Raw genomic sequence first — 72,089 nt, forward strand, 5'->3', positions numbered from 1 at the left:
TAATAGGGCCACCACAGTTTTCTTATGCTTACTGTTTGCCTGTTTGACCTTTTTATTTAAACTGCATGTCCTGTAGACAGCATATATTTAGATCTTGCATTTTAAATCCATTCCTATATTTTAACTGAGGTGTTTAGTCTATTCACATTTAAAATAAATATCAATAAAATTAGATTAAATTGTAATACTTTGTTATTTTTAATGTATCTCCTTGAAAATTTTTCTCCATTCTTTCTTCTTTGTCTTCTTATAGATTAAATGGATATATTTTAGAATTCCATTCTACTTTATTGACTTTTTTTTAACTATACCTCTTTGCATTTCTAAGTGTTTGCTTTAAAGATAACAATATAAATCACTCATTTTTTACAGGGTTTTTAGAGTCCATATTGTACCACTTCACGTAAAATGAAAGAACCAAGTCGTCTTACATTTCCTTTCACCACACCTCTCTTTTAGGCTATAGCTGTCATATATAAATTATAATTCTTCCCAGCGGCTCCCTCCCCCTTCCGTTTATCTTCTGATAACTGTGCGCGGAGTCCCGGCTCCCCGCTTCGTACCTCAATACTCAGCGCTGGAGATGTTCGTTTTTAGAGATCCAGATGTATCCTCCTGTGTCTCAGGCTGATTCCGTGGGTTTTCAGGCTGGTCTGGTACATATCCTGCTGGACTCAGGGGACCAGCTGAAAAAGGGGTTCCCTACTCCTCCGCCATCTTTTTTCCCTTCCACCTACCTACCTATGTATATAAAGAAACTGTATCCAAATATTAACTCTATCAGTGAGTATTTGAATTGCTGGTTATTATTACCTCTATCTTGATTGTACTCTCCAGCAATTTACTGCTATTCCTATTGCCATTTAAATGTCCACCGGTACATGGTTCCATTGCAGATGGGTTCTCTAGTTCCTGCCCTGTAGGGAACTCAGAGAATTCTGAGCATTTGTCCCACATATGTTATTTTATGTATTCCTGCGAGGAAGATAATTATCATCTCCATTCTCTAGATAAGGAAACTAAGGTTTGAAAACAAGAGGGATATTGTCTAGGGTCACACAACCCCTGGAGGAAAAGACAGAGACGGTAACCAATGCCTTTCAGACTGCCAACCCCATATTCCCTCCAGGATACCACCAGGTCCAGCTATAACATAATCCCTCAGCTGCAAGTTACATGCTTACAAAATTCAGAGTTATTTTCGTATCGGAAAAGCATCAGGATGATGTGAAACGAGCTTATGTCTTAGGCTTGATTCAGCTTTCAAGAACCTTACCCTCTTTGTCCTTGCTTTACTTTCCTTATTTGTATAATGGGAATTGTAGATCTGGCCTCCATTGGTTGTAGTTAGAATTAAAGGACCTAAAAGACGCTGGCACGAAGTGAGACACCAAAATAGTTAATTTATCATCCTTCCCACAGGTCTTCTTTCCCCCTTGTAAAGGCTGTGCTTTTATAAAACTACCTCAGTAACTTGAGGACTGGCTGAATCATGAGGCCATCGTGCTAAGGCCACTTACTCCTTGTCTTCATGATAAAACCTATGAAGGCAACCCACCAAGTGAAGACAACCAATCCTTGAGACTGGAAGACCACAAAGCTTCCAGATGGGAGGTTTCTGGGTGCTAGGGGTCAAGATCCAGAACCCTTCTTCTGTCTCTTACAGAATGGATGTCCTTGCGTGCCTCAGTTGGGTTATATGTAAAATAAGACTAATAGCACCTTTCTTTTTCTAATTTAAATTCAGTTAGCCAACATATAATACATCGTTAGTTTTTGGTGTAGTGTTCAATGACTCATTAGTTGCTTATAACACCCAGTACTCATCACATCACGTGCCCTCCTTAATGTCCATCACCCAGCTACCCCATCCTCCCCACCCACCTCCCCTTTCCACAGCCCTCAGTTTGTTTCCCGGAGTCAAGAATCTCTCATGGTTTATCTCCCTCTCTGATTTCTTCCCATTAGTTTTCCCTCCCTTCCCCTATGATCCTCTGTGTATTCCACCTATGAGTGAAACCATATGATAATTATCTTTCTCTGCTTGACTTATTTCACTTAGCATAATGCTCTCCAGTTCCATCCATGTCGATGTAAATGGTAGGTGTTCATCCTTTCTTATGGCTGAGTAATATTCCATTGTATATACGAACCACATCTTCTTCATCCGTTCATCTGTTGAAGACATCTTGGCTCCAAGACAAGACTTATAAAACGCGACACCCCCCAAATGCATAATCCAATTAAAAAATGGGCAGAAGATATGAACAGACATTTTTCCAAAGAAGACATCCAGCTGTCCAGCAAACATATGAAGAGATGCTCAACATCACTCATCATCAGGGAAATACAAATTAAAACTACACTGCGATATCACCTCACAGCCATCAGAATGACTACAATCAACAACACAGGAAATAACAGGTGTTGGCGAGGATGTGGAAAAAGTCATTAAAAAAGAACGAAATCTTGCCATTTGCAATGGCATGGATTGAGCTAGAGAGTATTATGCTAAGTGAAATAAGTCAGTGAGAGAAAGACAAATATCATATGATTTCACTCATTTGTGGGATTTAAGAAAACATATAAATGTGCACCGGGGCAAAAAAGAGACAGAGAGGCAAACCAAGAAACAGACTCCACTGTAGAGAACAAACTGATGTTTACCAGAAAGGAGATGAGTGGGGAGGTGGGTTAAATAAGCGACGGGAATTTAAAGAGTACACTTGTTGTGATGAGCACTGGGTGTTGTGTGGAAGTATTGAATCACTATATTGTACACCTGAAACTAATATGTTAACCACCTGGAATTTAAATAAAAACTTAAAAAATAAATAAAACGTGCAGAACCTCTGACTTTGTAATATTTGTGGGAATTTATCCTCGTCTTGTTTCCAGGATTTTGCTTGATAAATAATGTCACTGTGTACTTCATAGTGTGTGGTTTTTTAAGCAGTGGTTGGGATAAAAGGAGGATGGGGTGAGAGAATTGAGGAAACTGTCAGGAGAGTTGTTGAAGTAATGGCCTGTTGTGACATTGAGGCTGCCTAGCAGAGGCGGAGGGCTGATATTCATTGAGACTATGCCGGTTGAACAGAGGGCGGTAGCCAATCTGGAGGTTAGTGTTAACGTCAGCAAGAGCATTGGCAATAGAATTGAGGAGCAAAATTCACACTTAAATTGGCTTTTCCCTGGGAGTTTCCCTCCTGGACGACATCACTGCCTTTTCTGCATTTAATCACTGTGCTGGGGAAGGCAGTTAGGATCACAGAAGCCTGAGGTGTAGAAAAGCAGCAGAAGAGTTAAGACATAAGACATATGACTTCTGCCTGCTTGGGAGCTAAGGGATACCCTAGAGCCTACCGTATGCCAGGCACTGTGGCTGCTTCCTTGTCTGGCCTGTCAGTTTTATCCTCTGTATTCTTGTGGTGTGGGGAGTTATCACTTCCATCTCCTAGGTGAAGAGACTAGAGCACAATTCAGTGAATTATCTTGTCTGGGATCACAAAGTCACTAAGTGGCTAATCAGAGATGAGAACCAAATTCCTAACTGCCAATCCTATGTTCCTTTCAGGATACCATGGAACCTCAACTGTAAATCCAGTGGTTATAAATCAGGTAATACAGATATACTGACTTACTCCGTAGGGTAGTGGGTATACTTTATTTTTGATAATTTGGTCCCAGTTTTTTCTCTCTGATTAGTTAACTGCATCATCTTGGACAGTTCCTTGGACCTCTCATTCCCCAGTTGAATTACGTGTAAAAGCCCTGGATTTGGGGTGGACCTTCTAGTCCTCTTTGACTTCTTTTTTTTACATCAGTCTAGTGTTTCACTGGGTCCTCCTTTTGGCAATGAAGGTAACAATGCACAGGCACTCACTCAAGAACATCAGGTGCGGACCTTTTCTAAACTGAATCTTAGCTAATGAACAGATGTGAGATGAGAGGTTTTGGTTGAAGTAGATTTCCAAGACCTGGATTTGATTCATTCCACAGCAGACACATAAATACACACACACACACACACACACACACACACACACCAATGGGGGTGTCAAGTGTAAGGAGGAGAGGAGGGAACCTAGATGTGTGATACGTGTGACAACCAGGCCCCACCATCAGGACAGTCAGCTATCTGGAGCACCCTTAGTGCACTTCCACTTTCATCAAGCCTGAGGTCTTTTGTTTCTCCGGTCTATCTCTTCGGTTGTTTTTGTGTGTCTGTACGGGGGGTATACAAAATATCTTAGTGAGGTGGTGACAGAAGCCTTAGTGTTAGCAAGTGCAAAGAGCAGGATCAGCCTTGCACTTTGCTGTCCTTTAATTCCCTCCATTTTTAGGAGGTTTGAAAAACTTTTCACATGTTTGATTGCCATTTCTGCTTTGAGCGATCTGTTTTTATTCATTGCCAATTCATTTTCTTCCATTTACGTTCCTCTCCCACCATTTTATTGTCTGGTTGTATGTTAGGGACAGTATTCCATTGAGCTGGGAACAGAAGAAGCAGTACATTCATTTTACAAATATTTGTGGAGTGCCCACTTTGTGCCAGGCACTGTGCAAGGTCAGGAGACTCAGCAGTGAAGAAAACAGTCACAAATTCCTGCCATCCTGAAGTTTATTTTCTGGTGGATACTGATTTTAAATATTGGAAAATTATCCATGGTGTTCAAAAAGAAATTTATTGGCACTGTTCTAGATGCAGCAGATATAGTGGTAAACAAAACAAGCAAAAATTTCTTCCCTGCTACGGTTGTACTGGGAGTCAGTGTGAAAACTTGAACATGGTGGACCCAAGTACTCCTTGAATTAAAAGTTCATTGACTAAAACCAGTGGATCATGTGTTCATTTAAAAAATTTATATTTTTGTGACAGTTTATTGAGATAGCAATCACATACCATACAATTTCTCATTTAAAGTGTACAATTCATATTTCATGGAGCACTGCATGTTATACACAAACAATGCATCACGGGGCACTACATCAAAAGCTAATGATGTACTGTATGGTGACTAACATAACGTAATAAAAAATTAAGTGTACAATTCAGTGGTTCTTAGTGTATTTGCAGATATATGCAACCACAATCTTAAAACACTTTCATCACCATAAATAGAAATTTTGTACCCTTTAGCTATCACTCTCTTATCCCCTCATTCTTCCCCTAGTCCTAAGCAACCACTAATGTACTTTCTGTCTATATGGCTTTGCTCATTCTGGACATGTCATATAAATGGAATCATATAATATGTGACCTTCTGCGTCTGGCTTCTTTCACTTAGCATAATGTTTTCAAGGTTCATCCATGTTGTAATGTATATCAGCACTTTTTACTGTACGAATAATATTCCATTACATGCATATACATTTCATCTCTCCATTCATCCACTGGCGGGCATTTGGGTTATTTCCACCTTTTGGCTATTATAAATAATGTTGCTTTTAAGATTAGTGTGCAAGTTTTGGTTTGAACGCTTGTTTTAATTCTTTTCTGTATATACCTAGGAGTGGAATTGCAGGCCACATGTTCATTTTTAAACCAGAACAGATATTATTTGTGCGTAATTGACCAAAACAAATGCACAAGTGAATAAACGAGACTGTTTTCATGACATTACCGAAAGGCTGGATATGAACAAGAGCCAGCATGGAATGTGGACAAACACAATATCTGAAATTTTAAGAGAGGGCATTTAGCAGTTAAGTTAATGCTTTCCCATACTTCACAAATAAAAGTTACACATGTAGAAAGCAGCAGGAGTTACTTACGTTACTGAAAATCCAAATCCATTAAGTTCATTCCCTGATTTTAGGCACTTAAAGCTATGTTGAGTATTTGCAATACAATTTTTGTAAAGGCATAAAGCGAACCACTCTGAAAACAGGCAAAGCCTGTTTCCTAATTCAGACCACTGCCTAGCTCTAAATGTGAGCTGGTGCAACTGAAATGCTATTGCTATATAACTTCGCTTATTGGGTCAGAGGAAAATAGCACGGCCAGAGGTAACTTGGAACAGAACTGAATTTATCTAATACGTATTGTATTCAATTACCCCATTGGGACTTGCCAGGAAGAAGAATATAATCCTTTTTCTGATAAGAAGATAGGACAGTACTAAATATAGCAAATGAAAGTTCATTATATCCTACCACCCATTCTTCTAGTCTGTCATTAAAAATTCACTTCAAATATGCTTGCCCTTTAAGTGTTTGAATATTCTAGAATGTGCATATATATATATATATATATATATATATATATATATCATATTCTCCTCAGAAAGCTTGTGTGGCATATTAGTGATATGACGTGGACAACTTTTAACTCCAGGAAGGCTAAACTCAAAGCCTAGGGTGGCCACATTGGTAATGTAAATAATGAAAGTTGGTGAATTTAAAAATCAAGGGAGGAAAAAAAATAAAAATAAAAATAAAAATAAAAATAAAAATAAAAATCAAGGGAGGAACCCTTGTTTCTACAGGTGTATATTCTCCCTCCAGTCTTGAAACGAACAACACTCTCAGTCTTTTGGCCCCACACTTTCGGTTAAATGGAGGCAAGAAATATTTCAGTTTTCTCTTTACTGTAAGAAAATCAATGGCATTAATAGCAAAATAGAAGCTAACATTCTGTGTCAGTGTGCGGAGTCATAGAATAGGGAGTGAGAAATATTATGGCGAATGCCTGATGAGGAAACTGCTATCAGCTCCAGCCAGTTGTTCTCCTGAGGGAGTGTAAAAATGTAGGTCCCATATGGCTAAACCCCATTTTTCAAGATAAGCCAGAAAGCTGTATTTATATATGAAATATCCCAATTTTTAGATGTTTACAGTTATGCAACTAAGTAAACATTATGTAGAAAAAATTGTGGTCCTCAGGTCACTAATTTTTATCCTCCGTTGTAAATGAAAATTAATTGAAGGAACATAAGCCATCTAAAACCAGACAAGCTAAAATCAAAAGACAGATTTGATTAATATTTCACAATTACCTTGTATAAACAGAAATTCAATTAAAATCAGAAGTAGAGAAAGAAAGGGAATGAAATTAAAGTCGGAAACATGAAGAAGCTCGCATTACATACTTCATCCAGGTGCAGTTGATAGAGCAAATATATATAAGTAGATACATAAGATGAGACTTTTCATTCCTTGGGTTATTATGGAGGTTAATTAAAATGTTGACCAAAATTTCAGAACTATCAAGGACAAATACAGTATTCAATGAGAAAAATGGGGACACTACAGCCAGCCCCCCAAGAGCCTTCCTAAAATAAGAATGGTTCTCATTTTTGACATGCCATGAGTAGTGTAAATATGGCTTTCTTGTATTGTACAGGGATTCTCAGTTTATAAGCTCTTATACAATGACCACGGTCTCTTTTTTGGCAAGGAGTGATGATCTGTATTTCATAGATCAGGAAATCAAGGGGCATAAACCACATTACAGAGAAAGGACTAGGAATAAATAACCTTTTATTCATGCAAATCTCAGTTACAGGTTCACATAGTGAAGGTGGAAATGTCAGCCGGATGTCTAGAATACAGAAAGTCAGCACTAGTCTTTGCTGAGCCTTGAATACTATTTTTAAAATTATATTAATGGCATTAAGGAGGGCACGTATTGCATGGTGCACTGGGTGTTATACGCAAGTAATGAATCATGGAACTTTACATCAAAAACTAGGGATGTACTGTATGGTGACTAACGTAATATAATAAAAAATATTATTAAAAAAATCTAAAAAAAACTACCTTAAATTTTATATTAGACTCAGTAATATACTGTATTGAGGTAAGGGTACTCTCTTTGCATTATATTTTTATGTTTTCATTCTACTTATTCGAACAAAGGAAAAGAAGAAGTTTATAGAAATGCATTTTGTGTAAAAAAATGACATATAATTTTAGCAAAATGGTTTATCAATAAAACATTTGATTGATAAAAAAATTATATTAATGTAAAAGAGTCAGGGCACCTTTTACCTTCATTTCTGAAGTTTTCTCCGCTAGTACATGGACACTGTTTACAGAGAAAGAAACGTATTCGGCATTTGACTCTGGGGGAAAAAAAAAAGAAACCACAAAAACCGCCAGTTCAAAACTCTCGCTGTCAGGGGCACCTGGGTGGCACAGTCGTTAAGTGTCTGCCTTCAGCTGGGGTCATGGTCCCGGGGTCCTGGGATCCTGGGATCCAGCCCTGCATTGGGCTCCCTGCTCAGCAGGAAGCCTGCTTCACCCTCTCCCGCTCCCCATGCTTGTGTTCCCTCTCTCGCTGTGTCTCTCTCCGTCAAATAAATAAATAAAATCTTTTCTAAAAAACCCGAAAAGCTCACTGTCAAAACTAAGCAGGAAACATACAAAAACATAATTTCCTACTGAATGATTTTTCTCAACATTAAATATTTCATTTTAATGCACTCACTAATGAAAGATTGAATGACAATATTTTTGCTAGTTGGTAATACAAATAAAGACCATACAAATAGAGAACAAAATTAGGTTGCCTTCATTCCTATTTAAAGGATGTTTGACTCCCAGCCCCCAAGAAAGTAGCCTCACTATGAACACTCTATTAAATTATCAAAATAAATATGGCTGAATACAAAGCATCCTTGCTCTGCCATTGACACCATTCATTTTCATACACTGGGAACAAAAATGGTTTGGCAGAAGGCATGAGAACAGTGTTAGTTTAAAGTGAAGAAGTGAATGTCCACAATGAAAAGGCAATAGCCTGTCTACTGAAAATATTAACTTATACGCTGAGCATTAAACTGAGAATTCCGAATTGATTATCTTCTAACACAGCGGTGCCCAAATTTGATCACTATGCACTTAGGTCAGCAAAACCACGTAGGGCCTTTAACTGTGTCATTGCTCTAGTTGTCCTCATTGGCTCCGGTTGCACCTGGCTTCGCCTGTTGTAGCCCTTTCTGTTTCCCTGAAAATACTTACAGTGTCTCAGGTTAGTCTTGCCCTCCACCCAACCCATCGTCCATCACGTGGTTTTGGTTATGTGAGTGGTTGTGGATGGGGTGGGGAGGCAAAAGGCATTGGTGGCTTACTTGATCCTGGGCATTAGGCTGCTCCCTGCACTGGTGACTGCTGAGATCTGACAGATTTGGGCTGCAACTTTTCCCCCCTGCCCTTTCATCAGTGCAGTGTTTTCATAAATAGTTAAGTGTCTCTTTATTATCACATGTACATACATACAATATTTTATCAGGTGTCTGTATAAATGGAAAATAGTGAAGGAAATAGATATCGTTGAGTTGCAAAATTCCTGCCTGACAGGATTTTGATGGCAACATCAGATAAACTATAGGAAGTGTCTGGCACATACTCGGCCTTTAAGAAATGTTAAAAATGCTAGTCCCAGAGTTCTCTTTTCTATAAAAACGGGATTTTTATGTAGAAGAAATAGCAAGACTGTAATAAAGAGCATATGAAAAGATACACAAAAGGCATGAGATGTATACACATTTATGAGCTTTGGTGCTATTTTTTTTTCATTGTAGTATATGGAGTTGGAAAAAGGAAAGGATATTTGTGCCATTCCTTTTTATTGCTTAATGAGTTATCCTGTCTGATTCTTTAGTTTTCAGTTCGACAGCAGAGAAACACATACACATGCACACCCTCACTCCATACATAGAGAAAGGCATTGCAGTCATTTGTCTCCAAGGGAACGTATCTTGTAGGTAGTTGGAAATGAGAGTCTGGGGATCAGAGAAAAGAGTGGGATGGACACATGAACTCGAGCTACCAATGTCCCACATATGTGTGCTGAAAAAATGAATGGCTGTGAGAGACTCAGCTTTGGGAGTCATTATCAACAAATGAAACCATACATACAGTTTGAGTCTTTATATATATATATATATATATATATATATATATATATATATATATATATTCCTATACCTATTTTCCTATATATGTATGAATTCTTATACATATGAATTGAAAATATTTAGGCTTATTCATTTCATATTGTCTTTGTCTCTTTTTGCAAAAATTGATACTTTGCTTTTGCAACGAAGGTAGGGTATTGAAATAATCACCACCTGCTGGTTAGAACCAGAACTACATCTCTCGATATCTCTGGAGGCGGCTATGCAAGAATTTGGGGACGGCCTCTGGTCTCACGCACCCAACCGGGCATGCTGGAGGCTTGAATGGCACAGGCAGGTCTTCCTGCAGAGTCAGATGCTGCCTGGTTCTCTGAACTTCTGACAGGAAGTTCCACCCCGTCTCATGAAGAGAAAGCTGCCGGTGTGAGTGTCTCTGAGGGAGTGTATCTCTGTGTGTGTGTGTGTGTGTGTGTGTGTGTGTGTGTGTGTCTTTTTGGCCGTATCCTTTTAGACACACTTGTACTTACCCATATACATACACTTTTGCACTTTGGTGTCTTGTAAACAATAACTGGGATTATATTGCGCATACCTCATGTTTGTTTTTTTTAACTTAGCAATTAACTATGAATTACTTTTCAGGTCAGTAGATTTATGTGAAATCAGGGATCAGATCATAACAAGTTGCTTCCTGTCTTCCAAAATTTATCTCATTTACTTTCCTCAATTATAAAGCTAATGTATGTTTGTAATTGAAAGAAATCAAACAGACAGGTATGTATACGTGGAAAATGAAATGATCTGGCATCTTCCTCTTTTCATCCTGCTGAGCTATCCCTTGTTAATTCTGTAGATGCTTTTCTCAAATGTATATGTGCAATGTACGTGCAGATGCACAATATGGATGAGCAGATTTTTTTGTACACACTTTTTTGTAAGAACAGGGTGACAGCTAACCTTATTACGCAATTTATCATTTTTTAGCTGAGGATAAAATTACCAGGACTTTTATTGGTAGGTGTATTGTTGTTGGATGTCTTTTCTTAAGTTTATTTGCATTCCTATAGTTTTCTATGAGATTTTTCGTTTTCATTTATTTATGTCTTTCCTGATTCAAGAGAGCTTCTGGTATACAAAGTATGTGTTGCAGTAAATGTGAATAATTTCCCTCTCGTTTTTCAGACACCTTTTAATCTTTAAATCTCATTGACTTTTATGATGGACTCATTTGCCATTGTCAATTCATTATCAAAGTTTTGAAGGAATGTTTTGAAAAGTGTTTATTGCTGAATTAAGGAATTAATCATGATTTTATTTTTCATACTGTTTCATAACTTCCATTCAAAGTAGAATTTGTTCATCTTGCCAAACGAATCGTTTTTCCCCTTTGGAAAATAAAATTTAATTGGAGGCTCATGCCATCTGGTGGCCAAATGCAGAATTGCAGTTTGGTCTGAAAAGGGGGGGGTGGAGGGGGGTGGAGAGGGGTGGAGGGGTTGGAGGGGAGTGGGAAGGCTTTCCCTGTGGAAGCCCTCTGGAGAAAACTTTCTGGGCTTTATATGGCACGGGAAGTATTAAGCGGCGATGCAGAGCCCATGGATATTAACTCCTGTGACAGGATGTTTTCTTTGGCCCTCCTCTCAAACAACAGAATGCATGTATGTGTGTGGTTATAAATATAAAGCTGTGTGTAAACTTTTTTAAAAAAAGATTTCTTTGAGTGAGGAGGGAAGGCAGAGGGAGTGGGAAGAGAGAGTCCCAAGCAGACTCTGCTACCCGATGCGTGCGCTCGATCCCATGACCCTGACATCACGACCTGAACTGAAACCAAGTGTCGGACACAACCAACTGCACCACCCCGGTGCCCCTGCGTGTAACTTTCTGATTTTATAGTATATTTAACACATTTAATGTCCAGAAATATATGTTTCAGCATTAGTTTGTTTGTTTGTGTTTGTTTATAGCATGAACAGGGGGAGGGGAAGAGGGAGAGGGAGAGAGAGAGGATCTCAAGCAGAGTCTGCGTTGAGTGTGGAGCCAGACGTGGGGCTTGATCTCACGACCCTGAGATCGTGACCTGAACTGAAATCAAGAGCTGGATGCTTAACTGACTAAGCCACTCAGGCGCCCCAGCATTAATTTTGTAAATAAAAACACAGCTAGGTTTATCTTATGCTGTCATAATCTTATCTTAGTTATTTTATTAATTAAAAATCAGTGCACAGTGGTACCTGGGTGGTAGAGTTGGTTAAGCATCTGACTCTTGGTTTCGGCTCAGGTCGTGATCTCAGGGTCAATCGATGGAGCCCCATGTCAGGCTCCACGCTCAGTACTACGTCTGCTTGGAGTTTCTCTCTCCCTCTGCTTTTGCCCCTTCCCCATGCTCTCTCTCTCTAAAATAAATCTTTTTAAAAAATCAGTGCACATGTACCCTGAAGCCCCTGGAAAAAAGAAGAAATATACATTTGTGTTCCCCTCTTCAAATTCTATGTGCCACCTCAAAATAACCAGGGTTTCTTCTTTTCTATGGCTAAATACACACACACCACCAGCAGTGCACAGGGTTCCCTTTTCTCCATATTTGCCAACATTTATTATCTCTTGTCTTTAAAAAAAAAAAAGGATTTTATTCATTTACTTGAGCGAGCGAGCGAGAGAGAGAGAGCAGGAGTGGGGGAGGGGCAGGGCCAGAAGGGGCGGGAGAAGCAGACTCCCTGCTGAGCAGGGACCCCACCCCCACCCCCTCCGCCCAACACAGGGCTTGATCCCAGGACCCTGGGATCATGACCTGAGCTGAAGGCAAATGCTTAACCAACTGAGCCATATCTCTTGTCTTTTTCATGATAGCCATTCTAACAAGTGTGAGGTGATATATCACTGTAGTTTTGATTTGCATTTCCCTAAAGATTATTGATGTTGAGGACCTCTTCATGTATCTGTCAGCCATTTCTGTATGTTCTTTGGAGAAATGTCTATACAGGCCTTTGCTCATTTTTTAATTGGATTGCTTGCTGTTATTGAGCTGTGTGAGGTCTTTATATCTTTTGGATAGTAACCCCTTATATGATGTATGGGGTGTATGATATATGATTTGCAAAATTTCCTCCCATTCCGTAGGTTGACTTTTTATTTTGTTGTTGATCTTGTTTGTTGGTTTTTTTTTCTGTGCAGAAGCTTTTTAGTTTGATGTGGTTCCACTTGCTTATTTTTGATTTTGTTGCTTGCCCTTAAGGTGTCATACCCAAGAAATCATGGCCAAGATTCATGTCAAGGAACTTTCTTCTCTATATTTCTTTCTAGGAGTTTTATGGTTTTAGTTCTTACAAATGGTGTAACATAGAAGCCTAATTTTAATCTTTTACATGTAAATATCCAATTTTCCTGGCACCATTTATTGAAGAGATAGTTTATTCTCTATTGAGTATTCTTGGCTTGCTTGCCAAATATTAGTTTACTGTATGCGCTTGGCTTTATTTCTGGGCTCTCAATTCTTTCCTATTGATCTATGTGTCTGTTTTTAAGCCAATATCACGTAGTCTTGATTACTCTAGCTTTGTGATATAGCTTGAAATCAGGAAATGTGATGCCTCCCAGTTTGTTCTTCTTTCTCAGGGTTGCTTTGGTTATTCAGTGTCTTTTGTGGTTCCGTATAAATTTGAGGATTTTTTTTTTCCATTTCTGTAAAGAAACATGCCATTAGAATCTTGATAGGGATTGCATTGAATCTATAGATGGCTTTGGGTAGTGTGGACATTTTAACAATATTAATTCTTTCCATCCACGAAACAGGATACCCTTTCCAATCATTTGTGTTCTTCAATTTCTTAAATCAATTTGTAGTTTTCAGTGTAGTGAGCTTTCACTTCCTTGTTTAAATGTATTCCTAAGTATTTTATTGTTTCTGGTGCTAGTGTAAATGAGATTGTTTCTTTTATGTTTTTTTGTTTCAGATTTTTATTTAAATTCTAAGGAGAGAACATAAAGTGTAATGGTGGTTTCAGGAGTAGAATTTAGTGATTTGTCATTTACATATAACACCCAGTGCTCAACACAAGTGCCCTCCTTAACGTCCATCACCCATCCAGTCTGGCCCCTGCCCACGTCCCTTCCATCAACCCCACAGTTTTTCTCTATTGTTAGGAGTCTCTTATGGTTCGCTTCCCTCTCCTTTTCTCCCCCTTCCCCTATGTTCATCTGTTGTGTTTCTTAAATTCCACATATGAGTGAGATCATATGGTATTTGTTTTTCTCTGACTGACTTATTTCACTTAGCATAATACACTGTAGATCCATCCACATTGTTACAAATGGCAAGATTTCATTCTTTTTGATGGCTGGATAATAGTTTTCTCTATATATATCACTTTTTTTTTAAAAGATTGATTGATTTGAGAGAGAGTTGGGGGAGGGGCAGAGGGAGAGAATCTTTAAGCAGACTCCCCACTGAGCATGGAGCCACACATGGGCCTAGATCTCAAGAGTCACGAGTTCATGACGTGAGCCAAAACCAAGAGTTGGATGCTCAACCGACTGAGCCATCCCGGTGCCCCTATGCCACTTCTTTATCCATTCATCAGTCGATGGACATTTGGGCTCTTTTCATAATTTGACTATTTTTAATGATGCTGCTGTAAACATCGGGGGTGCGTTGCCCTTTCAAACCTTGTAGTGCAATTGCTGGGTTGTAAGGTAGTTCTATTTTTAACTCAACCTCCATAATGTTCTCCACAGTGGCTGCATGACTTTGCATTCCCACCAACAGTATAAGAGGGTTCCCCTTTCTCCACATCCTCGCCAACATCTGTTGTTTCCTGTGTTGTTCATTTTAGCCATTCTGACAGGTGTGAGGTGGTATCTCATTGTGGTTTTGATTTGTATTTCCCTGATGATGAGTGATGTTGAGCATCCTTCCACGTGTCTGATGGCCATCTGGAGGTCTTCTTTGGAAGAATGTCTATTCATGTCTTCTGCCCATTTCTTAACTGGGTTATTTGTTTTTTGGGTGCTGAGTTTGATAAGTTCTTTATAGACTTTGGATAATAACCCCTTATCAGATATGTCATTTGCAAAAATCTTCTCACATTCCATAGGCTGCTTTTTAGCTTTGTTGATTGTTTCCTTCACTGTGCAGAAGCTTTTTATCTTGATGAAGTCTCAATAGTTCATTTTTGCTTTTGTTGTAAATGGGGTTGTTTTCTTTATGTCTTTTCCAGATAATTCCCTGTTGGCCTATAGAAATGCTACCGATTTTTGTATATTAATTTTGTATCCTGCCGCTACTGAATTCATTGATTAGATCTAACAGTTTTGGGTAAAATCTTTAGGATTTTCTCTGTGTAAAATCATGTCCTCTTCAAATAGAGATAATTTCACTTCTTCCTTTCCAATTCTGATGGCTTTTATTTCTTTTTAACACCTAATTGCTTTGGCAAGGACTTCTGGTACTATGTGGGGTAGAAGATGTCAAAGTGGGCACTTTTATCTTTTTCCTGATCTTTGAGAAAAAGCTTTTAACCTCTTGCCATTGAGAATGATGTTAGTGGTGGGCTTGTCATATATGGCCTTTGTTATGTTGAGGTCTGTTCCTTCTATAACTAATTTGTAAAGAGTTTTTATCATGCGCAGATGTTGGCATTTGTCAAAGGCTTTTTCTGCATCTATTGAGTGATCATGTAATTTTTTTTCTTTCATTCTATTAATGCAGTGTATCGCGTTTACTGATTTGCGTATGTTGAACCATCCTTGCATCCCAGGTATAAATCCCACTCGATCATGGTGAATTATCCTTTAATGTGCTGCTGGAATTGGTTTGCAAGCATTTTATTGGTATTGTTTGCATCTATATTCATCAAGGATATGGGCCTGTAGTTTTCTCTTCCGGTAGTGTCCTTTTCTAGTTTTGATATAAAGGTAGTGCTGGCCTCGTAAAATGAATTTGGGAATGTTCTTTCCTCTTCAATTTTTTGGAAGAGTTGGAGGAGGATTGACATTAATTTTTCTATAAAAGTTTGGTAAGATTCACCAGTGACACCATCTGGTCGTGAACTTTTCCTCATTGGGAGATTTTTTTTTTTTTTATGGTCATCCAATCTTCTTATGAGTAATTGGTCTATTCAGATTTTTAAAATTTCTTCCTGATTCCATCTTAGTAGGTTGTATGTTTCAAGAATTTTTCCATTTCTTCTGGGTTGTCCAGTTTGTTGGTGTATAGTTGTTCCTTCTTTTTCTTTTTTTTCCTTAATTAAGGAGTTGGCTCATGCTATTGTGGAACCTGGCAAGCCCCAAATCTGCAGGATAGGCTGGCAGGCTGGAGACCTAGGGAAGTGCTGCAGTTCAAATTTTGAAGGTGGTTTGCTGGCAGAGTTCCCTCTTCCTTCAGGGAGGTCAGTCTTTTCTCTATCCAGGCCTTCAGCTGGTTGGATGTGACCCACCCACATAATGAAGAGTAATCTGCTTTGCTCTAAGTCTACTGACTTAAATATTAATCTAATCCCAAGCAATCCTCATAGAAATATCCAGAATAATGTTTGACCAAGTCTCTGGGTACCACAGTCTACCTAAGTTGACACATAAAATTAACCATCACAGCTGGGATCCTGTTACAACTGCAGAATTTCAGGCCCTGTCACCCTGCCACAGACGCTCACCCTCCCTGACCCCCAGAAATCATGCCATCCTACCATGACATTACCACCTTTCTCTGATGCAGGTTAGGGTGCTAAGAACAGCCAGACACCATTTCTCCCTGCTTTATTTTATTTCGGTAGGGGTGTGAGACAGTGTCTAATCTTGTATGATCTAGGGCCAAGGCTTCTGCCCTTGGTTATGGTCACTGAAGGGGTGATGTGTTCACATCCGATGACTGACTTTCCAGCACAGGGGTTACGGGGTGGTAGAATCATAAGGAGCAGTGCTTGAAGAGAAAGTCTCTGATCGTTAGAGAAATGGTACCATTAAAACCTTATGAGCAGGCACATAGGATAAATAGAATCCGTATTGAGAAAGATAAGCAGCAGTTACACACTAGAGCTAGGGGGTGGAGTTTCCAGGCAGGGATCCTAGGGATAAGGGTATCTGTTCAGAGCAAGATCTGGGACAAAGTGTTGGGAGCAGAGTAGCACACTGGAGTCAGAGGGATTTTTAGGAAAAGCACAGAAGTTAGTTGGAGATAGAAAAAGTCATCATCAAGGCCACTCTCCTGGAGTTCCTGCAGCTGCTCCCAGGGCTCCTTCCCCACAGAGGTTCCTGGGCCCTGGTGGGGTACGGGAAGGGGTCCTCCACCCATCCCCAGGAGCAGCCTCTGTGAGAAGGGCATCTCGTTGGAGGTGTCCATAAACTTGATGCCTTTGTACCGTGGGACTGAGGGAATTGGGAGAATCGGCAGGAGAATGAGTCACTGGAAGACCATGGCATCTGATCTAGCTAGGGAAGGAGGCCAAGGATGTGGAAACCTAATGATGTAGATGTGATGATGTAGAGAGAGGCAGTAAAGGGGCCACGCAATGGGTTCTGTGGTCAGACAGCTCGGAGAGCCTAATTTGAGCCAGACACTGCAATTGCTCGCTAACATGTGAGACTGCCTCTGTTCCTCACGGTGCAGGCTCTGTTCTCTGGGTGAGGAGGCTGAGACTTGTCTTTGATCACTGAGGCACTACATGGAATAGCATGGAATTACTCCTTCTGTAATGGCAATTATTCCCTTAGTTCATATTTCTAAGCAATTCACACACCCCTATATGGATTCCTCGGGTAAATGTACATAAAGAACTGAAAAGTGGCCAGTGGTAGGAAATGACTTATGTGAGACCTGCCAGTACAGGCATAATTTGTAAACCGGAGATACCTCGCCTGTGCCATCACTTACAGGATGGTAATGTGAAATTTGGTACTGCTAGTATTTTAATTTCAAAAATTCTGCCTGCTTGTGGTCTACAGTCCAAACGTTACAGAAGTGTGGGAAATAAATTGCACAAGCTTCCCTTTCAAATCTTGCCTGCGATTCTGAACTGCCAATTGCTGATCATTGAGAAAGGTCCCACAGAACCGACCATAATGTGAGATTCCGTGCTATTGTTGTTTGTCTGGAAGCGAAACTAAATGTCTGAACCCCCTCAAGCACACGGACACAGAGCACCCTTGTCAGCTCTCTGAGAAATGCACGGGGCAAACAGGCTGACCCTCACTCCCAGGTGCTAAAGTGAGATCCCTCCCACAGTGCACCTTCAGAGAGGGGAGAGGAGTACAGTGGGTGGATAGGAAGACAAATGCAAGCAAGCATGGTGAGAGGTGTGGAAAGGCCCATTTCCCATTCACCCGTATGCAAGTCATAAAATTGTTGACGGTATGCCTTTGAATGCATTCAAATGATTAGGAATAAGAAGTAAATAGATGTGAGTCCTCATCTTCCTTCCTTCTACTGCCCTAACTAGCTAGTAGGCAGCCCTTGCAAAGCCCCTATTTGTTCCTGGTCACACGCCTGCTTTTGCAGGCCTCCAGGAAGAGCATTTGACTGAGTGACACTATTTCCAAGGCCAATCCCTGGAAGCAGTGTGTGTCCTTTATCATCAGAATTTATTGACATACTACCTATGGAGCCAAACCTGTGTACCTGCCGGGAACTGCCAGGGTGAATAATGTCAGGGAGAGAACAGGGCCTTTCCGTCCTGGACTCACTGGCTCATGGTTGGGAGAAGGGCGGTCCAGGACACACAACATACAACATGCAACACAACTCTTTATTATGAACATAAACGGCAATCATGAGTGGGGAGAATACATGGAACAACTGATCCTTCAGGTGGTTATGTTACCTGGCCTGCAAGGTAATTTTGATTTCTCTTGGTCAGTCAGGCCTCCAACCCCAGTCATGGGCATGGCCTCAGGCTGGAGAAAAGAGAAACAATGATGACGTGGACATCCAAGGCTTCTTTTAGGCGATTTGCTTGAAGGCCTCCTCTGGGATCTTGCCCTCGTTCTGGAGGGAAGGAGTTGGGACATCAGAAGAGCCAGATTCGGAGTTTCATTCGTTCATCATTTCATTCATTCCCTCCACCTGAAGGCCCAGAAACGCCCATCTGTAGCCTGCTTAATGATTCCTAGACCTCACCTTGAGCATCATGAAGACCTGACCAGCTCTGGTGTAGTTCCACTCGTTGTCCTGAAGGCACCTGGCGTGGGAGAACAGGTGATCTCGGTTAGTACCATAGTACAGACATGTTGACCATGTGATGCTAAATCTGTGCCACTTTTTTGCTGGGATGCATGTACCTGTATGAACGCTACGTGCAATGATGAAGAAAGACCTAGTGAAAATGTCTATCGCTGCCATTCATCCCCACTAGAATTCAAAAAAGAAAAATAGACCTTTCCAAAACAACAAGGGAACTTAATATATATTGATAAAGAAAGACATTCAAGAAAACAAATGGAGGGGCGCCTGGGTGGCACAGCGGTTATGCGTCTGCCTTTGGCTCAGGGCGTGATCCCGGCGTTCTGGGATCGAGCCCCACATCAGGCTCTTCCGCTATGAGCCTGCTTCTTCCTCTCCCACTCCCCCTGCTTGTGTTCCCTCTCTCGCTGGCTGTCTCTATCTCTGCCGAATAAATAAATAAAATCTAAAAAAAACAAATGGGAAATTTTAAAGTACAAGTTTCCAATCATTTTTATTGAGGTATAATGCACATACCATTTTATTATTTTTATGCACATACCATTCTAAAGTGTACAATTCAGTGTTTTCTTAGTATAGTCACAAGATTGCACAACCTTCACCATTACCTAATTCCCAAATAATTTTATCACCTAAAAAAACCTCCTTCAACATTAGAGATGACTCTCTATTCCTCCCCTTTCCCCAGACCCTGGAAACTACTAATCTGCTTTTGGTCCCTGTGGATTTGCCTATGCTGGGCATGTCATATAAATGGAATCAAACAAATGTGTGACCTTTTGAGGCTGGCTTCTTTCACTTAGCATGCTTTCAAGGTTCATCCGTGGCATGGCTTATATCAGAACTGTATTCTTTTTTATGACTGAATAATATTCTACCATGTGCATGTACCAGATTTGTTTATCCATTCATCAGCTAAAGCACATTTGGGTTGTTTCCACTTTGGGGCTATTATGAGTAATGCTGCTATGAACATTCCCGCAGAGGTTTTAGAGTGAACATGTTTTCATTAGATACTTGGGCGTGGAATTACTGGGTCATAGGGTAACTCCATAGTCAACATTTTGGGGAACTGCCAAAATGTTTTCCCCCAACCACTGCTCCATTTTTATTCTCATCAATAATACATAAGCTCTCTAATTGCTCCACATCTGCACCAACACTTGTTATCATTCATTTTATTGATGAAAGCCATCCCAGTGGGTGGGAAGTGGTAACTCATGGTGGTTTTAACCTGCACTCCCTTAATGACTAATGGTGCTGAGAAGTTTCTCATGTGCTCCTTGGCCCCTTGTATATCTTTTGGGAGAAATGTCTATTCAGAGCCCCTTTCCACTTTTTTGAATTGGGTTGTTTGTCCTTTTGCTGTTGAGCTGCAAGGGTTCTTCATATATTCTTGTCAGATATGTGATTTGCAAATATTTTCTCCCATTCCTTTGGCAGGAGTTTTACTCTTTTTGATAGTGTCCATTGGTGTACAACAGCTTTTTAATTTTGATGAAGCCCAATTTATCTATCTTTTCTTTGGTTGCTCGTGCTTTTGGTGTCATATATAAGAAACACTTGCCTAACTAATGAAGACTTACACCTATGTTGTCTTCTACGGTTTTTATAGTTTTAGCTCTTAACCTTTAGATCTTTGATCCATTTAGAGTCTATGTGTGTACAGGATGTGAATCTGGGGTCAAAATTCATTGTTTTACATGTGGATATCCAGTTGTCCCAGTACCATTTGCTGAAACAAGACCATTTTTTTTCCAACAGATTTTTTTTTCAGCACTCTCATTGACAATCAATTGACCGTAAATGTGAGGGTTTATTTGTGGACTCTCAGTTCTACTCTCTTGATTCATGCACTGTCTGTATGCCTGCACCACATAGTCCTGATTACTGTACCTTTGTAGCAAGTTTTGAAATTAGGAAGCGTGAGTCCTCTAACTTTGTTCTTTTCTTTCGAGACTGTTTTGGTGCACTTACGTATGAAGTTTAGGATAACCTTGTCAATTTTTGCAGAGCAGGATTTTGACAGGGATTGTGTTGAATCTGTAGATTGCTCTACTGCCATCTTAACAATATTAAGCCATTTAGCAATATTCCACCCCATGGAAATGGGGTGTCTTTCCATTTATTTAATTTTTTTCAACAATGTGTTATGGATTTCAGAGTATAAGATTTGTGCTTCTTTTGTTACATTTGTTTCCAAATATTTTACTACTTTGATGCTATTGTAAATGGGCTTGTTTTCTTAATTTCATTTTTGGACTGCTCATTGCAAGTACATAGAAATGCAAACGAGTTTTGTACATTGGTCTTTTATCCTGTAACCCTGCTGAGTTTATTAGTTCTAGTAGCTTTTTGGTGGCATCTTTCAGATTTTCTATATATAAGACAATGTCATTGAGCATTATACTATTTTTTTTAATCCTTCACATATATAATAGTATGATACCTTTTCCATGGGCTTTCTTTCTTTCTTTCTTTCTTTCTTTCTTTCTTTCTTTCTTTCTTTCTTTCTTTCTTGGAAGCGAACTATCCAAAATGTTACTTTTCCAAATTCCCTGCGAGTTTCTTTGATTCACACTCCTACTCCACCCAAGCGCTGTCCCAACTCACCCTTCTTCCCATGCATACCCAGCACTCACTTCTGAGACCACTCGAGTTTCATCCCAGACTGAGTGGAAAAAGCATGCACCATTTCCTGCTGCTCCTGGGAGAGGGTGGGCATGGTACTGGAGGTCAGTGTAGGCTCTTGGTTGGAGAATGCACTCCGAGTCTCATTGGGGGTGGCATCTCTCACAAACAGCTCATCATTCACGATGCATAGACTGAAGGGAAAATGGGCCCTCAGACAAGTGGATGAATGTACAACTCCACATCCCCAACAATGATCCTGCTCCCACTGCCATTCGGGAACCAGATTCCTTCCATACCCCTACTGTGCCTGCCCCCCCCCATACCCAGATTCCTGGGCTGGTGCCTCCACCCCTCCCACAGAGCCCACCTTTGCAGGGACTGTCTACCAACCTCACTAGATGTGTACTTAACCTGCAACCCAGGGATGATTTTACACCCACATTCATCCCTTACAATAGCCCAAGGGAATGGATGGTCTAATACCCATTTTCCAAGGAAGACAATGAATCACAGAGAGGTCATGTGACTTAACCAAGATCACACACACCCAGAGAGTGCTGGGGTCAAGAAGAGAACCCAGTGCTAACTCCAGAGCCCATGCTCTTAACCACCAGACCAGACTGCTCCTTGGAGCTACCTGTTGGCTTTCCACAATACTGAGAAAACCAAGATGTCTTCACCACCATGCTCCCACACCCCTGAGCCCAGCCTGGGATGAGCATTCCCACCTACAATGTAGCACTCACCTGGAATTGCTGGCAGGGGTAGCGATGAAGGTCCGGGTGAAGGCACGAACAGAACCCTGAGACTTTCCTTCCACTTCAACAACAAGCAACAATACCCCCTTAGAGTCACACATGCTTCACATGCCCACACAGTGTTCCCCAGTCAACGTCTGACTTGATACTCATGCTGAAGGGAACAATTGTTCACTGGGAGTTGGGGTGTCTGGTATGGGGATGGCAAAAGTAGGCACAGTCTGCTCCCAGTTACAAGGCCTCTACTATGTGATAAGAGCTGTGACAACCACTTCACATGTTCATTCAATTCATTTTTCACAGCTGCCTGAGAGGTGGGTATTATTAGCCCCATTTTGCAAGTGAGGAAACTTAGAGGTTCAGTAACCACCTCAAGTGGTTCTCAGAATAAGATCTGGGATGACAGCCATGAAACTCCACAGACGGTGTCCCTAATGCCCAAGCTGTGTGGGGCAGACAGGCATAGACCCAGTCCAGACCAGGATGGTTTGGGGACAGCATGGAGGCAGGAGAATACAGAGGGAATAAGAATAGAAGGGAAGGCATCAGGGGAGCCTGGGACAGTTCTGAGAGGGAGCCCAGCCAGTGGGGAGGGAGCAGTAGGGCATCTGGGGAGGGGCTCTATGCACACTCACCTTCCTTGAACACCCCGTTGACAGAGAAGCAGAGCATCTTCTCCTGAAAGGGAAGAGCCCAGGTGCTAAGTCACCTAAACTTCCTACCCACCTGTGGCTTTCTGGGGCTGCCCTTGGGAGGAAGCAGGTGCTCACCGTCTGGAACCATATGTCCACTAAGAAGGAGCTGAGGTCGTGCTGTGTTTTGGGCAGCACACAGAGGGAGAACACGATGTCACGGTTTGTACGCTTCAGTGGCTGAACACACAGGTCTGTGGGGGAGGAGAAGCAAGCGAAGGTCAGGGGTTGCCAGACCCTGGGCCCTATAATACCCCTGCACACCCCCTTTCTCTGCCCAATCTTCCTCATCACACACGCACAGGGGTCCTTGGGCTTCTTCATATTCCTGCTTTCCTTGAAGTACTCGCACAAGCTGCTTCTGGCAGAGAAAGAGAAACAGAAGGTGTTGGTCTGGCCAGTGTGGGTGTTTCCAGGAGCTGCCCTGTGTCCACTGGGGAGCCACAGGGCCCAGGAGCAGAGTCTGAGCTTTGCTACTCACGGGGCTGGGTCCTCCGGGTTGAAGGGAATGGCCAGGGAGAAGCAGGCCTCATCGTGGTAGGCACCAAGGAGACCCTGACGGTCTCCAGAATCATAGATCATATAGTACCTGTGGGACAGTAATGAGGAGAGTCTAACTCTGTGGTCTGGACCCCAAATGAGATTTCAAGACCCAGTCAGCAGTCCTGAGCTTGGGTGGCCTCACCCATCCTAGCCATCCCCTTCCCCAGATTCCCAGGAGTACTTACTGCTGCAGGAATTGCAGGACTAGACTCTTCAGTGTATCAGATCCTTTGTAGCTTTCCTGGAATCAAAAGACATTTGAGACTATGTGGCTGATAAAGCCTCCCTTGTAATACCCCAAATGCTGTTTGATCAATTTTCCCTCACCTTGCAGGGCTTTATCAAGGAGGGTGTGTCAGTATCCATGATAACTGGTGGTGATAACTCCTGGCCATCCTGGAGAAGGGAAGAAGTCAGCAGTGGAGACCAGGGAGGTGGCCCTGGATGATCAGGGGTAAAGATGAGCCCAGGAGAGGGTGCGGGTCAGAGGTTAAGTATGAAAGGGCACTGGAAATTACATGGACAAGAATACCGTGGGTGTCTTCATCATGAGTTCCTGAAAGTATTTACTATTATATGCAACTTTTGTCTCTCTCTCTCTCTCTCTCTCTCTCTCTCTGTGTGTGTGTGTGTGTGTAGACATTTTCCCAGAAAGCATATTCATATCTTTTTCAGGAGTCCTGGTCACCTAAAATAGTTAAGGGTCTGACACAAACATGTAATCTAGGCAAGACCCAAAGTGCTTGAGGGCAGGTGTGGAGGTGATCAGTGTTAGTAAGAGACAATGATGAATGTAGGCACTTACCAGGCGCGACAACATAGGGAAACAATCCCTGATGGCACTGTCCAAAATCAAAAATAGAAAGAAGTGACTGGTAGGTCAGGGTTGCAAAGCCTCCCGCCTTCCCTTTTCCTCCCTTCCCTCCCTCTCCTTTCCACTGGGTAGCTCCCACCTAGACGGCTTTGACTCCCTTCTTCAGTGCCACAAGAAGCAACATTTGGAGCCCAGGCTCCAGGGCTGCCTTCCCCTCCCTGCCTCCCTTCCTTCTAAATCCTTACTGAAGACTCCAGAGAGAAGAGGGAATGGAGCGGGAGCCCAGCGCTCTGCTACCCCACTAGGGGTCCAGCATGTTGCAGGACCACAGTACTCCCCAGGGATGGCCCAGGATGCTGGGACGGGGAAGTGAGTGAGGCAAGGCCCAGGAGGCAGGGAGGGAGAGTGAGGGGGATGAAGACAGAAGAAGGAATGAAGGTAGGAGGGGAGAGGTGGGAGAGACATAGGGGAACGAGGACAAAGGAGGAAGAGAAGGCAAAGCAAAAGGAAGGGAAAGAAGCTCTACCATGGTGGTGGGGATGAGGAGGAAGAGAGAGGAAGGGGGAAATGGCTCCCTGGCTGCAGTCTTTTCCTTCATCTGCCCTGGCTGGCCCTGGCGCCTGAGGTAGGAATGGAAAACATGCAGGTGTTGGGCTGGGGGCCCACCGCATGCTGGTTGAACCTTTGTCAACTGTGTGAGCTCAGTCTGAGGCGGGCATGGGAAATGAGCCAGCCACGGGGCAGGAGACCTTCCCCAGAGGGAGTACAGGGTCAACCCCAGGTCAGCATGGAGCTGAGGGTCTGTGGCCCCCTCGCGATCACCGCCTTCCCTCCTGATGGCCCCAGTGCACCTGTGCCTGTCTCAGTCGGTTCCTAGCCTGAGGAATCATACCTGTGCTGGGCTACCCAGGGCTTCTCTGTAGGACCAGTTGGGATGATGTGACGTGTGGAGGGAAGGGAGAGAAAGTGTCTCTGAGAGGCTGGTCCTTCTGTCTCCTCAAGCACCTCTGTCCTCTGCCTTCCATTCCTGCCTCAGGAAGCCCTCTGCTCACTGGCAGTCATCCATTTCTGGCCCCCTGACTCAGGGAACCCTGGTTTCTCCCAAGGAGGGCCCTGATCCTGGCATTGGGTCAGAGGAATGGATGTCATAATAGCAGGTCCCTAGGACCCTGGCACTCAGCATGGGGCAGGAAAGCCACCATGGCAGCCTGAGATTAGAGAGGGCAACCCTTTTGGAGTAAGGGAAGGAGGTCCCCTCTCAGAATAAGGGAGGGAAACCCCATCTGAGCAGGGAGTTAAGAAGGTCTGTCTCAGCATGGGGCCATGGGCTGGAGGACCCTTCTCAGTCCAGGGCATCAACATCTGGCTCAAGGCTGGTCACTCCTGGTCCTGGTGAGGAGGAGGAGCCCTGCTTCCTGGAGCACACACTCTTGTTGGGCATTCTAAAGAACACTGAATGCATAAAAAGGGCACTTGATGAAATGAGCACTGGGTGTTATATGCCACTGATGAATCACTAAATTCTGTCCCTGAAAATAATAATACACTAAATGTTAACTAAATTGAATTTAAATAAAAAAAATTTTTAAAAGGTCGTTTTTAAAAAAATTAAACAAACAAACTAACAAAGAATACTGACTGCAGAAAGGTGGACATAGACCCCAGACCAGGAGAAGAGGTGAGCAGGTCAGAGGAAAGAAACTCCTTACAAGTGAAGGACACAGAGAGAGAAGGTGGGACCATGGTCCTTCTAGAGGATGAGGGTTGCAGCTTCCTGCATACATGCATTCTCAGGGACAGTTCAGGCTCCCAGGATCAAAGGTTCCTAGGAAGTGTGAGAGGTGTTCACACTGACCTTATGTAGGTGGACTGGTCTGGAAAGGTATCACACAAGGGGTTCCCTTCTAGCCAAAGCTCTTCAAGATCCAGCCCTTTCATCTTGTTTAACTCCCACACCAAGTGCAGCTGAGAAATATGGAGAAGAAACTGGCAAGGGGTCCCAGGGAAAGAGAGACACACAGGCCCCTGCACCCCCAGCCCCCACCTTTCCACACTGGTACCTTCTGTTGCCTCCTGTCATCACTCTGATGAGCACTACCACCCACTGTCAACCCCAACTTTGATCTGGCTCCCTCTTCTCACCTCATTTTTGGAGAGGTTCAGGATCTTGACTGTGGGGACCATCTCTATAATGTCAGACAGGCCATCCAGCTTGTACAGTTTGTTGTTGCTCAAGTTCAAGGACAACAGCTGTTGGTGAAGAAGAGTTAGAGTGACAGTTACTGTCTAGAACCTCAGAGACAAATCTGTCCTCCACCCCATGAGTTCCACCCCCTACCATTAATAACAGCACTGGGCCTAAGGCCTCACCTTGGGGTAATTCTCTTCAATGATCTGCAGAGTGGCAGCCATGCAGTTTCTTCGATTCAGGATTATATCTATATCATGGCCCACCAAGTCTTCAGGAAGCCGAGAGGAGGCAATCAGAAGTCTGAGAGGGGTCCAGGGCCAGCACCAACTCCTCCCCACGTCGCCAACCCTCAGTCTCCCTCCCAGGCAGATCCCTATGCCCTCACCTGCCCTAGAATTACTGCTGTCAAGTGTACCTGGGTCAAAGCGGAGACACTGGAGGTCAAGAGCTTGCTGGGAGACGTCATAGCGTTTGTTCATGGTCAGCTGCAGAGAGAGGTGGAGAGAGCCACTGGGAGGCTCTGGTGGGGACAGGGAAACCAGGGGCTGGAGGAAGAAGAGGTGGGTCTGGGTGTGGGCACACAGTGGGCTTTGAGCCTGCATTACCTTTAACTGCTCCATTTGTTCTGGTTCCAACTTATACCGCACAGAGTAGGGTACAGTAGAGGGATTGACAAAGATAGATATCTGCAGGAAGGAGAGGTGGGGTAAGCATCAGGAACTCTCATTCTAAAGAAGACAACCAGCCCCTGCCCTGTCCTCCTGCCCTGGGACTAGGTAGAGGTAATGCCCTCAACACATACCTTTCGGTTCTCCTCGTCACAAATCTTGTAGCTGACATCCTTCAATGCAGAGGCAGTGTCAACATCCTGGACAAAGAACCGAGCCTGGTTTTTCACGTAGTGAAACTGCAGGAGGGGGAGGCAACAATAATTTTGGAGAATAGAGTCTTCCTGCTCAGTGGGCTCCCCCCGCCCCCACTTCCCTGTGCCCACTCATCTGGCTTCACCATCCTCTCTTACATCCACTGGAGTGAAGGGGACACTGCAAAAGCTCTGGATTGAACTCATTAGCCATGTCTTGTCATACTTTCTCCCATAGGGAATCTAAAGGTGAAAAGAAGGGATGGGAGTAAGGAGAGATAACAGAGACTTAAAGCTGCAAAACAGACTGAACAGCATTCTTGTCTGACCCTCTACTGAGCTTTAGAGGGGTTCGAAAGAAGGGAGCACTGGCATTACTTCTTATTTTTGTGCCAAATATGGATTTCCTAGACCCTCCAATGGAAACAAATCTCCATTGGAAAGCTCTCCTCCAAATAACTGACGTAAGGTTGTTTAATGTGGTCTTCCTTTTTCACAAGGTTCCAGGGTATTCTATCTAATGCAGGCCTTGCCAAGACACTCACGGTGATCTTGAACCAGCTCCCTGGGGTTCCATCTTGTGTGTTCTCCCCCATTTCTCTCTTCAGATTTTTTCCAGCTCTCCACACGGTAATATGGATATGGCCTTCATTTTGCCATTTCACTCTCCTCTTGTTGTGCCGTGTGCTATAGGGAGCGCTGTGAAGGGGAAGTGGAGAGGAGGAGGGTGGCCATAAATGCTAAGAAAGTCTTCTTCTATACACCCTCACCTCTCTGTCACCAGGAGTACAGTTAGGATTGCTTAACCATTATTCCACTTCTGGCATTCTTCAGTTTTCCAGTGAGAGAAGAAAAAGAAGACCAGGGAGCGTGAAAGACTCGCACCGTCCCAGGGGCTGCTACATGCAAAACAGTCTGCCCAGTCACTTACTGTCTTACTTGGGGCTCCTCCTGGACATCCCTCATCAACACATTTCCATCATCCTCCTGGAGGTGTGAACGCTGAGGCTCATATCCACCACGTTCATAAGGAGGGCTCCTCTTGCCAAAATTACCTCGGAAAGAACTCCAAACTTTCTTTCTTCCTTGAGGTGAGCTACCACCATCATTGTATTCTCAAAGGGGAAACAAAAATACAAGTTTGAAGGCACATCAGTGGTCCACTTACCGTGTACCACATCTTAGGCTAACACCATGGTAGGGCAAGCAAAGTGTCAACCTGCCCTGAGGGTCCAATCCCCCAAACCCCAGAAAGGAAACTCCTCCTCTTGTCCAGATACGAGAGCCTTATTTGACAGATGGCATGACCAGGGGAGGAATCTTGGGGGAAGAGGAGGAGGAGGAAACTGTATTGAACCTTTTAAAGAATGAAGCAGGATTTATAAAAAACAGAGATGTGTGCATCCATGGGTTAGATCAGAAAAGAAGCATACACCAGGAAGACATCTGAATTGTGCCTTCTCTCAGGCCTGTCTACACCAATACCAGGGAGGCAATCTTTCTCATGCTTCACAAATACAACCAGCCACAAAACTGATCCTGCTAATGATCAGCAAGCTGTATTTCCTTTGCTGGTGCAGTTCAAGTTTAACGTTAGGTGGGACTGATGTAACAGCCTCCTAAGCTGTCCCCCTCCCTCTAGCCTCGCTGTCAACAATACTCAGTTTGAAATATCCAGAGTGAGCTTTCTTTTTTGCCCAGCCTGAAATGCCTTTCAGATGATGGGACAATTCTTCCTAGCCTCAGCTCCTCTGCAACAAAGATTTGAATGACAAACTGGAATGATATAGCAACTACTATTTCTAAGTGTGTACGGATTCTTCTTTTTTCTTTCTATTATTGATTTCCAATTTGGGTCCATTATGGTCAGAGAATGTGCTCTGTGCGATTTCAATTCTTTTAAAATTTGTTGAGGTTTGTTTGATGGTCCAGGAGATGATCTAGCTTGATGAATACTACATAGATATTGGAAGGAAAATGTTCTTTGCTGTCGTTGGGTGGAGTGCTGTATTTATGACATATAGATCCTGTTTATTGTGTTATTCAGATCTATATCCTTGCTGGTTTTGTCTCTAGTAATTTTATTCCTTGCTAAGTGGGGGGGTAATGTTGAAGGCCCCAACTACAATTATGGATGTGGTTATTTCTCCTTTCAGCTCTATCAGGTTTTGCTTCATGTACTTTGAGTCTCTGTTGTTTGGTGCATACATATTTAGGATCATTATGACTCCCCAGTGGATTGATCCTTTAATCATTATCTAATGTCTCTTTCTGTCTCTTATCAATTTCTTTTGCTCTGACATCTATTTTCTTGGATTTTGTAACCACAGGTATACTTAGTGTCTCAGTGATATTTCACCCTGTATTCATTCCTAGGAGTTGTATTGATGTTCACCTCTCCCCCTGCAAATACTCCCTGTCAACATATGTAATTTGCCATGTGGAATGATTTGGAAATTTTCTGGCATCTACAGAAATAAGAGTCCCAATTCTCTTGCCCACAGTGGATTCATTAAGGGTATTTTATTTTTACCACATTCAACTGAAACAGTGTAACAACAGATGATACTACTAGTGGTTTGGGTAGGCAATAGGGGGAGGTTAAGGTACCTAGACTGGCAGAAAACAGCTTCCTTTTGGGTTCTAATATTTAAGGCTCTCTTGGTTTGTGTGTTGTACATTTTGTAGCTTAATTACTCCATGCTGTCTCAGGGCACACTTATGAGTAAAAATCTGTTCACTGCTGATTGCTCCATGATGTAGTGATTACAACCATGCTTCAGATTAATTCCTCTGGGGAGTCACTGCTTCCAGTGTGTGGCCTTGCTGTCAGGACAATCCTGCTACTCACAACCTTTGGGACCTTCCCTGTGTGGAACTGGAAGTGGAATTAAACATGGATAGAGCATTTGACCCTGAAATGCCAATGACTCAGTCCTCAAAACTTGGGAGCGGCCTGGAGTGCTCTCTCTTTCTCTTTCACACTCCACATCCAAATGACCAGGAAATCTCTTGCCTCCTCTCTTCAATACATCCAGAATCTTCCACTTCTCACCACCGCCATTATTACCACCCTGGCCAAGACACCAACATCTATCTCCTGGATTATGCTGCCTTCCAACTGGTCCCTCTACTTTCATCCTTGCTCTCCTACCATCTGTTTTCAGCCCAACAGCAAACATAATTCAAATCATTTCACTCCTCTGCTCAAAACAATTGCTTGAAGCCCATCAACATGTTAAAAAGCCAGGAGTTCATAATGATACTAAACAATAACAACAACAAAGAGGAAACTTATTAGTGACCTTTGGAGAATGCCAGGAAACCAACTGGTTTTCATGAAAATCCACCAATGAAGGGAAAAACTCAAATATTAAAAAGAGGAATAACAGTTCATGGTCAACATATGGTGTATGGAGCATCAGAGCCATCTTTGAGAACTGACATTACTTCAGAAATAATGTTGTCAAAGGGAAAGTGTTAAAAGTGAGCTACCTAACAGCTACAGCAATCAACAGGCTGACCAGCTAAGTCTAAAGAGGGCCAGAGGCCTCCCTCATCAAAGTGATTCAGACAGGAGCAATCTCAAGCATAGCCTGTTTTGGGAATCTCATAGGACAGTGGGCATGTGATTAAACAGCCAGAGAGACCACGCGCACACACATGTGCACACACGCATATCCCCTTACTGAAGGTTTGCATCTCAGCATGATCCCTGTCTCACTGTTGTTGTGTTAAAATCAAAGACAACAACAGGAGTATCGGAAATCAGCTGGTGCCTCTCACTCAGTCTGCCTGGGGTCTCCCTCAGTCTCTACCACAGTATTAACTGACCTCCCACAAAGAAATGGTTGTGAGTATCCTTTATGACATCATGTGTGTTCACATGGCTACTTCCTGTGTCAGTCTGGAATTCTGCCTACGTCATTGCTATGCCGTTGAGTACATGGCAATGGCATCCCTGCTGTGGTAGGGAAAGAACAGGGTGAGAAGTAAACCAACACTTGCCCAGCAGCAACCAACATTTGCTCAGTGTTGGGCAGACTCACTAGAGTTCTTTGACCTCCTCACAGAAATCTGATGACAATTGTATCCACAGGTCCTTTTCAGATCACGAATCTCAGGCTCACAGGGCATTAGGTACGTTCCCCAGGATTTCTCAGCCAAGCCAGTGGCCGAACAGAAACTGTGTCCTCACCTATTGGTCTGCCTCCACATCCTAAGTGTTCCTCCAGCTAGTGTGCTGGTTCTCCTTTAATGGTGGACTTTCAGGTCTCGAGGACAGATTTCTGTGAGCAGACCAGGGGTGATGTTTTGTGAGCAGGAGTTAGTCACTCCTGCTTGGGCGGATCCAGGTGCCTTGGACAAATTGGAGATAATCGGTCTTGAAGTAGATGGAGAAATCTGTTTGGACCACAGCGTTTGCAGATTAGGAGTCACTTTGAGCTCGCTGTGTCTGGCATACAATGGGGCCTAATTAGTATTTGTTAAATGAATGTAGGCAATGTAGATCTGGGGTCAACAAAGCCACTTTTGAGAATCCATACCTCTCAACCATTTCTACCCACATCCATTTATTCCAGAAAAAAAAAAAACCCAGCTGGGCTGTAGAACTGTTTCATAATCTGCTTGTAAAACTAGCATGTGTTGAATTTGTCTTTTGGAAAATTAGTATTTTTCACTAGTGTACAGTTAGAAGTGGAATTAATTAGTCATCATCCATCTATTCAAACTCTCAACAAAGTAGTTATATCGGGGACATATAGGACAACCCCACAGCTTATACCATACTCAATGGTGAAAAGTTGAAAGCTTTTCCTCCAAGATCACTAGCAAGAGAAAAATGATCACTCTTGCCACTTTTATCCAACATAGAATTGGAATCCTGGAGAGAACAACTAGACAAGAAAAAGAAATAAACAGCATCAAACTGGAAAGGAATAAATAAAAATGTCACTACTTGCAGATTATTTGATATTTTATATTTAAAAAACCCTAGAGATTTTACTAAAAAACTGTTAAAATTAATAAACAAATTCAGTAAAGTTGCAGGACACTAAATCATCATGAAAATATTATTTCTATAAACTGAAATCAAACGATGACAAAGAGAAATTAAGAAGACAATCCCATTTACAACTGAATCAAAAAGACTAAAACACCTAGAAATAAATTTAACCAAGGAAGTAATAGACTGGTACACCAAAAACTATAAGATATTTATGAGAGAAGTTCCAAGAAGTTGCAGATAAATAAAAAGATATTCCATGCTCCTGGTTTGGAAGAATTAATACTGTTTCAATGTCCATTCTGTCAAAAGTAATCTACAGACTCTATGCAATTCCTATCAAAATTCCAATGGCATTTTTTTCACAGAAATAAAGTAAATAATCTTAAAATTTTTATGGAACCATAAACGACCCCTAATAGCCAAAGCAATCTTGAGAAGGGAGAAGAAAACTGGAGGCAGCACATGCCCTGACTTCTAACTGTATTACAAAATTTTACTAATCAAAACAGTATAGTGTTGGCATAAAAACAGACACATAGATCAGTGCAACAGAATAGACACCCCAGAAATAAACCCATGCATATATGGTTAATTTATGACAAAGGAGACAAGAATATACAGTGGAGAAAGGATGGGCTCTTCAATAAATGGCCAGCCACATACAAAAGAATGAAACTGGAACACCCTCTTATACCATACATAAAAATTAACTGAAAATGGTATATAGACTGGAATATAAAGCCTAAATCCATAAAACCCTAGAAGAAACATAGGCAGTAAGATCCTTGGCATCAGTCTTGGTGATGATTTTTGTTTTTGGAGTTGACACCAGAATCAAAGGCAACAAATGTAAAAATAAACAAGTGGGGCTACACCAAACTAAAAAGCTTCTGCACAGCAAAAGAAACAGTCAACAAAATGAAAAGGCAACCTACCAAATGAGAAAAAATATTTGCAGATCATTATATAATAAGGGGTTAATATCTAAAATATATAAAAAGCTCATATGACTTAATAGCAAAAAAAAAAAACTCATTCAAAAATAAGCAGAGGATCCGAATAAACAATTTTCCAAAGATGACATATGGATGGCTGATAGTACATGAAAGGATGTTCAACACCACTAATAGTGAGGGAAATGCAAATCAAAACCGTAATGAGATATCAACTCACACCTATTAGAATGGTTATTAACAAAAAGAGAAGAAATTGCAAGTGTTTAAGAGGATGTGGAGAAAAGGGAAACCTTAGGGAATGCTGGTGGGAATGGAAATAGGTACAACCAATTATGGAAAATTGTATGAAGGTTTCTCAAAAAACTTAAAATAGAACTACCATATGATTCAGCATTTCCATTTCTGGGTATTTATCCAAAGAAAATGAAAAACACTAATTTGAAAAGGTATGCACCCACATGTTTGTTCTAGCATTATGTACAGTAGCCAAGACATGGAAACAACCTAAGTGTCCACTGATGGATGAATGGATAAAGAAAATGTGATATATATATACACACACAATGGAATATTGTTCAGCCATTACAAGAATAAAATCTTGCCATTTGGGACAAAATGGATGGAGCTTGAAGGCATTATAGGAAGTGAAATAAGGCAAAAAGAGAAAGACAAGTACCATATTATTACACTTATATGTGGAATCTAGAAAAAAATCTGAGCTTATAGATACAGAGAACAAATTGGTGATTTCCAGAGGCAAGTGATTAGGGGATGGGTAAAATGGGTGATGAGGGTCAAAAATTACAAGTTTTCAGTTATAAAATAAGTCATGGAGATGTAATGTACAGCATGGTGACTATAATTAATAATACTGTATTGCGTATTTGAAAGTTGCTGTAGAGTAGGTTTTAAAAGTTCTCATCACAAAAAAATTGTAACTATGTTTGGTAATGGATGTTAACTAGACTCATTGTGGTAATCATTTCACAATATATACAAATACTGAATCATTACATTGTACACCTGAAACTAATATGTTATATGTCAATTATACCTCAATAAAAAAGAGAGAGATGGAAGGAAGAAAGGAAGGAAGGAAGGGAGGAAGGGAGGGAGGGAAGGAAGGGGGAAGAAGGGAGAGAAGGAAACGCAAAGGAAATAAAAACAACATATTTATCTTTGGTCGAACATTTTACATCTTACTCAGAGTTTCTATATGTAGTATTATCACAATCCTGAGTGATTTCGATGTCTATAAAAAATTAATCTGGTAGTGTAATTGGCATCATTGTGATGTAAGACATCCCTCTTTTTTGTCCACCAAAAATTGGCATCGACCCATAAACAAAAGTGGGAGTTGTGGGATCCAACATCATACACCAAGGGACCTAGAAGGAGTCTTGCCTACCAGTGCATCAGAAAATAGGCAGATAGATCTCTGTACTGGCTGTGTAATCAACAGAACTGAGTGAACCGGCCCCAACCTCTCTCAGTCATGGTTGGGAAAAATCTGAAGAGTGCTGACTTGGGTAGACACCCATGGGTAAGAGAGATATTGTAGAAGTTCAGCTTCCCAATGAGATATTCCAGTACTCTCTGTTGGAGCAAATTATATATAGAAAGAGACACAATGGAAAGGAAAAGAGGAATTTTGCCAGTGCTGCCTCTATCCCAAGGTGAGTACAGAGCTGAAACAGCTAGTGGCAACCTCTCCTGCAGGGGAAATGGGGAGCAGTGAGTGAGTGCCTGGCTACTCGAGCAGTATGGGAAACTTCCAGAGAAACCTGTTTCTTTCCAGCAGCACCCAGTGTATTGAGGCAGGACCTCCATGAGTAGGGGGTAAAAGGAGTTGAGAGAAGAGGCAGACAAGAATATCAAAGGACATTAAAGGAACATTGTTCCTGCTAATTGTGTTCAGGACTCCAGCAGGAAACCTACCCACAAGCTGCTGGAAAAACCCCATCTAAGGATTTCCCCATCTGGCCCATGGGCACCCCCCAATACCCCAAGTGCTAAACCCACAACTCCTCCTACTGTACAGCTGTCTCCTTGTGCTCTCTCCTGAGTGTGTTGGCAAGAGCAAGCTCCAGTAAACTGCAAGTACACTCAGATGACAAGCCAGAGTCTGTGAGCAAGGGAAAAATCACAAACTTGAGCTATAGTGCAACCCTCTGGAAAACAAAAGAGAAGTTTTCACCAGCCCAGCCCCATGAGTTGTAAGAATCAGAGAAGACATACAAGCTTAAGAATTCAGTCATGAGAAGGAGTAAGTTTTCTAGAAAGGTGTATTCACACAGGTTGGAGAAATTCCAGATATAAGCAGGACTAACTAAAATATCTCCCACCAGAAGACAATTAGTAACTATTTGAGGAGGTGTCTCCGACTTCAACTGTGAAAGCAGCAACACAAAACTCCAAGGAATATGTAGAATCAAGAAAACATGTTATCACAATAAAAAAGATCACAATAATCCTCTAGCAACTGAACACTAAGATACAGAATGTTGCAATATAGCTGATAAAAAAATTAAAAATTGCTGTTTTGAAGAAATGAAATGAGCCACAAGAAAACACGGAAAGACAATTCAACCTAATCAGGAAAATAATACATAAAATAAGAAATTTAACAAAGAAATAGAAATCATTAAAAGAACCAAACAGAAATTCTGGAGCTGAAGAATTCAGTGAATGAAATGTAAAATGCAACGGGGAATTACCATTCTAGTACAGTAGAATAGACCAAACAGAAGATAAAACAAGGATAGAAACTTTGAAATAACTCAGAGGAATGAAAAACAGCAAAGAAAGACTATGGGATCTATGGGACACCACCACACGTACAAATATTGAAATCATTGGAGTTCAGGAGAAGAGAGGGAGAAGGTGGTAGAAAGTTAATATAAAGAAATAACAGCTGACAACTTCCCAAACCTAGGAAGAAACTTGGATATCCAAGTTCATGAAACTAATAGGTCGCATATTAGAATAAAACTGTCAAAAATCAAAAACATAGATCTTGGGTACCAGTCTTTTATCTGTAGTGTCTTTTGCAAATATCTTCTCCCATTCCATTGGCTGCCTCTTAGTTTTTTTGACTGTTTCCTTGGCTGTGCAAAAGCTTTTTATCTTGATGAAGTCCCACAAGTTCATTTTTTCTTTTGTTTCTCTTGCCTTTGGAGATGTGTCGCGAAAAAAGTTGCTGTGGCCAACGTCAAAGAGGTTGCTGCCTATGTTCTCCTCCAGGCTTTTGATGGATTCCTGTCTCACATCGAGGTCTTTCATCCATTTGGAGTTTATCTTTGTGTATGGTGTGAGAGAGTGGTCAAGTTTCGTTCTTTTGCATCTAGTTGTCCGATTTTCCCAGCACCATTTATTGAAGAGACTGTCTTTTTTCCACTGGATGTTTTTTCCTGCTTTGTCAAAGATTAGTTGCCCAAAGAGCCGAGGGTCCATTTCTGGGTTCTCTATTCTGTTCCATTGGTCTACGTGTCTGTTTTTGTGCCAGTACCATGCTGTCTTTGTGATCACAGCTTTGTAGTACAGCTTGAAATCCAGCAATGTGATGTCCCCACCTTTGTTTTTCCTTTTCAAGAATTCCTTGGTGATTTGGGGCCTTTTCTGGTTCCACACAAATTTAAGGGCTGTTTGTTCCAGTTCTTTAAAAAATGTCATTGATATTTTGATCGGGATGGCAATGAAAGTGTAGATTGCTCTGGGTATCACAGACATTTTAACTATGTTAATTCTTCCGATCCATGAGCATGAAATCCTAAATGCAGCAAGAAAAAAAATTATAACCTCCAAAAAAACAACAAAAAACCCCACATTAGGCCATCAGTAGATTTCTCAACAGAAACCCCACAGGCCAGGAGAGTGGTATGCTGTATTCAAATTGTTGAGAGAAAAAAAACCTGTCAGCCAAGAATGTCCAGTAAAGTTGTGAAGAATAAATAATGTATTTTCCAGATGAACAAAAGCTGAGGGAGTTCGTTTCCACTAGGCTTGCCTGCAAGTGATGTTGAAAGGGGTTCTTTAGGCTGAAAAGAAGACACTAATTAGTCACACTGGGTAAAGGTAAATTCACAGTCATATTTAGAAAACTGTAATTCTATAATAGGATGGTGTTAACAGCTTAACTATAGTATAAAAGTTAAAAGAAAAGAGTATTTAAAATAACTATAGCTACTGTAATAAATAAAAAGAGGTAAGTTGTGACACCAAAAACATAAGGGGGAGAGTAAAAGGTTAGAGCTTTTGAATGTGATCAAAGTTAAGTTGCTATTAGCTTTAATTTGTTTTATCTGTAAGGTGTTTTATGTAAGACTCATGGTAACCACAGAGCAAAAACCTGTAGTAGATTCACAAAAGATAAAGGGGAAATCAAAGCATACCACCACAGAAAATCACTAATTCACAAAGGGAGGCAGAAACAGAGGAATAAAGAAAAAATAGAACTACAAAACAGCTAGAAAGCAATTAATAAGATGCCATTAGTAAGTGTCTACATAGCAATAATTACTCTAAATGTATATAGAATGAATTCACCAATCAAAGGGCACAGAGTGGATGGATGGATTGAAAAAAAAAAGACCCTACTATATGCTCCCTACAAGAGACTGACTACAGCTTTAAGGACATGCAAGCTGAAAATGAAGGGATGTAAGAAGATATTCCTTGCAGGTGGAAACCAAAAGAAAGCAGGTATAGCCACACTTATATCAGACAAAATCCCCTTAAGCCAAAAACAATAACAAGAATCAATAGGTCATTATACAATAATAAAGGGTTCAATTCATCAAGAAGTTGTAACAATCATAAATATATACACACCCAATATTGGGGCACTTAAATATATTAAGCTAATAAGAACAGATCTGAAGGGCGAAATAGACAGCCATTAAAAAGAATGAAATCTTGCCAAATGCAACCACATGGATGGATCTAGAGGGTATGTCAGAGAAAGGCAAATATGATATGATTTCACTCATGTGTGGAATCTAAAAAAACCCCAAATGAATAGACAAACAAAAAGCAGAATCAAACCTATAAATACAGAGAACAAACTGATGGTTGCTAAAGGGGTGGTGTAGGGAGATGGGCAAAATGGGTGAAGGGGAGTGGGAGATAAAGGCTTCCAGTTATGTATGGAATAAACAAGTCATGGGAATAAAAGGTCTAGCATAAGGAATATAATATTGCAATATTGTAATAGCCTTGTATATGACAGATGGTAGCTACACTTGTGGTGAGAAGAGCATAAGGTATAGAGAAGTTGAATCATTATATTGTACATCTGAAACTAATACCACACTGTATGCTAACTAACTGGAATTTGAATAAAGACTTAAAAAAATAATTTCAGTCAATTAAAAATGAAAGTGGACACTCAAGGAAAGAATAAAGGGAGTTCTTTAAGTTGTAACAAAAAGACAATAATTAACAACATGAAAACAGATGAAAATATAAAATTTGCTGGTAAAGGTAAGCAAATAGTCACATTCAGAACATTCTAACACTGTAATGAATAAATAACTCAACTTTAGTATAAAAATTAAAAAGACAAAACTATTAAATATAAGTATAGTTACAATAATTTTAATGGACCCACAATATAAAATATGTGAATTGTGTATGCGATTCAAAGTTGAGTTTTTATCAGCTTAAAATAGTTATATCTATAAGATGTTTTATGTAAACCTCATGGTAACCACAAAGCAAAAATCTATAGTAGATACATGAAGATGAAGAGAAAGGAATCAAAGCATAGCACTATAAAAAATTTATCGAATTACAGGAGAAGACAACAAGAGAGGAATAAAGGGACAAAGGGACAAAAAAAACCTGTCAGAAAACAACAAAATGTCAACAGTAAATCCTTACCTATCAATAATTACTTTAAATATAAATGAATTATATCTCTAAAGACATAGAGTGGCTAATAGATATGAAAAACAGGAACTAAATATAGACTGCTTACAAAAGACTCACTTTAGCTTAAAAGACACACATAGCCTGAAAATGAAGGGATGGAAAAAGATATTTCACATATATGGTAACTGAAAAAGAGCAAGGTGGCTGTACCTATATCAGACAAAGTAGAGTTTCAGTCAAAAAGTGTCACAAGAGACAATGAAGTCATTATAATAATGATAAAGGGGTCAATTCACCAAGATGCTATAACAATAATGTTTTTGTATTTGTATATTTTGTGAAATGATTAATGATTATTACTATAATCAAGCTAATTAATATTTCTATCACCTCACATAGTTACCTTTTTGGTGGTAATTCACTTATGATCTACTCTCTTGGCAAATTTTTAAAAAACAAAATATTATTGACTATAGTCACCATGCCATACAATAGATCTCCAGAATTTAGTCATCCTATGCAACTGAAACTTTGTATCTTTTGACCAGCAACTCCAAATTGTCCCCAGTCCCCAACCCCTGATAAACACCAATATACTCCCTGCTTTTATGAGTTCAACTTTATTTGACTTTTTTAAAAATTCTATATATATGTGGTATTGTGCAGTATTTGTCTTTCTGGCTTATTTCACATAATATAATGTCCACTATGTTTATCCATGTTATCTCTAATAACAGCATTTCCTTTTTAAGGCTGAATGATATTTTACTCTGTGTATGTGTGTGTGTGTGTGTACACCCTGGAACCCTAGTACACAATAAATGGGGATGTAAATTGATACAGTCATTATGGAAAACATTATGGAGTTTCTCCTAAAAGTTAAAAATAGAACTACCATATGATCCAGCAATCTCATTTTTGGATATTTATCCAAAGGGTTTGAAATCATGATGTTGAAGAGACACCTGCATTCATAGGTTCTTTGCAGCATTCTCATAGTCAAGATATGGAAACAATCTTGGGGCGCCTGGGTGGCTCAGCTGTTAAGCGTCTGCCTTCGGCTCAGGGCGTGATCCTGGCGTTCTGGGATCGAGCCCCACATCAGGCTCCTCTGCTATGAGCCTGCTTCTTCCTCTCCCACTCCCCCTGCTTGTGTTCCCTCTCTCGCTGGCTGTCTCTATCTCTGTCGAATAAATAAATAAAATCTTTAAAAAAAAGATACGGAAACAATCTGTCAACAAATGAATGGATAAAGAATATATGATACATACGTATAATGAAATGTATATCATGGTGACTCTAGCTAACAATACTGTAATGTATAGTTGAAATGTCCTAAGAGTATAGACCACAAGTTTTCTCACCATAAAAGAAAGGTACGTATGTGATACGATGGATATGTTAGTAATTAGTTGATTGTGGTGATTTGTTCACAATATATAAGTACATCAAATCATCCAGTTGTACACCTTAAATATACTCAATAAAAATAATAAAGAAAAAAATTAAAAGACGTAGTATCAGAAACTCTAGCAGAACAATTAGGCAAGAAAAAGAAGTATTGCATGGTGCACTGGGTGTTATACGCAAGTAATGAATCATGGAACTTTACATCAAAAACTAGGGATGTACTGTATAGTGACTAACATAATATAATAAAAATATTATTAAAAATTAAATAAAAGACAAAGGTGATGGTAAAAAAAAAAGAAGTAAAAGGCATACAAATTGGAAAGGAAGAAAAATTATCTCTTTGCAGATGACATGATTTTATACATAGAAAATCTTTTTCTAGAAAAAAAGAATTAGAAGGGAAATCAAAACCACAATGACAACCCAGAGTTATTAGGATGGCTATTATCCAAAAAACAATAACAATAACGGAAAATAGCAAGTGTTGACCAGAATATGGGGAAACCACATTGCTGATGAGAATTTTAAATGGTGCATTTGATATGGAACAAATTATGGTGATTGTTTAAAAAATCACACATGGCTTTCCCATATGATCTAATCATTCCACTTCAAGGTATATATTTGAAATTACTGAAATCAGGAACTCTTAGAAATATTTCCACACAAATATTAATAGCAGTTCTATTCATGATAACCAAAAAGTGAAAATAACCGAATTACCATGTATGAATGAATGGATAAACAAAATGTGGCATACACACACAGTGAAATGAATTCCTGGACTTATGTCAGTCTGTGTCTGTGACCCTAACAAATAGTAATAGAGAATTTTTGTGTGGAAATAGCAGTCAATTCTTTGAATGTTTTATGATATCCTCCAAAATTATTTTTTTTTAGAGAGAGAGCGAGCAGGGGAGGGGCAGAGGGAGAGGGAGAGAGAGAATCCTAAGCAGGCTCCATGCTCAGCAGCACTGAGCCCGATGTGGGCCTCAGTCCTGAGATCATGACCTGAGGAGAAATCAAGAGTCAGACGCTTAACTGCCTGAGCCACCCAAGTGCTCCTCCTCCAAAATTATTTTTAATGATTCCCTGACAAGTCATTTAGGTCATTCTTCCAATCTTCTGAAAGCAAAGAATTGGGAACCACTAATCTGGCAAAAAAATATTCTAAACATGTCATTCACATTGTAAACACCACAGGAATAATGTTCCTAATTATCCCTTTGCATAGTGTTCTAGAAGTTTTGACCTTTATTGTTATTTATAAGGGAAACGAAAGGCAAGGAAGGTTTAACAGCCTTATAATGAGCTAGTTTGAGTATTTTCAGAGGGCACTGGGGCATGGCAGTTGTCTCCAAGTTGTTTGTTACCTGTACTTGTGGTGATTGGGGCAGGAGAATAGTAGCCCAGAGTGTTAAAAGCCCTGTGAGAGAACACTATATCAAAAACTAATGATGTACTGTATGCTGACTAACATTATGTAATAAAAAAAATTATAATTAACTATTTAAAAAAAAAAGCCCTGTGAGAGCCCATAAAGGTGATTGGGGGTTAGGACTCTGTATTGGTTGGTCTGCATAAGAAAGGCATGCTCACAGGTGAGTGGTTTTCACTCCCTAGGAATTAGCTAGCCTTGGGAGAGGCAGTCTCCAGTGTCAGCAAGGCCCTAGATGTCAAAACATCAGAAAATACAGAAAAGAAAAAGGCTTGATTAATACATAAACTAAACAGAAACAGTTTGCCCAGATGGAGTTAATGGTCTAGTTCCATCTTGACCAATAGAAATACAGTGTGAGCCACACCAAAAAAAGTAAAAACCAGAGAAAAAGTTAAAAGGAACGGTGAATTTAATTTTAATAAAGGTAAAGAAATTATAATTTCTACCTGGGAACAATATGAATAAATTGTTAATTTTACATTTTATACTAAGTCTTTGAAATGCAGCACATTATATCATTATTTCAATATGTAAGCAATATGAAATTACTAATTTTGTATTCTTTTTTATGAAGTCGTGTGTTATTGCCATGTGTTATTTCAACAAAGAAACAATATATACAATTCACTTATTAGTTATTCTAACATGTTTGTCTAAGTCAGAAATGCAGGGTGTTATCACAAAATGGAAATAACAAGTTATTAACTATTTTTATTAATTATCAACTTTTACATTTTTTCTCTAAGCCTTTGAAATGCAGTTTGTTATTTCAAGATTGTAAGCAATAAGAAAAAATTTTTAAAAATTTTCGTGAGTCTTTAAAATGCATGTTTCATCTCAATATGGAAACAACATCAGCATATCATTGTTACGTTTACATTCTTCTTACTAAGTCTTGAAAATGCAGTCTGTTTTCACTTCAACAAGGACAAACTATACATAAAGTAGTAATTATTTTCCATTCGTTTTTTTGTTACTAAGTCATTGAAATTCAATGTTATCATTGTAACATATGACAGGAATAAACTTAGATTCTGATTGCTAAATAAGTTTTTGAAATACAATGTTTTATCATTTTGACATGTAAATATATAACAAATTGTTAACATTTTTTTCTTACCAAGCCTCTGAAATACAGTGCTATTATTACAAAATGTAAACAATATAGGGGCGCCTGGGTGGCTCAGACAGTTAAGCAAGCGTCTGCCTTCAGCTCAGGTCATGATCCCAGAGTCCCAGGATCGAGCCCTGCATCAGGCTCCCCATTCAGCAGGGAGTCTGCTTCTCCCTCTGCCCCTCACCCTCCCAAATAACTAAATAAAATCTTAAAAATGTAAACAATATTTAAAAAGTTAATTTACATTTTTTCTTTATGGTCTCTGACATGCCATACATTATCATTTCAATATATGAAGAATATAAGTAAGTTATCGATTCATTATCCTCTATCTTTTGTTTCTTACCAAGTCTTGGATATACACTGTGCATTTAATACTTAGAGCAAATTTCTAGTGCTCAGTAGCCACATAGGCTAGTGTATACCATAATGAACAGTGTAACTCTAGTCGAAGAGCAGAGGGAGCAAAAACACATGGAATTATGTATACCATGAAGGAAATGTACATGGCACATTAATAGAAAGCAGCAGCAGAGTCAATCTACTTGAATAAGGAAGAAAAAAATCTATCTGAGGAGGAAACATTTTAAGCCATGGCCTGAGGGTTATACAACAGCATAAAGAGGCTGACATGGATTGAGCAGAGTATGTAAGAGAAAAAGTGAAAAAAATCTGGGGTGGAGGGGTGGTAAATACTTTTCCTAAATGCCCTAAAAAAGAGTGGAGAAACTGACAAATCATAGGACTACCTATACTCTGAATGGTTTGAGATCAAGGACTTTATATTTTGCAGCACCTAGAACAGTACCTAAATCATAACAGGTATTTGGTGAATGTATGTGAAATACGGAATAACCAAGCCAGAGGTCTGGGCCTGGGAAAGCAGGTAGCAACATGTTAATAAAAGCATCAGTAGGAAAAGCCACAGCATAGGGAATATAGCCAATGATATTGTAACAGGGTTGTATGGTGACATATGGTAGCTCCCCTTGTGGTGAGCATAGCATAACATACAGAGAAACTGAATCACTATTCTGTACACTTGAAATGAATGTAACATTACCTGTCAACTATACTCCAAAACAACCAACAACAAAAACCACCAGTAGGTAGTGGGCATAGTTTGTTTCCTTTTACTCACATAGGATTTCTCATAAGAACCCAAGGCAATCATAAAGGTCAGTTACGTATCTAATCTCCCTAACCCCAGTTTCCTCAAACAGTAGAATTTTATCTATGTGTCTAACAAATTTGAACTTCAGACAAAACACCCAATGCTTTAATGGTCACACATCAGTGTTGAAACAACTCCTTGTACTATGGAACTCACTCAGGACAAGTGGTCCAGTTCATGTCATCTCTCTCTACCACCTGCAGCATTGCTGCCAATTGGGCCTGCACTTCAGCAAGTTTTTGTCGGTCCAAACTGCCAGGAAAATTCCATTGTTCATAGCAGTGGACAGGAACAGGATAAATAACATGCTTCAGCTCCATCAAGCATGTTAAATGTTGCAGAAGACCCATGAGCAGAGGCATTGTAATGGGGTTGAAGGCAAAGCTAAGGACACGGAGGTGGGTACAGTGGCTCAGGGCTGGGAGGACAGCAGAGAGAGTAGAATCAGTTATGAGGCAATTATTTATCTCCAGATACTGCAGGGTGCCTGAGACCTTCTCTAACAGAGTCTGGAAGGGCTCATAAACTTCTGAGAATATCTGGTTGTTACTGAGATTCAACAGCCTTAGGTGGGAGGCCTGAGAACTCTGGGACAGGACAGTAATGTCTCTGTTAGACAGGCCACAAAAAGATAGACACAATGTATCCAACTGAGGTGGCAGGATTCTGTAGAGAGAAAAAAGAAAGCCTATTTCAGAAAAATGAGGATGGGATCAGGGCAGCGAGACCTGAACTATAGATACCTAAGGCTCTAGAATAAACCAATTTGTACATATTTTGCAACAGTGGTTAACAATGTGGACTTTGCAATCAAACTTAATAGGCTTGTGACCCTGAGAAAGTTACTTTTCCCCTCTGAGATACAGTTTTTTAATCTTTAAAATGTGTCAACGGTATTTATTATACATGGTTATGGGAAAAATTAAGCGAGAAAAGTTGTATGCACTTGGTATATACGACACAGTCAATAATGGATCTTGTTCACTTACTCGGTGAAGATAGGTCTAGGAAAACACCCAACTTAGGGTTCCCTTTGACTAACTCCCAGAAAACAAGTTCTCCATTCAGGGTCTAAGCCTTGGGGGAAATACAGGAGCAAAAAGATCTGGCAGTGTTAACTACTGTGGCTAGCCCAAAGGGATGTGCATCATCTGAATGCTTCCCTCTCCTCTCTAGAAAGCTATAAACTCCAATAGAAGAAGAACTGAGTCTTTTTCACCAATATATTTACAAACTTTTCATACTGTCTGCCCACGGTCAACTGAATGAATGAACACAGCTTTCTTTTCAAATATTGTCTGTCTCCTCACAATGAGATCCCTCTCACTAGCCTGGCCAGTTTCAAACTCCTGTCAGTACCCACACTGATATAGAAGGAGAAATAGGTTACAAGGAGCCTGGGATATCTAAGTATGGTCTCTTCTCCTGTCTTAACAATGGGGTGTTCAGGGAACCCAGGTTCCTCCCCACCCCTTCACCTGAGCAGTTTATGCAGTTGATCTGTAAGGCAGAATAAAGCCAAGCTGAGCTCCTGGAGGTTGTGTAGTTGCCCAAGCTGGATGAGAAAAGTTCTGAAGTCTTCACCTTTACAACGTTTAAAGGAGATGTTAGACAAACTGATGCTGTTCAGGTGGATCATCTGAGCCAAAAGGGTGGTGACTTCATTCAGATAAGCCTGATTCAATTCCAGGTGATCAATGCATCCCAGATCCAGAAACTGCAGGACACTTTTGTGGGCAGATATTTTATTAATCTGCAAATCTCTGCAGCAGAGGTGCAAAGACCCAAAGCTCTGCTCAACTTTACTCTGAAGGAAAGAAAGAAATTGCTTTGTTCTCAAGGTACCATTGAAAGAAAGGTCCACTAATAATTCCACGGGTTTCTGGGTTGACGGAGGCTCAGACTCTGAATTAACAATTCCAAGGCACTTGACATTATGCTGGGCTTCTTCTGTTTTAAGGATAGAGTGTTGAGAGTAAACACAAGACTGAAAACAGAAAGGAAATGTGGTACTGATCTCTGAGCATGTTGTCCCACAGTCTGGGTCCTGCCTCAAATCTAGGATCCTCAGTTTTGGCCCCCTGTAAGGAGAGGAAGAGAGAACACACATAAAAAGTAGCTGATTTTAAATAACCCAGCAAGATCAATGATGGGAAGCAGAAACAGAACTCTTTATCCCTGGTATTCATTCTATATACCATTCACCAGGAAGTCCTTTTATACAAATTTAGCATCTTTCACTCTTTACCCATATTTTCTTCACCTCTGGTCCTCCCCAGTCTCAACACCCATGTCCTTCTATGTAATCACACTCAGGAGATAGATCCACCACCTCAATGACCTCTATTCTATAATCAAGCCTGTAAGACACTGGAGTCCCTAAGGTAACCCCAAGTACTGGACCAATAGTCCCACAGAGATCTTCAGAACTCACCACTGGCTACTTTGGGAGACTCTTAAGTATCTCCCTGCCCCAGGCTCTAGCATACCCTTCTGCTGACTGACTATGTTTCTACTGGACATAAGCTTACCAAGAGGAAGAATTCTGGTCAGGGAGGATCTGCAGACCACCAATCATGGCTTCCAAGATTTCATAGTATGACTCTTGTACACTCAGTGCCCCAATATGGAGACAGTGAAAGGGCCAAGCTTTCACCATTGCTTTTACTATCTTCTTATGCCCTCCCAAGAAGGCCTCAATGAACAAGGGAACAAAGAGGTCTCTTGGGAGTTCTTCCAGGGCATGGATAGCCGCAGGCTCATTACTCAGCAGACTTTTTGCAGCAAGCTCTAGCAGCGTGGCTATGGCCTTTTGGTCCATCTTCATGAATGTGCTTCAGGGTGAGGAATATTTAGAAATCCTGAAAAGATATCTACAGTCTCATTTGCTTCCAAGATTAGCTATGAACAAGACAGTTATTGAATAAACATATGGTGAATCAGAGAGCCAACTCAGGTGACTTCTACTATAGAAACAGAATAAAAATAGACTTCTATGTGTGTCTAAGTATATATGTGCATGCATATATACATACACACACATATATATACTCACACATACACATACACACACACACTATATATATATATATTTACATAAGATAAAATGCCATTAGAAATCAGAGGTAAGTTAGCAGAACACAATGTTAACCACCCAGTTGCTTTCTTTCCAATATTTCCTCCCAAAAGGATATAAACCAGTAAGAAGGAAAATGTAAATCTGCATAAAAGCCACACCCTTATCACTACTTTAAAATGGAAAGTGCCAGAGGAGCCTGAGTGGCTCAGTCAGTTAAGTGTCCGACTCTTGATTTCAGCTCAGGTCATGATCTCAGGGTTGTGAGATCAAACCCTGCATTGGGCTCCACACTGGGCATGGAGCCTGCTTAAGATGCTCCCTCTCTCTCTTCCTCTGCCCCTCCCCCACTCATGCTCACTTTCTCTCTCTCTCTCTAAAACAATAAAATAAAATGGAAAATGCCAAACTTCAAAAATAATTTCAAGTAAAAAAATCATAAAATCCCAGCACACAATCTGTTACACTCCCATTACTAGGCTTTGTGGCAAGCAAAGAGAGACCAAGAAAGCTATAGGAGATACAGAAGAAGAAAGATGGTGAGGAGCTTAAAGTTGATCTAAAACTATAGCAGAATGACTATGCACAAAACAAGTCTAAAAAAGATGTCCTGGAAGACGAGAGCAGGGAACCCAGAAAAGGGACTCCAAATTAGGAGCATGTAAAGAGGTGAGAATGATTTAAAGGATTAGTCTTTGAAAAGACATAACTTCTAGAAAAGAGTAAAGGCAAAAAGGAAGGGAGAAGCACCCTTTAGCAACTGGGTGTGACAGGGAAAAGAAACAAAAGAGGGAGAGGAAGGATCTTGCAAGACATAAAAGAACCACAAAATCAGAGCACCCATAACTCCCTCCATTACCAAAACAAACATACAAAATAAATAAAGGATCTGGACTTTGCTATAATGACAGAAAAGGACATCATTAAACTAAGACTCTTGTGAAACTACTAAATATCATACAAACGAACAAAAGGAAAGGGAATTCCATATAAAAACATTGCAGAAAAGATGAGGAAACAAACTTCACACATATTAATCAACCATGAATCAGGAGACTCTGAGCCAACACTCCAAACAGAATTAAACACTCAAGCAAGATTTTGAGGATATGAAACCTACCTCGAATCAGAATGTTTTCAAAAATATAAAAACAGAAATGTACTAAAAATAAAAGTACAGCATAGTGAATATAATCAATAATATCGTAATAACATTGTATGGTGACATATCATACCTATACTTCTTGTGTTGAGCATTGCATAATGTACAGAACTATCAAATCATTATGTTTTACACCTGAAACTAATATAACAGTGTATGTCAACTACACTTCAATAATAAAATTTGTTTTTAAAAATCTGAAGTAAAAATTTTATATTGAGCTGGAGTGTTCTTCAACTATCACAGCCTACAGAAAAACAGTTTTTCAACATACAGGAACTCAGGAAACTCTCCACCCCTCAGTCCTTCCTCAGGAATCTACTAGAGCAGGGGTCTGCAAATTGTGGCCAGATTATGCCAAATCTAGTCCACTGCTTGATTTTGAAAATAAAGTTTTATTGGAACAAAGCCAAGATCAACCATTTATGTATTATTTATGGATGTTTTTGTACTACAATGGCAAAGCTCTTATAACAGAGACACTGCAGCCCAAAGCTTAAAATATTTACCAAATATCTCTTTACAGAATGTTTGTCAAGTAATCTTCTAAAAGATGAACTGAGAATGTGAACCTACATGTGATGACAGGGAAAATGTCACCAAAATCTCTGATTTTAACATCTAATACTAAAATCAAGGTAGGGGAAAAGAGGAAAGACTAATGTACAAACGCTTCATGTTGTGAAAAGAAAAACAGAAATAATGCAACTAAAAATGAGAGTAAGGAGAAAAACAGAAGAAAATAGGGTAAACTTTTTGCCATAATGCAGTAGGTGAGTATTAAATGATATGAGTGGGGGGGACAAAGAATGGACCAGATAGTTAACTATTAAGAAAACAAATGGTTAAGGATAATTTTTTAAAAAGCATTAAACATAATGAAGAATATGTTTTGATGATAAAAGCCAAGATTCACAATAATGATATAACACTTAGGAATTTACTCACCAAGTAACACAGCAACCGCTGTTATAAAGCAAAAGGGAAAGGAGACTTAGATTTTTAAAAAACAGTAATAATAGGAGATTTAAGAAACCAGTCTCAGTACAAGACAGATCAAGTGGTATAAGAAAAGAATGAAGATGTAAAAAACATAAACATATATGTAAACAACATAATCAATAAGGCACACCATATATTTTACACACACAGAGAAAGAGAGAGAGACAGAGAACACAGAATATATTTTCTTGTCAAAATTGATAAATTTCAGAGAAACAGCATCATTAATTTCCATAAAACAGAAATATTTACAAACAGTCTAATCATGCAACAAAAGTTAAACTTACTAACAAAATGGAAAACAGAAAGGGCTTTCCACCTGCAAAAGTTTTTAAATCCTCTATTTAAAAAATGTTAAGTTAAAAAGGAGATACAAAGCTTGGTAGGAGGATGGCAGTGGAGTAGGAGGACCCTATGCCCACCTCATCCCATGAACACAACTAGATAACTATCAAATCATCCTGAATACTCCAGAAGTCGACCAGAAGATTGACAGAACAAATGCCACAACTAAAGGGAGAGAAGAGGCCACATCAAAGAAGGCAGAAAGTATGGAGATGGGGTTTAGGAGAGAAATGGATCACAGGTGCTGCAGAGTAGAGGGAGACATGGTCACAGAGAAGGGCAAAAGATAGAGGAGCACACAGGGGAAAAGAAAAGGAGAATGCTTCCCCAAAGCCATGGGCTTGAAAAATGAGAGGGTCTGAACTATGAGTTCTTGCAACCACAGGGCCTTAAAGCCTGGAGTTTTAAAGGTCAGTGGGCTTGGCTGGGATAAAGCCTGGACACTGTGCTACTCTGGAGAGAAGGCAGGCAAACCCAGGGGCAGACAGTGTAGAAATTGCACTCCGAAGAGTATCTGAGGCACACAATGGGGAGATGATTCACTCCTCTCAGAGTGCATCCCTCAGAGGCAGCATTCACAGAGACACTTCTCTGGGATAAAGGAGCTGGCCAGCACCATTTCCCTCCCCTGCAGCTCAGCATAAACATAGAGCCACCTATCAGAAGCAGTGCACTGCTGACACTATCTGCCTACCTTGCTTACACCAAGTCCCACCTCCCTGCATTCCTATGGAACTACCCATCCCAGGCATGCTTGCCTCAGTCCCACTGTGGCAGGCCCCTACCACAGAAGGCCAGCACAAACCCCTGCCCAAACCACATCTCCTAACCAGAGTGTTCTTCAGGGCCTCAAGTCTGGTGAAGGAGGTGTCCAGTCTCATTTCAAAAGCAGACCAGAGAACAGATAGTTAAAACTTGCCACATTCAGGCCAGGGACCAAACACTACCCACAGCAGGCAAGGAGAGACTCTGTAGATGACTGGCCTGAAGTATAGAGCAGCCAAAACACAACAGTAGAGCACATGCAGCACACACCAGAGACACTTCCTGAAGCAGCAGGCCCTAGGCACTACATGACTCTTCTTCATAGGTCCATTACTTTTAGGAGCAGGAGACATAACTGGCTTTTCTAACACAAAAAAGAAGGCAGAGTCTTAGACAAAATGCAAAGATGGAGGAATTCATCCCCAATGAAGAACAAGATACAGTCATGGCCAGAGATCTAAGCAAAACAGATATAAGTAACATGGTGGATGGAGAATTTAAAGCAACAATCATAAGGATACTCACTGGAATTGAGAAAAGAATGGAAAATTTTAGGGAGGTCCTTACTGCAGAGATAAAAGAGTTAAAAAACAGTCAGAAATGAAAACAAAATAACAGATTTAAAAGACACTTGATGCAATGAACAAAAGAATAGAAGAAGCAGAGGAACAAATAAGTGATATAGAAGATAAAATAATGGAAAATAATGAAGCTGAAAAAGAAAGAATTATGAAACACAAGAACAGACTTAGAGAACTCAGTAACTCAATCAAAAGTAATATTTTTTGTATAATAGGAGTCCCAGAAGAAAAAGAGAGAGAAAAGGGGGGCAGAAAATTTATTTGAGGAAATAATAACTGAAAACTTCCTTGATCTGGGGGAGGAAACAGGCATCCAGAACCAGGAGGCACAGGGAACTCCCATCAAAATCAATGAAAGCAGGCCAACACCAAGACATATTATAATTAAACATGCAAAATACAGCAAAAAAGAAAAAAAAATCTTAAAAGTAACTTGACAAAAGTCCATAACTTACAAGGGAAAATTTATAAGGCTAGCTGGAGATTTTCCAAAAGACACTTGGCAAGCCAGAAGGGAGAGGCATAATATATTCAATGTGCTGAATGGGAAAAATCTGTGGCCAAGAATACTCTACCCAGCAAGGCTATCATTCAGAATAGAAAGAGAGATAGTTTACAAGTATCTCCACAAAAATTAAAGGAGTTCATGACCACTAAACCAGCCCTGCAAGAAATATTAAAGGTGATACTTTGAGTGGAAAAGAGAGTTCAAAAGTGATAAAGACAAGAAAGGATTAGAGAAAATTTCCAGAAACAATGATAAAACAAGTAATAAAATGGCACTAAATACATATCTATCAATAACTACTTTGAATGTAAATGGAACAACCACTCCAATCAAAAGACATAGGATGTCAGAATTGATTAAAAGAAAAACAAGGTATCTATATGCTGCCTACAAGAGACTCATTTTATACCTAAAGACACCTGCAGATTGAAAGTGAGGGAATGGAGAAATATTTATCATGCAAATGGATTTTAAAAACTACAAAAATAGGAAACAACTGAGTAAACAAAAAAAAAACCACAAGGGAAGAAATAATAAATATTAAAGCAGAAATGAATGAAATATAAAATTTTAAAAATCAGGGTGCCTCAGTGGCTCAGTTGGTTAAGTGTCTGCCTTCGGCTCAGGTCATGATCCCAGGGTCCTGAGATCGAGCCCCATATCAGGCTCCCTGCTCTAAGAGGAGCCTGCTTCTCCCTCTGCCACTTCCCCTGCTTGTGCTCCCTCTCTCTCTCTCTCAAATGAATAAATAAAAATCTTTTAAAAAAATTTAAAAAATCAAAATTCTGCTTTTTAAAATAGAGAAACCACTAGCTAGCTTGATAAAGGAAGAGAGGGCACAAATATACAAAATAATAAATGGCAAAGGAAAAATAACCATTGAAACAGAAAAAGAAAATACAATACATTATTTGCAAACTTCTATGCAAATAAATTTGAAATTCTACATGAAACAGATCATTTCCTAGAGAAGTACAGATGGCCAAAATTCTGACTTTAGTGTTAGAAAGGTTAAATTAGGCATTTTTCATAGAAGAGAGGGAGAAAGTTATTAAGAAATTAACCCTAGGGCGCGCCTGAATGGCTCAGTCAGTTAAGGGACAGACTGTTGATTTCTGCTCAGATCATGATCTCAAGGTCATTAGATCAAGCCCTGCTTAAGATTCTCTCTCTCCCTCTCCCTCTGTCACTCCCCCCCCAAAAAAAACAAAACAAAAAAGAAATTACCCCTAAGAAGTACCACTCAAATGGTTTTACAGGTGAATTCTAGTAATCCATAAAAGATCAGATAGTACTGATTTTCTATAAATTATTCAAGAGCACTTAAAAGGAATGAACATTCCTTAACCCCTTTTATGAAGCAAGTATGACATTGACAGTTAATACATAGATACAGGGGCGCCTGGGTGGCACAGCGGTTAAGCGTCTGCCTTCGGCTCAGGGCGTGATCCCGGCGTTATGGGATCGAGCCCCACATCAGGCTCCTCTGCTATGGGCCTGCTTCTTCCTCTCCCACTCCCCCTGCTTGTGTTCCCTCTCTCGCTGGCTGTCTCTATCTCTGTCAAATAAATAAATAAAATCTTTAAAAAAAAAATACATAGATACAAAAATAATACAATGTTAGCAAACATCCAACAATACATTTAGAAACCAACAAACTGTTACCTAGTGGGATTTATTTCATTAATACGAGATTGGTTCTATATTAGGAATTTCATTTATATCATTCACCACAGTAATACAGTTAAGCACAAATACCACGTTATTATCACCATATATACTAAACAAACCTGTGGGAAAATTCAACACCCATTCATGTTTTTAAAAAGGGAAAAAAAAACCTCAAGAAAATAGGAATCAGGCAATGTCTTCTTAATATGATAAAAGATCTTCAATGAATTCTTAATGCTAATATTTTATTTAACGGGGTACCACTACAGGTTTTCCATTAAGGTTAGGAACAAGGAAAGTATGCCCACAACTTCATTCCTATTCAATCTTGTACTATATATATTAGGTGACTAGAGAAATCAATTAGATGTATAAGAATGGATAACAAGGGTATTATGCTAAGTGAAATAAGTCAATCAGAGAAAGACAATTATCATATGGTTTCACTCATATGTGGAATATAAGGAATAGTGCAGAGAACAATAGGGGAAGGGAGGAAAAACTGAATGGGAAGAAATCAGAGAGGGAGACAAACCATGAGAGACTCTTGACTCCAGGGAAACAGACTGAGGGTTGTAGAAAGGGAGGTGGGGGGCGGGGGTAACTGGGGGATGGGCATTAAGGAGGGCACGTGATGTGATGAGCATTGAGTGTTATACGCAACTGATAAATCACTGAACATTAATCAAAACCTAATGATGTACTATGTGTTGGCTAATTGAATTTAAATTTAAAAAAATTAAAAAGAATGGATAACAAGAAGTAAAGCCATCCAAATATGCAGATAATATAGTACACTTATAAAAACAAAAAGTCCTAAAGAAACAATGGCAAATTAATGTAAGCAATAAAATAAATCAATAACGTAGCAGGATATAAAGTTAACATACAAAAATCAATAGTTTTTATACATACAAACATACACACGTGCACACACAATCCAGCTGGAGGTCACATTTTTAGAAAACATCTTATATGCAATAGCAACAAAAAAGATTAAATACATAGGGATAAACTTAATAGGAACATCTACATAAGGAAAATTTTAAGTGTTAATTTAAATTCCAGTTAACATACAGTGTAATATGAGTTTCAAGTGTACAATATAGTGACGCAACACTTCCATACAATACCTTGTGCTCATCACAAGTGCACTCTTTATTGCCCATTATCTACTTAACCCATCCCCCCACACACCTCTCCTATGGTAACTATCAGTTTGTTCTCTAAAGTTAAGAGTCTGTTTCTTGGTTTGTCTACCTCTTTCTCTCTCTCTTTTTTTTAAATATAAAACACTCCTGAAGGACACAGGGGAAACTTGAATAAATGAAAATATATTCACTGTCCTTGGATAGAATAACTCAACACTTTTAAAAATGTGAATTATCCCTGTTAATGTATAAATTTAATACAATCTCAAAAATATCAGCAAACACTTTTATGCAGTTAGACAAGTTGATAATAAAGTTCATTTATTTTAAAAAATGCAAGAATAACCAGGATATAAGTGAAAGAAAAAACCTATGAGAGAGAGGTAATGATACCAGACAGTAAAACATACTATAAAGCCTATGTAATGACAACATTGTGGTACTGGCACATGAATAAACAACAACCCCATAAAATGCAATAGAAAACCCCCCAAAATGCCCAAGAACATGTGGAAATTTGAGTAGATGATAAAAGGGCATGTAAAATCACTGGGGCAAAGATGGACATTTAATAAATGGTGCTGAACCAACTGAGACATTTGGGAAAAAATAAAAGATTCAATCACACATCATACACAAAAACAAACAACAAAATCAGCCAGGATGTAGGAGGAACACTACTTCAAATACAAACAACAACAGATTAATCTAACTATATTACAAATGACTATATTAACCTCACTAAAGAGATGAGGAAGAACATAGCTAAACTAAGAAACTTGGGGAAAAAGTATTTTGATTGCATCCTCCGAGGCTAAAGACAAAAAGAAATGTTCATAAATACACATTAGCAAACCTATTTCTAACAGGTGTATTGCTTAACATTTCCCCAACTACTTTATACATACACCAGGAATGAACAAATGAGTAAATATTGTAGATAACGAGAGCTAGGTCAGAGAAAGAAGTTAAAAATAAAGCTAAAATGGATTGAAATCAGAATTATCAGTCTGAACTCTTGAACTTTAATATCTATACATATAGGTAGGTACAGAAATGAATACAGCTATATCTGTAAGTACAGGCATATACGTACCAGATATTTCCTACCTTTGTTGATGGAGAGGGCCTAGCAGCAATGAAACCCTAGTAGCAATGATCACACATTGAGGTATTGGTTTCTAAATGTCGTTCTTCAAGAAAGGAAATGGGGCTCCTTAGAGAAATAGCTTGATTCCAGGGCTGCAGTGAGGGGAAAAAAAACACAAGATGAATATGAACGTCTTATTATGCCGGTGAGGAAGGAAGTACACAAAAAAGGATAGGGTCATTTTGAAAGAACACAGAACCAACCAAAAGGAGTTCCCAGTGACCAAAGCTGGAATGATTTGAAGAGTAAAATAAATAAGCATATAATTTGATTATAACATATCAAAAACTAGTGCAACATAGTGATTCATGAGTCAATATTGATATAATTACTTGAATCAATAATTTGAAATATATTTTATAAACTAATTTTTATAAATAATTTAAAAACATATAAAATTAATAAATGGAGGAGAAAAAAATGGCTTTTCAGAAGAATTCCGATAAATAAATGTAGTAAGAATGAGGAAAATAGAAAGTCACCATTGAGTAATAACTGTTGTAGGCAAGATCCTCAGACGGATTCTAAAAGTAGTGAGTAAAAGCCTGAGAAGAAACAATATCTTTATACTCAAAGTATTTCCTACACAATATTTATTACTTATAAATGGGAAAAAGCACCATTACAATGGAACAAAATAACTGCCACCACCTTAATCAAGTGATCAAGATGAATATGACTAGTAATAGAACATATGGACATCAAGTACCCCACGACATCATGCATGGAAAGGGAACAAAATTACATGTTCAGTATAGTGTATAAAACCTAAAATTAAGTCTCAATCAAATGTATGCCTTGACATCTGGGAAAAACCCAGAGGGCCTCAAATGGCCTAAACACATGTTCCCTTCCCTATTGTGCTCCCACAAATAAGTCCCCCTTGACAAAGAACCCTTCTTGTCATGGAAACTAAGTACAGAGCCTGCTTATACCTGAGTGATGGGCTTTAGTTCCCCACCAGAATTATTCGAACAAACCAATCATAACTTTCCATGTGACCCAAGGGTCATTTCATCTTCTTGTTACTGTAATACTGCCCCCCAACAGCCCCAATTGGTCACTCTCTTCCAGAGCGTAACCTGTGTGGCTCTACCTGGCATGTGGTGTCCTCCTCCCCAAGACTATGAGTAAATGTTACTAATAACCTCCTGTGAATTCATCTGTTCAGTGTGTCCAGTGTCATGTGCTCAGCCAGTCCCATAACAACAGAGTGGAAATCCCTCTATCATCAGTGGGTGGAGTGGAAGAGAATAAAACAGGTATTCTTGCCAAAAATGTATAACTTCAATCTAATCGGAAGAAAACATCAGACAAATCCAAATTGACAGATATTCTATAAAACACTTCACCAGTATTTTCAAAACATCAGGGCTGTGAAAGACCCAGAAAGACATAAACTGTCAGCCTCAAGGAGACTAAGGAGAAATGATAGCCACATGCAATGTGGTATCCTGAATGGGATCCTGGAATAGAAAAAGGACATTAGTGGGACAACTGGTAAAATTCAAATAAAGTATGTAGATTTGTTAATAGTACTGAATCAGGCAGGGTTAATTTCATAGTTCTTATAATTTTTCTAAGGTAATATAAGACACTAATGGGAAATCTGGGTGAAAACTTTCTGTGCTGTTTTTCCAACCTTTCTGTGTCTAAAATTATTTTAAAATTAAAAAGAGATAAAAATCAAGGGTTAAAAGAAGGGTTATTCTGTAACTGACACTGTTTAACAACAATCGAACCAACCAAATATAGTTAGGAGGATAATTAGAAAGATGGACAAATGCTCATATCACATCATCCATTAAAAATGAATTCAAACTGCTTTAGAAAGTCCATTATAAGAAATGAAACTGCAGCCATCTCCAAGATGTAGATGAATATTTATTTGCTCTTTAGAAGAGAAAAGCATTTTTAAGTATAAAAGAAATGAAATGCAATAGATACATTTATTTCACTATTTACAATTTAAAGGCTAGGATAACAAAACTAACTGCAAGCAAAACTAAGATGTAAAAGAGAATTATAACTTTTTTGAAGAAGAGAAGGGGATTTCAAAGAGAGAACATGAAATGATTAGCCACACAACTGACTTGAATCATACGTTAGGATGGGGGATGCACAACAGGGTGGAGAGGAAAGTAGACCACTGAGCAATCCAACTGGATTGCCTTTTTAAAAAAAATTAATCCCTAAACCTTGACCCTCGGTAAATTAGGCCAATATAGGTGTAATTTATAGAAAGGATACTGCTGTAATTTACCTAATTGGACGAAGACTTGGAAAAACCTTGGGTGCAATCCAAGACCTCAGCAACAGGAGCCCTTTACCTTCTCCCAGTAACTTGCTAAAAACAGGAGGCAGGTTTGGTAACGCTCGGCGTCTTAATGGTTCCTTTCCAAAGTTAAACTAGCTGGGAGAGAACTTCAATTGGCAGAACTTAGGTCACGTGACCCCATGTGGCTCAATCAATTCTGTACTGGAAGGCGGAACCAGACTTCAGACCCGCCCTGAGAAATGGAGCTCAGTTCAGCTCTACCAAAGTGAAAGGGTTATGATTTTGTGCTCGCTCCACCTGTTTAAATCTTCTTGGGTGGAAAGCAAGGCACAACGTGTCTGCCCCTGGTCAGAGTTTCTACCAGGCCGGGTCTCAACCCCAGAGAACTAATGTCCAAATTTATTGGCTATAGAGTGGGGGGTGTTAACTTTAAACAACTCTTGGCTATACAGCAGGGGGTGTTACTTTAAACTCTTGCCTCTACAGCAGGGGGTGTTAACTTTAAACTCGCCAGTTGATGACAAAAAAACCGTCAGATATTAGTGTATCAGGTGTTCTGATATAATGAACAACAAGTTGAGTTCCCACCAAAGATAGGGAAAGTGTGTTCTGACCTCTGTGCAGTGAAACCAGCATAGCATTTACATTGACACCTGACAAAAGCAACACAAAAGAGAAAACTTCCACCCAATAAAAGTCCTATCAATTACAAGAATAGCTAATACTTTTTAAGTTTCCCTCACCTCACACTCCTAACTCCACTTCTTCCTTATTTGTTTCTTTTTCTTTTCCACATTATTTACTACCTTTTGGAATACAATATATTTTATTCATATGATGGTTTTTGTTTTTCGTTTTTTTTGTTTTTTTGTTTTTTTTGGTTTTTTAACCATGCATCCTCTGTGGTGGAACAATATAAATTCCAGGAGAGCATAAATCTGTGTTTACTGTTCATTAATGTATCCTAAGTGCCTATAGTAGCTCCTAGATCAATGTATACTTGAATATTTGTTGGATGAATAAGTAAGATTTTCTCCAACTACACTAGCCTCTTTTTCGTTCCTCTAACACTAATTCACTCGGCATGCTTCCATGCCTTTCTCTGTGCTTTCCTGTAACAGCCCGCCTTCAGATATCCCTATAACCACCTCCTTACTTAATTCATATTTCAGGTCACCTTATCAGAAAAGTCTTACTCTTCCTCATGACACTTAGCATGTGATCATAGTTTCATTTTTGCCTGTTTTTGCTTTGCTTTAGTTTTTTGCTTTGTTTTTCTGTGTTTTTTTTTTCCTTTAACAATTCTTTCTTTAACCCTAATTGTAGATAAAGCAGTAGATGGGCCATGATTGTTTTACTTTTTGCAGTACAATGTCATCGTTTGGTATATGGGACAATGGTATCAGATATCTTAAGATTGAATCCCTGGCCTTATGGCTTTAGCACCTAGTAGCTTCATGACCTTGGACAGATATTAACTCTCCCAAGATTTTATTATCCATCCTTAAAATGAGAATAGCAACTGATGTGACCTTCCTCAGGCTGTTGGTGGGTGTTGGTGTTCATTCAGATAGCACATAATAATTACCATTGACTGTAAGTTATAGACTTGAGGGTCAGGAGATCTGGGGCTCTTCCCAGTCTCTTTCTTAAAGCTATTTTGTGATTTCCAAGAAGTCATCTTAAGCCACACTGTGCTTTAGATTGTACTTCTGTCAAAAGGAATAAGCCCTGTCAATACTATTTACCATAAGTTGTTTAAGATATAAATCTTTAATTCATCATGAACTCAGTATCACTCTTTTAATGGGTGATGGACAGTTGAAGTGCTTAGGGTATCCAGAAAAAAAATGCTAAAAAAACCCAGACAGGGATAATGAGAAAGCCTGTTATTCCTCCCTTAAAGGACAGGACATTTTCCCAGCCTAATGTCAAATACTGCACAGAGAATCCTGAACAGAAAACAACTGAGAAGTCAGACTGGAGTTCCACTTGTACTGAGGGGAAGCCACCACGGTCTTGGTGCAGATCAGAACAGCAGAAACTTTTCAAAAGCAGAATTTTAAGGTAATTTTTTTTCTTTTTCTCTCATATTCCTTAAACGAATCTTGAAAACAGTCCTCTCATATTTTTAATTTGCAAAGGATATAATTTCTGGTATATTGTATATTTTATATGTGCTTTAAAAATCCTTTTTCTAAATCTTGGTGCCACAAACATAGTTCAGTCAATTTATGGAAAATGTTCAGTATATTACTCAATTGGAAAATTAGTCTGATCAAGATTACTTTTTATAAGAAAAAGTATGATTTAATTTTTCATTTTCAGTAAGTGTATAAATGACTCTCTATGGTATCTTCCTTCTGAATCCTAAATCTAATACTGATAGGTATATAGTAAGATAGCCAAACACAGGAAACCCACTTTGCTGCCTCAAAACTATGTTTCAGGATGTATGCAATTTCAATAAGCAATGCACTAGATATTTCTTCCCCTGGATAAGTGCAGCATAGATTCAGGATGAATTAGATAAATGTCTTTCTTTTGTAAAAAAAAAAAATTTAAGATATTTTTAACATTTTATTTTGAGATGATTGTAGATTCACATGCAGTTGTAAGAAATAACGCTTAGAAATCCAATGTACACTTAATCCAATTTTCCCCAGTGGGAATATATTACAAAATTATAGTATATTACCAGAACCAGGATACTGACATTGATAATATCCATTGATCTTATTTAGGTTGTTCCAGTTTTACTTCCCTGTGTGTGTGTGAGTGTGAATGTGTGTGTGTGCTTACTTCTGTGCAGTTTTATCACATGTGTATCCACCACAATAGACGAGATTCTAAACAAGTCCAACACCACAATGATCTCCCTAGTGTTATCATTTTACAATTACACCTATCTTCCTTCTAGAATGATTCCCCATACCTAACCACTGGAAACTACTAAACTGTCATCATTTCTAAATTTTTGTCATTTCAAAAATCTTATATAAATGGAATCATAAAATATGTAAGTTTTAGGATTGACTTTTGTTTCACTCACCATAATTCCCTGGAGATCCATCAAAGTTTTTGCATTTGTCAAGAGTTTATTACTTTTTAATTTTGAGTAGTATTCCATGATATGGATATACCACAGTTTGTTTCACTCATTGAAGGACATTTGGGTTTTTCCAGTCATTGACTTACAGATAAAGTTGCTGTGTACAATTGTGTAGACGTTTCTGTGTGAAATTAAGCTTTTAATTCTCTGGTCTAAATGCCCACAAGTGAGATTTCTGGCTTGTATGTTAAGTTCATGTTTAATTTTAAAGAAATTGCCATCCTGTTTTACAAAGTGACTAAACCTATTTTACATTCCCACCAGAAATGTATAAGCAATCCATCTTCCCTCCACACCCTTGCCAGCATTTGGTGTTATCATTTTTTAAATTTTAGTTATTCTAATATGTGTGTAGTGATATTCTCACTGGAGTCTTAATTTACATTTTTCTAATGACTAATGATGACTACTGATGTTGAAAAAATTTTACTGTGCTATTTGCCATCTGTATATCCCCTTTGGTGACATTTTTGCTGTCTTTTGCCCATTTTCTACTTGGATTCTTTGGTTGTTGATTGTTGAGTTTTATGAGTTATTTTTATTTTCTAGTTAGTAGTCTTTTGTTGGATACATGGCTTTCAAATTTTTCTCCTATCTGTAGCTTGTATTTTCATTCCTTCATAGAATCTCTCACAAAGAAAAGTTTTCAATTTAGATGAGATCTAATTTATTGATTTTTAAAAATAGATTGTGCTTTTGATGTCAAATCAAAGAAATTTGCCTATGTCTAGATCCTGATTTTCTCTTGTGACATTTTCTGAAATTATTATAATTTTACATTTTACATTTAAGTCTGTGACATATTAAGTTAGTTTTTAGTTCTATATTCTGTTCTACTGATATATGTGTCTATACCTCTGCTAATGCCACCTTGATTGCTGTAGCTGTACAGTAAGATTAACATCACATGAAGTGATTCTTTTTACTTTATTATTCCTTATCGATTATGTTTTAGCTATTCTAGTGTTTTGTCTTTCCATATAAATTTTAGAATAAGGTTGTCTACATCTGTATTGTATAGATGGAGGTTTCTGTGGTTTGTCCTGCATTACCCACCACCCCAACCTGCACATACACAGGCAAGCTAAAGAATGTTGTTTGTGAGATTTGTGCTGCGTAAGTGACTTCAGGAGCCTGGCTAGTTGACATTAGCTGGCCTCCGGGTCAGAATTGGCCCTTCTGGTCTGGAAGCCAAGAGCTGTAAATCTTGCCTTACATCCCCTCCTGTTCCAGGCTGGGCTGCCCGCCCCCCCCCCACACCCCTTCCAGCCCCCTGGAATGGAATCTGGGAGGGAGGCAGGCACACATAGCCCAGGCTCCTTGAATATGTTAAGACATGATAACATAGGAATGCAGCTCGCTCCAAACTGCGCGTAGGCAAACAAATTAACTTCAGACCCCATCATTTGCCCTATAAATACATGGGGATGGTCATTTAGAAGTCTCACCTGAGGGGAGGACGCTCTGCCCAGGCCTCTCAATCAGGACTCCAGCCTGGCTGTCTCCACTGGTCTTCCCCAGCTAGCGAGGTTGGATGTTGTAAGTACCCGCTCCAGAGGAGAGACTGGTAAACTTTTCCTCCAGTTTAGAGACTGGGGCCCTGGCTTTGATAACAAGGTTCAAGACTGAAAGCCTGTGAAACCTTCAAAATGTAAAAGGAGCATTGCGTTTCTTTTGTTCAATGAATGGATTGAGGGAGTCATTCCTGAGTGAATGGGAGAGAATGAAAACTATTTGAATATTGCAGAAACCTCCTATGCTAATTATTAAAGCTACCAAGTATCTATTCTCAATCACCTTTTTGCAATAATATTTTTTTTCCTGCAAAAGTTTGTTGGAATATGTCATTGTATCTGAATTTGCATTTGACCCTAGGTCAGGTTGTGGAGCTGAAGCTGCAAACTCTCTGTGTATCTGTAAATAGAGTCTTTCCTCCTAAGTCTGTGAGGGCATAATATTTTTCTATGCCTGGAAGAGTTTAATAAATTTGATTGTTTTCTTAAAATTAGTTCAAACCCCAGTCTTCTTGGATTATTGCATCTGAAAAATGCTTAAATACAGTAATTCCCAGAGGAAAAAAACTGATTACCTGCTGCTTTAAAATGTGCTGGCCTTTCAGGAAGACAGACAAAAAGAAAAAAACCTTTCTCAAAGAAACCTTATCTTGGAATCATTTTTAATAATAATCCATATTTATGTGAATCCTTAAGCAAACTAGTTTGATAATTTTAGTTTACACACAGATACATTTCTTCACTCTGATTATAATATGGAATTTAATAAAAATACATATTTTGTTTTCTGGAAGAGTTGGTTTTGTTTTCTCATGCAGAATTTAGTTTATCTAAACTTCCTAAATACCTATACTGGTTTTACTAATTGTACAAGTTAATATCACAACCACACAATCCTATATGGAGTACAGCTATCTCTCAAAAATGAAGGCAATGGGGGCACCTGGGTGGCGCAGTTGTTAGGCGGCTGCCTTCGGCTCAGGGCGTGATCCTGGTGTTCCGGGATCGAGTCCCACATCGGGCTCCTCCACTAAGAGCCTGCTTCTTCCTCTCCCACTCCCCCTGCTGTGTTCCTCTCTCGCTGGCTGTCTCTCTGTCACATAAATAAATAAAATCTTTAAAAAAAAAATGAAGGCAATGTAAAAGCATTTCCAGATAAACAAAACTGAGAAAATTTATTTTTAGCAGACCATTCTTACAAGAAATACTGGAAGAAGTTCTTCAGGCTCACACCAAGTGACACCAAGTGGTAATTCAAATGCAAACAAAAAATAGAGACTATTATGCTAAGGGAAATAAGCCAGAAAAAGACAAATACCATATGATTTTACTCATATGCGGAATTTTAAGAAACAAAACAAATGAGCATAGGGAAAAAAATAAGAGACAGAGGCAAACCAAGAAACAGACTCTTAACTATAGAAAACAAACTGATAGTTACCATAGGGAAGGTGTGTGGGGGGATGGGTTAAATAGGTGATGGGCAATAAGGAGTGCGTTTGTTATAAGCATAAGGTGTTGTACGGAACTGTTGAATCACTATATTGTACACCTGAAACTAATATTACACTGTATATTAACTAACTGAAATTTAAGTGAAAACTTAAAGAAAATAAAGAGCAATGGTAAAGATAATTATGTAACTATAAAAGACAATATAAATGCATATTTTTCTCCTTTCTCTTTTAACTGACTGAAAAGCAATTGTATTAAATAATATGTATATATGATTGGACCTATAACATATAAAAATGTAATATACTTGTAATGTGTTTACCAATAATAGTACAAAAGAGTTGGGTGGAACCAAAGCTGTGTTGGGCTAAAGAAATGACTACAGATGGTGAAGTATTAATTGTAAAAAATAATAATGATAATAATTAATATTATGTAATATTAATAGATGTAATATGTACAATAATAATATGACAAAAAACGTAGGAGAAAGGGAATAGAGCTATGTAGGAGTAATGTTTCCATATATCATTGGAATTAAGCTAATACAAATATGCATCTGATAAGATACAATGATATATAGAGAGTAAAAAATCAGAGAAATGTTAATGCTTCATTAGAAAATACTCAATCTAAAAGAAAGCATTAACGAATGGGGTGCCTGGGTGGCTCAGTCATTAAGTGTCTGCCTTTGGCTCAGGTCATGATCCCAGGGTCCTGGGATAGAACCCTGCATCGGGATCCCTGCTCAGCGGGAAGCCTGCTTCTCCCTCTCCCACTCCCCCTGCTTGTGTTCCCTCTCTCGCTGGCTGTCTCTCTCTCTGTTAAATAAATAAATAAAATCTTTTTTAAAAAAAAGGAAAGAAAGCAGTAACGAAGGAATACAAGAACAAAAAAAAACATGAGACATAGAAAATAAAATAGAAGTAATTTAGTTTTTTTTAAGATTTTTTAGTATTTATTTGACAGAGAGAGAGATAGAGCACAAGCAGGGGCTGTGGCAGGCAGAAGGGCAGAGGGAGAAGCAGACTCCCTGCTGAACAGGGAGCCAGACGCGGGGCTCCATGCCAGGATCCTGGGATCATGACCTGAGCTGAAGGCCGCCGCTTAACCGACTGCGCCACCCAGGCGCCCCAGTAATTTAGTTTTTATAATTAATTACATGCAATATAAGCGCATTAAACCCACCAATTAAGAGACAGACATTGACAGAATGGATAATTAATTATGATCCAACTAGATGCTGTATACAACAAGCTCACTTTAGATTCAAAGACATAACTAGGATGAAAATAAAAGGATAGAAAATGTATTACATGCGAACAGTAACTGAAAGAGAGCTGAATTGGCTATATTAACATAAAGGCACATTCCACATAAACAGAAAAACTACTCAAGATAAAAAAAGGACATTATGTATGTACAAAACATATATGTACAAAGCAGTCAATTCATTTAGAAGATATAACAGTTATAAACATATGCAATTAAATTCCAGAGTATAAAGATATATGAAGTGAACACTGACAGAACTGAAGGGAGAAATAAGTATACAATAGTATTGGAGACTTTAATATACCGCTTTCAATAATAAAACCACCAGGCAGTGGTGGGGTCGTGCGCCTGAGCCAGTCGCCAGGCATGCAGGGCCCGTGCCAACAGTATCGCGCGGCAGGGTGCAAGCCGGCTGCTGCCGCCCTTGCCACCGCCCTCGCAGGGGCGGGACGCCTGTGCGCCTGTGGTGTGAGGCTTGGGAAGGAGCACGGAGACAGTTTGTGGTGCCACCTCGCAGTAGTCTGCCTTCGCTTCCCAGCGCCCAGCAACGTTCGAGTTCTCTGACTACTATGGAAAGAGAAAAGAGACACCAGGAGCATTTTCTTTAAATCGTTGTTTGACTTCACAGAGTTACTGTGGCCTTTGGAACTGGTATGACAGATACAGAGCATCTCGCAAAATAACTGCAACTGCTTACCTTGACCCGAACTTGAATCACACACTGAATTCGAGTACCAACACTCACGGGGGTATTGGAGTGGAACGTTCTCTTGGGGCAATGGAGCAACTGTTGAAGGTCTTTTATTATTTTGCAAACAGCAGTGAGTCAGCCACTTGGGCCAGTATTATCAGGCATGGAGATGCTAATGACATCAGGGGCATTATTCAGAAGACAGTGGACAGTCAGAAACTAAAGCACATGGCCTGCCATGGATTTCGCCTCAGTCACCTGTGGTCAGAGGAGGTTCACTTGCTCCACTTGGATATGGTTGTCTCCAGTGTTAGGGAGAAGTATGAACCTGCACATCCACCAGAGGAGTGGAAATAAGATTACGTACCTACTTTGGTGTAACTCACACTTGTTTTGCATATTAAATCACACACAAGAGGATAAATGTCTTTGCTTAATTTTCATACTGATTATAATTATGACTCCTGTATAAATAAAATTGGCTGGTAATGATTAACCAGTGAGCTCTTCTAAATAAATAAATAAAAACAACTAGGCAGGAATCAACATAGAAAAAAAAGACTTGAACAATACTAATTAATGTTGAGCCAATTAGCCCTAATAGACATCTACAGAACACACCACTCAACAGCAACAGAATGTACATTCTCCTCAAGTGAACATGGAACATTCTCCAGGACAGACATTATGTTAGACCATGAAACAAACCTCAAAAAATTCCAAAGTATAGAAACAATTCAATGCAGTTCTTTGGTCACCAAAGGATGACATTAGAAATCAATAACAGAAAAATAAATTTGGAAAGCTCATAAATATGTGGAAATCAAACACACTTGAATACCCAATGACTCAAAGAAAAAATAAAAAGAAATAAGAAAATATTTTGAGATAAATGAAAATGAAGACACAACATACCAAAAGTTATGAGATGCAGCTAAAGCAGTACTTAGATGGAAATTTATATTTGTTAATGCTAATATTAATAAAGAAGAAAGATGTAAAACTAGTAATTTAACCTTTCACATTAGGACACTGGAGAAAGAAGAGCAAACTGAACATAATACAGCCAAAAAAGAAGGAAATAATAAAGTATGCAATGAAAATTAATGAAATAAAATATAAAGAAAACAACAAAGAAGACGAATGAAAGCAAAAGCTGGTTCTTTGAAAAGATTAACAAAATTGACAAACTTTTAGATAGATTGGTCAAGAAGGAAGAGATAAAATTGAAACTACTAGAATTGGATATAAAAGTTGGGGCATAAAAATTCATAAAAATAAAAAGGATTATAAAGGAATACTGTGAACAATTATATGCTAATAAATTAGATAATTTACATGGAATGAACAAATTCCTGGGAGACATGAACTATAGAAATTACTCTAGAAGAAAGACAACCTGAATAGACATATATAATAAGTGAAGAAAAAGAATTAGTAAAAAAGAAATACTACCCACAAACAGAACCCCAGGTACAAATGACTTCAGAACTGAATTCTACCAAATATTTAAAGGATAATCAATACTTCACAAACTCTTACAAAAAACGTGAAAAGAGAACAGTTCTCAAATAATTTAATAAGGAGAGTATTGGCCTGATATCAAAACCAGACAATGACATCACAAGGAAACTACAGATCAACAATTCTTATGAATATGAATGTAAAATTTAACCACAAAATAGAAACAGAATCTAGCAAATTAAAAAAGAGTTATACACCCTTACCAAGTGGGATTTATCTCAAGAATGCAAGGCTGGTTTAAAACCCCCAAATTAATTAATGTAATATATTATAAAAACAGAATAATAAATAAAAACCACATGATTATGTCCCTAGACACAGGAAAAAAATATTTGACAAAATTCAAGATTCCTCATGATATAAAAAAAAATATTCAACAAACTAGGAATGGAAGGGAAAAAATTCCTCAGCCTGATAAAGCTTTCATGAAAAACCCAGAACTAAAACACTAATGATGAAATATTAGATGTGTTCCCGATGTTTTTTTCTTAGTACTGCTATGCAACATTGCATCAGAGGTTTCCAGGGTGACTAGGCAAGAAAAAGAGAGGTATCCTTGGAACTGGATTGGAAAGGAAGAAACAAAACTATATCAACAGATAATATGAACTTCTGTATAGAAAATCCTAAGGAATCCACTAACTATTAGAATTAATAATGACTCCAGCAAAATTGAAGGACATAAAAAAAGGGGGGGTAATCAGAAGGGGGAATGAAGCATGAGAGACTATGGACTCTGAGAAACAAACTGAGGGCTTCAGAGGGGGCGGTGGGGGAATGGGATAGGCTGGTGATGGGTAGTAAGGAGGGCACGTATTGCATCGTGCACTGGGTGTTATACGCAACTAATGAATCATCGAACTTTATATCAAAAAAATAAAAATAAAAAATTTAAAAAAAGAATAAAATATGAAAATTAATTGTCCTTTCACACACTTGCAATGAACAATCTAAAACAAAATTAAGAATACAATTCCATTTACAATAGCACCTCCAAATTGAAAGTGAGCAAGTGGAAAAACATCTATCATGTTAATGGACATCAAAAGAAATTTGGAGTAGCCATACTTATATCAGACAAACTGGATTCTAAACCAAACACTGTAAGAAGAGATGAAGGGCACTATATCATAATAAAAGGATCTATCCAAAAAGAAGGTCTAACAACTGTAAATATTTATGTTCCAATTTGGAAACAGCCAAATATATATATCAATTAATAACAAACTTAAAGAAACTCATTGATAATAATACAATAATAGAAGGGGACGTTAACACCCCACTCACAGCAATGGACAGATCATCTAAGCAGAAGATCAATAAGGAAACATTGGCTTTGAATGACACTGGACCAGATGGACTTAACAGATATATTCAGAGCATTTCATCCTAAAGCAGAAGAATACACATTCTTTTCAAGTGCACACAGATCATTCTCCAGAACAGATCAATACTGGGTCACAAATCAGGCCTCAACCTACAAAAAGACTGAGATCATACCATGCATATTTTTAGATCACAAATTTGAAGTCAACCACAAGAAAAAAATTGGAAAGACCACAAATACATGGACTTAAAGAACATCCTACCAAAGAATGAATGGGCTGACCAGGAAATTAAAGAAGAAAAATTTAAAAAATACATAGGCAAACAAAAATGAAAACACAACAGTCCAGGGATGCCTGGATGGCTCAGTCGATTAAGCATCTGCCTTTGCTCAGGTCATGATCCCAGGGTCCTGGGATCGATTCCCACATCAGGATCTTTGCTCAGCGGATAACCTGCTTCTCCCTCTGCCTGTCACTCCCCCTGCTTGTGCCCTCTCTCTGTCTTTGACAAATAAATAAAATCTTAAAAAAAAAAAGAAAACACAACAGTCCAAAACTTTGGGACACGGCAAAGGTGGTCAAAAGAGGGATTTATATAGCAATACAGGCCTTCCTCAAGAAGCAAGAAAGGTCTCAAATACACAACCTAACCTTACACCTAAAGGAGCTGGAAAAAGGACAGCAAATAATACCTAAAACCTGCAGAAGAAGGCAAATAACTAAGATCAGAGCAGAAATGATATAGAAATTTAAAAAAACAGAACAGATAAATAAAACTAGGGGCTGGTTCTTTGAAAGAATAAGATTGATTACCCCCCTAGCCAGACTTATCAAAAAGAAAAGAGAAAGGACCCAAATAAATAAAATCATGAATGAAAGAGTAGAGATACAACCAACACTGCAGAAATACAAACAATTATAAGAGAAAGTTATGAGCAGTTACATGCCAACAAATTAGGCAATCCAGAAGAAACAGAAAATTCCCAGGAACATATAAACTAACAAAACTGAAACAGGAAAAAATAGAAAATTTAAACAGACCCATAACAAGCAAAGAAATTGAATCAGTCATCAAAAATCTCCCAACAAACAAGATTCCAGGGCTGGATTGCTCCCAGGGGAAATCTACCAAATATTAAAAAAAAATTAATACCAATTATTCTGAAGCTATTTCAAAAAATAGAAATGGAAGGAAAACTTCCAACTCATTCTACGAGGCCAGCATCACCTTCATCCCAAAACCAAAGACTCCACTAAGAGGAAAGTTAAAGACCAATATCCCTAATAAATATGGATGCAAAAATCCACAAGATACTTAGCTAATCAAACCCAACAGTACATTAAAGGGACAATTCACCATGATCAGGTGGAATTTATTCCTGGGCTTTAGGGGTGGTTCAATATCTGCAAAACAATCAATATGATACACCACAGTAATCAAAGAAAGGATAAGAACCATATGATCATCTCAGTAGATGCAAAAAAAGTATCTGGAAAAGTACAGCATCTTTTCTTGATAAAAACCCTCAAGAAAGTAGGGATCGAAGGAACATACCTCAACATCATAAAGGCCATATATGAAAAAACCCACAGCTAATCTCATCCTCAAAGGGGAAAAACTGAGAGCTTTTCCCCTAAGGTCGAACACAACAGGGAAATCCACTCTCACCACTGTTGATCAACATAGTCCTGGAAGTCCTAGCCTAAGCAATCAGAAAACAAAAAGACATAAACGACATCCAAAAGGGGAAGGAAGAAGTCAAATTCCACTCTTCACAGACAACATGATACTCTATGTAGAAAACCTGAAAGACTCCACCAAAAAATTGCTAGATCTGATTCATGAATTCAGCCAAGTGGCAGGATATAAAATCAATGTACAGAAATCTGTTGCATTTCTATACACCAATAATGAAGCAGCAGAAAGAGAAATCAAGGAATTGATCCCATTTACAACTGCACCAAAAACCATAAGAAGCCCAGAAATAAACCTAACCAAAGAGGTAAAAGATCTGTGCGCTGAAAACTACAGAACGCTTTTGAATGAAATTAAAGGAGACACAAAGAAATGGAAAAACATTCCACGCTCATGGATTGGAAGAAGAATTATTGTTAAAATGTCTATACTACCCAAAACAACCTACACATTCAATGCAATCCCAATCAAAATAACACCAGCATTTTTCACAGAGTTAGAACAAACAATCCTAAAATTTGTATGGAACCACAAAAGACCCCAAGTACCAAAGGAATGTTGAAAAAGAAAGGCAAAGCAGGAGGCTTCACAATCCCAGACTTCAAGCTGTATTACAAAGCTGTAATCATCAAGACAGTATGGTATTGGCATAAAAATAGACACGTAGATCAATAGTACAGAATAGAACACCCAGAAATGGACCCTCAACTCTATGGTCAACGAATCTTTGACAAAGCAGGAAAGAATATCCAAGGGAAAAATGACAGTCTCTTCAACAAATGATTGTGGGGAAACTGGACAGCAATATGAAGAAGAGTGACACTGGAACACTTTCTTGCACCATACACAAAAATAATTTCAAAACGGATGAAAGACCTAAATATGAGACAGGAAACCATCAAAATCCTAGAGGAGAAAACCGGCAGTACCCTCTTTGACCTTGGCCACAGCAACTTCTTACTAGATACATCTCCAGAGGCAAGGGAAATAAAAGCAAAAATAAACTATTGAGACTTCATCAAGATAAAAAGCTTCTGCACAGTGAAGGAAAAAACCACCAGAACTAAAAGGCAACTGATGGAAAGGGAGAAGATATTTACAAATGACATATCTGAAAAAGGGCTAATATCCAAAATCTATAAAGAACTTCTCAAACTCAACACCCCCCCCAAAAAAACCCCAAATAATCTGGTTAAAAAATGGGCAAAAGACATGAACTGACACTTTTCCAAAGAAGACATCCAGATGGCTAACAGATACATGTAAAGATGCCCACCATCATCATCAAGGAAATAC

General features: G+C 39.2%; 2 protein-coding genes and 1 pseudogene across 2 annotated transcripts; 1 reads left to right on the forward strand and 2 right to left on the reverse strand.

Moving 5' to 3' along the window:
- Positions 1-18,667: 18,667 nt before the first annotated feature.
- Positions 18,668-35,456, reverse strand: LOC148106902 (nuclear RNA export factor 2-like). Its single transcript, XM_087859649.1, has 21 exons — positions 35,432-35,456; positions 28,458-28,641; positions 28,072-28,225; positions 27,686-27,769; positions 27,467-27,571; positions 27,270-27,350; positions 27,080-27,149; positions 26,844-26,932; positions 26,616-26,723; positions 26,329-26,438; positions 24,465-24,501; positions 23,987-24,055; positions 23,845-23,900; positions 23,598-23,705; positions 23,419-23,477; positions 23,195-23,310; positions 23,060-23,102; positions 22,413-22,485; positions 21,675-21,857; positions 18,970-19,030; positions 18,668-18,837 (listed from the first exon to the last, which is right to left on the reverse strand). Exons 1-21 carry the CDS (start codon positions 35,454-35,456, stop codon positions 18,793-18,795), a joined length of 1,860 nt encoding a protein of 619 aa, XP_087715775.1. The 3' UTR covers positions 18,668-18,792.
- A 9,205-nt stretch (positions 35,457-44,661) lies between these two features.
- Positions 44,662-47,336, reverse strand: LOC123787042 (melanoma antigen preferentially expressed in tumors-like). The gene is made up of 3 exons (XM_045789466.1): positions 47,041-47,336; positions 45,988-46,590; positions 44,662-45,175 (listed from the first exon to the last, which is right to left on the reverse strand). The coding sequence occupies exons 1-3, from the start codon at positions 47,334-47,336 to the stop codon at positions 44,662-44,664; spliced, it is 1,413 nt and encodes a 470-aa protein (XP_045645422.1).
- An 18,584-nt stretch (positions 47,337-65,920) lies between these two features.
- LOC123787044 (focal adhesion kinase 1 pseudogene) lies at positions 65,921-66,602 on the forward strand (annotated as a pseudogene).
- Positions 66,603-72,089: the final 5,487 nt, after the last annotated feature.

Source organism: Ursus americanus, chromosome X (genome assembly GCF_024610735.1).
Source record: "Ursus americanus isolate L20-20 chromosome X, mUrsAme1.1.p, whole genome shotgun sequence".
Lineage (NCBI taxonomy): Eukaryota > Metazoa > Chordata > Mammalia > Carnivora > Ursidae > Ursus > Ursus americanus.

Excerpts from the sequence above, each read along its gene's own strand:
- LOC123787042 (XM_045789466.1), bottom strand. The coding sequence starts at position 47,336 with ATGAAGATGGACCAAAAGGCCATAGCCACGCTGCTAGAGCTTGCTGCA. Across the intron at positions 46,591-47,040 it reads GACCAGAATTCTTCCTCTTG|GGGGCCAAAACTGAGGATCC; the intron begins GTAAGCTTATGT and ends CTCTCCTTACAG. Across the intron at positions 45,176-45,987 it reads CAACTGCATAAACTGCTCAG|AATCCTGCCACCTCAGTTGG; the intron begins GTGAAGGGGTGG and ends TTCTCTCTACAG.
- LOC148106902 (XM_087859649.1), bottom strand. The coding sequence starts at position 35,456 with ATGGGGTTTTTCCAGCAGCTTGTGG. Across the intron at positions 24,502-26,328 it reads GACCAGTCCACCTACATAAG|TGCCATCAGGGATTGTTTCC; the intron begins GTCAGTGTGAAC and ends GATTTTGGACAG. Across the intron at positions 19,031-21,674 it reads AAACTCGAGTGGTCTCAGAA|GTGCCTTCAGGACAACGAGT; the intron begins GTGAGTGCTGGG and ends CTCCCACGCCAG.